The sequence below is a fragment of the Podarcis filfolensis genome (genome assembly GCF_964270895.1).
Source record: "Podarcis filfolensis genome assembly, chromosome: 13".
Taxonomy (NCBI): Eukaryota; Metazoa; Chordata; class Lepidosauria; order Squamata; family Lacertidae; genus Podarcis; species Podarcis filfolensis.
Window position 1 is genome coordinate 42159665 of NC_139615.1, and position 60948 is coordinate 42220612.

Sequence of the window (60948 nt, forward strand, 5' to 3'; positions counted from 1 at the left end):
TGACTCATCTCTGCCCACTGGAGCCAGTGTGGTGTAGTGGTTAAGAGCGTGGACTCGTAATCTGGTGAACCGTGTTCGCTTCCCTGCTCCTCCACCTGCAGCTGCTGGGTGACCTTGGGCTAGTCACACTTCTTTGAAGTCTCTCAGCCCCACTCACCTCACAGAGTGTTTGTTGTGGGGGAGGAAGGGAAAGGAGAATGTTAGCCGCTTGGAGACTCCTTCGGGTAGTGATAAAGCGGGATATCAAATCCAAATCCAAACTCTTCTGCCTCTTCGCCTCCCTCTCACTCACTGGTTTTGACTTCTGCCTCCAATTCTGGACTTCTCTCTGCCGCAGATCCTCTCTTGCAAACTAAGCCCTGTTACTCCTTCAGCTTCTGACTCCCCCTCTTCCCAGTGTGACCACTCATCATCATCTCACCACCAGTCCCCAGGCTCTGAACCTTCTTCCCTTGGTGGTTCCCTAGCTGGTTCCTTGCACCATTCCTCTGCTTCCAACCAGTCCATGACACTTAGTCATTGTACCAACAGTATCAGAGGCAGTATGCCCATTACTGGGGGAAATGAGGGGTAGAGGGTTATTGTTCTCAGGTCTTGCTTGTTTGCTTCTCATGGGCACCTGGAAGCTGCTGGTCTGACCCAACGGAGCTCTGCCTATGTTCTTAACATTCATCTCAAAAAGGACTGTACCCAGGGCTGGCCCAAGACATGTTGGCACCTGAGAGGAACCACAAAATGGTTGGGTTGGTGTCTCAGCCCTAAAGCGATGAAGGAACCCAGGGGGTGGCGTATGCCAACATCTCCTCAGCAGCACCTTGCAACAACGTAGGTGGAACAGGCCGGTCCCAGTTTAAGTCCAGGGTGCTCCAGTTCTGTGGTTATCAGTCTACTGCTATCTCCACATGCATAGATTTGCATCAACAGATGGCTCTGGGGTGGATGAAGCGTCCTTTCGTAGGCTTTGCAGGTGAGTCAAACCCTTACCACATTTGGGTAGTCCCATCCCTTGTTGCGTTTCCTAACTGTAACCAGGGAGCTGAAGTAAATATCCATAGATCTTCAGACTTTGCCCAATTTCCCCATTCAAAACTAATAATGTGAAATGGAAAGCAAGATTCACATTTAGAATATAGGATGTTTCCTTTGTTGGTTGTTGTTGTTGCTGTTTAGTCGTTTAGTCGTGTCCGACTCTTCGTGACCCCATGGACCAGAGCACGCCAGGCACTCCTGTCTTCCACTGCCTCCCGCAGTTTGGTCAAACTCATGCTGGTAGCTTCAAGAACACCACCCAACCATCTCATCCTCTGTCATCCCCTTCTCCTTGTGCCCTCAGTCTTTCCCAACATCAGGGTCTTTTCCAGGGAGTCTTCTCTTCTCATGTGGTGGCCAAAGTATTGGAGCCTCAGCTTCACGATCTGTCCTTCCAGTGAGCACTCAGGGCTGATTTCCTTCAGAATGGAGAGGTTTGATCTTCTTGCAGTCCATGGGACTCTCAAGAGTCTCCTCCAGCACCATAATTCAAAAGCATCCATTCTTCGGCGATCAGCCTTCTTTATGGCCCAGCTCTCACTTCCATACATCACTACTGGGAAAACCATAGCTTTAACTATACGGACCTTTGTTGGCAAAGTGATGTCTCTGCCTTTTAAGATGCTGTCTAGGTTTGTCATCGCTTTTCTCCCAAGAAGCAGGCATCTTTTAATTTCATGACTGCTGTCACCATCTGCAGCGATCGTGCAGTCGTTGTTAAAGGGCCGGAAAGGAATTTTCCTGCATTGGCAGGCTTTGCCTTCCCTGTAGCAAAACGTCACAACTTTGGCGGTTCCAGGCCTTAGGTGGAATCCTCTAGTCTTTCTTCCCTAAAAGGGTGTGTATGTGTGAAGCGGTGACCCATGCCCCCTCTGCGGCAGCGTTCCCAGGGTTCCCCGTTAAAGGGGTTGTTTTGAGGGGAGTCATTGGCCATACGCTGAGAGGCTGTCATTGCTCTCCCCATTGTTGCAGCGAATTGGGGGGCGGGCTCTCTGCTTGAACAGACGTTCTCCAGAACCAGTCCAATCCCCACTCATTCTGGATAACCCTGATGTTCCCCAGATGCCCAGCTGGGGACTGGGAGGAATAAACGCCCAAGGCCTAAGCCAAGATCTCCCTACATCTGAATCTTAAATAAAGTTGTGGCCAATTTGAACCCCATAACACAGTGTCGTGTGTCTTTAATCCACGCAGGAGCCGACCTGGGGTTGGGGGGGGTCTCCGCCTGTCCATGCAATAATTGCCACACACAGGAAGAACAAGGATATAGTTTGAGTGCCTCACTTGTAGCTTTATAAATCAATGGATGTGTCAACACGAATATTGCAATTGTTGTATAAGGGAGAATTATTATGACTGGAATGTAATGGAAATTAGTAAGACTTTGGAACGCAGAAATAAAGCAAATAATCAAGCCATCAATTCTAGCATGCAGGGGGGGGGCAATTTATCTAAATTACAGAATTCAGTATTTGAATGATTGGTATTGATAATTGTATTATAAATTGGTATAGTTACAATGAGGCTATTATTGGATTGCAACGGAAAACTAATAAAAATTATTATTATTTAAAAAGAAGAGGAGGAAGTGGAAAGCGCAGAAACAGGGTGCATGCCGACGCAGTCATTGCCTGCTTGCATGCAGCTTGAATAGGGGAGACAGGTAAAGGTAAAGGTATAGGACCCCGGATGGTTAAATCCAGTCAAAGGCAACTATGGGGTTGCGGCGTTCATCTTGCTTTCAGGCCATGGGGGCCGGTGTTTGTCCACAGACAGCTTTCCAGGTCATGTGGCCAGCACAACTAAACTGCTTCTGGCGCAACAGGACACCGTGACGGAAGCCAGAATGCACGGAAATGCCATTTACCTTCCCACCACAGTGGTACCTATTTTTCTACGTGCACTGGCGTCCTTTCAAACTACTAGGTTGGCAGGAGCTTGGACAGAGCAACGGGAGCTCACTCCATTGTGGGGATTCGAACAGCTGACCTTCCGATTGGCAAGCCCAAGAGGCTCAGTGGTTTAGAGCACAGCGCCATCCGCACCCAATATAGAGAAGATACATAAGCCTTCCCCTAATTTGTAAGTGCACTTTTGACAATAAAGAGTTAATTCATCCCTCAGGACATTCTGTACTCATCAATCACCCGGTATTGTCTGCTCTCCAGGATCTCAGGCTCAACTCTTTCATATCACCTGCTACCTGATCACTTTAGCTGGAGATGCCAGACACTGGATCTAGGATCTGGGATCATCTGCCTGCAAGACATGCACACTACCGCTAGGGATGTAGTTTGTCGCCCTATACCTGTTCAACTTTTGAACATATTACCCTAACTCAGATTTGTTCTGCTGGAGTTGACATTTCACGTTTGAATGATCTCAGCCTGGTATGGTGATTTTCAAAAATAGCATTATTGTATTCAATTCTCCTGATGGTGGCATGATCGCCTATTACATGACGGATGTCATAATCCTATATTTGTCGCTATTTACAATGCTGCCATTACTATTCGTTGCCCATCTTCAAAGCCGTCTGCCCCCAACTAGTTTTACTTTAAGCCTTATCCGCTTGGGACAGGAAACAAAACAGAAGATGGCAGGATATGCCCAATGCTGGGGAAACCACTGTAACACAACAATGACAAATCCAGCCATCTCCACCCAGTCTTAATTACAATTTCCATCACTGATGGCCATTGGCTGTGTTTGCTGGGGCTGATGGGAGATGTGGTTCAGCAACATCTGCACCCGACCTAAAGGAACTACATCCCTAGCTGGGACAAATCCTAACTACCTTGTGTGAACACTTGCTGTTTGTACTTCGCTGGTGAAATAAAAAATTGAAGGTCATATATACATAGCACATAGGGACGTGGGTGGCGCTGTGGGTTAAACCACAGAGCCTAGTACTTGCCGAGCAGAAGGTCGGCGGTTCAAATCCCCGTGACGGGGTGAGTTCCCGTTGCTCTGTCCTTGCTCCTGCCAACCTAGCAGTTCGAAAGCACGTCAAAGTGCAAGTAAATAAATAGGTACCACTCTGGCGGGAAGGTAAACGGCGTTTCCGTGCGCTGTTCTGGTTCGCCAGAAGCGGCTTAGTCATGCTGGCCACATGACCCAGAAGCTGTATGCCGGCTCCCTCAGCCAATAAAGCGAGATGAGCGCTGCAGCCCCAGAGTCGGCCACGACTGGACCTAATGGTCAGGGGTCCCTTTACCTTTACCTTTATACATAGCACATACATAGATATATAAACCACATGTCTGAAGCCCCACAGAAAAAGTCCTGAAACCATTTTGTCCCTCCCAAATTGACCTCAAATATTTCTCTACAAGGTCAAAGGAAAATGGAAAAGCCTCCCCATTGCCTTTTCCTTCACAAATCCTGTCTTAAGGCTATGTCTGTGTATGAATAGGGTGAGCCTGTGACCTGGCTCGGAACTAAGTATTTATCATTAAAAAAAACTGGCCAGGCTCCCCAGGTAATCCAATCAAGTGACCATTAACAGGTAACCTGCCAGACAGCAGATAAACAACGCACTCAGATTTCTGGTGTAGACCGCCTTTTCTGTGATGTAAGTATGATGTATCTGGGGGTGGTCTTGGACTGCAGGGTGGGCAATTTAAAATGTCTATATAAGGGCAGGCACACCTTGGTTCTGGGTCCTTCTCCTGCATGTAAGGGGAGCACCCTGTTGCAGCAGTCAATAAAGATCAGGCTTACGAGCTGCTTTGCTTCTCAATATTCTCTGGTTGGCCTCTGGTATTTTCTTTGACTGACGGAGAACCTACAAAGGACTCTATAAGGGCTCTTGTGTCCCCCATAAGGGAATAAGGGCAGATTTTTGTTTATTACACTGGCATCCATTGAATGCATTTCTGAAACTCAATCCATTTGATCTGGATTACAACCAGGCCTGTGCAGAGATAATGAAGGCGGAACAGGCAATAGGAGAAGTACAATAGAAAGCATGAAGATTGGCTAGCGTTTTCTGATAAATACTTTTGTCGAGGGCAGTGAAAATGGCTGTTCTTTTCTCCAGTTCTGTCCCAATGCAAAAAATATCTCTGATTTTGACTTTAGGCACTGTCAGCATATAAATGATTAGCAATAATTGTAATAACATTAGGTGTGTCCAATTAGTAACGTGGAGAGGGTAATCCAATAACTGGCAAAACCTTTTCATTATCTAACTGCCTGTTACCAGGGAAAACAAACACTGCCTCTGGCTTGGGGCATTGCCTGGGACCTACATACCTTGAGTGCCTTTCTCCATGTGAGCCTGTCCTGTGAGGAGGGATGATAGCTGAGGCTAGATCACATGCTGGGCTTGGACCAGATCCAGAATCCACAGCAAGAACCCAAGGGGATCAGGCATGTAACATCAGCTGAAGCAATTTTGTAGGACAAGGAAGGGGAACATGAGGCGTTTCTGAGCACAATTCAAAGTGTTGGTGCTGACCTTCAAAGCCCTAAATGGCCTCGGTCCAGTATACCTGAAGGAGCGTCTCCACCCCCATCGTTCTACCTGGACACTGAGGTCCAGCGCCGAGGGCCTTCTGGTGGTTCCCTCGCTGTGAGAAGTGAGGTGATAGGGAACCAGGCAGAGGTCCTTCTCGGTAGTGGCACCCGCCCTGTGGAATGCCCTCCCACCAGATGTCAAAGAGAACAACAACTACCAGACTTTTAGAAGACATCTGAAGGCAGCCCTGTTTAGGGAAGCTTTTAATGTTTGATGTATTACTGTATTTTAATATTTGGTTGGAAGCCACCCAAAGTGGCTGGGGAAGCCCAGCCAGATGGGTGGGGTATAAATAAATTATTATTATTATTATTATTATTATTATTATTATTATTATTATTATTGGAGTTGTAGTCCAGCAATGTCAAGAAGTCCACAAGTTCCCCATTCCTGGTGTAGGGAGTTGCTAGATTGGCCAGTCTGGATTGGGATTCTGTCTTTGCCTAGTTAAAATGGTACCCAACTGCCCACTGCACTTCAGGTCTGGGATACTGGGGTGGAGCGGAAAAACATTCCATTTCATATGACTTCTTTTCTGAGCAAAGATGATGACGATGAAACAAGCATAAACAAACAGAAGTGCATAGGGAATCACAGCCATATCACATGTGTGATGCAAGTACTGGATTTCCCCATGTCACTGCTAGCTTAACTCATAGGGAAATGAGGTCCGGGGTTCAGCTCCAGCTAGCTAATGTCATAGAAGCCCAAAGGCCAGCTTTCTTTCCTTCTTTTATGCTTTATTTTCCATACTTGCATCGATACATCAAAGACATATCTTCCTTATTTTACATTTTAAAATTTTTTTTTCCGAAACACACTCCAACAAAAGAATTTAGGTCTTCCTACTATACATTTGAGGGACACAGGTGGCGCTGTGGGTTAAACCACAGAGCCTAGGAATTGCCGATCAGAAGGTCAGCAGTTCAAATCCCCACGATGGGGTGAGTTCCCATTGCTCTGTCCTTGCTCCTGCCAACCTAGCAGTTCGAAAGCACGTCAAAGTGCAAGTAGATAAATAGGTACCGCTCCGGAGGTAAGGTAAACGCCGTTTCCGTGCGCTGCTCTGGTTCGCCAGAAGTGGCTTAGTCATGCTGGCCACATGACCCGGAAGCTGAACGCCAGCTCCCTCGGCCAATAAAGTGAGATGAGCGCCGCAACCCCAGAGTCGGCCACGACTGGACCTAATGGTCAGGGGTCCCTTTACCTTTACCTTTTACTATACATTTGATACATATACTTGACTTCCCATCCTTTCCCAATTTGTTTTCCACTCTAATAAACCTATTGCCTCAACTTGACTATATATTGCTAATAAAAAATATTTATATATTCCTATTTTCCTCTTTTAATTTAAATTATTCACAGAGATTACTCAAAGGCTATTACCCTATTCAGGTTACAACAATTATTCTTTAGGTAATTCCTTAAAGGTTCCCAGTTTGAAATGAACTCCTGCTTTGACTTATCTTTAATCCTTTCCGAGAGATTGTCTAATTCAGCGTATTCCACCAGTTTCCCAAAGGCCAGCTTTCAAGCAGGGTGACCATACTGTATGTCCTACTTTACAAAGGACACACTTCTGTTAGAAGAGCTGTCAGAGGACAATTCTCGGTTTGATGGGCTCTCTGGTCCAAATCCTCTAGACCAGCCTTTCTCAACCTGTGTGTCCCCAGATGTTGTTGGACTACAACTCCCATCATCCCTGAGCTCTGGCCTTGCTAGCTAGGGGTGGTGGGAGTTGTAGTCCAACCACATCTGGGGACCCACAGGTTGAGAAAGGCTGCTCTAGACTGAGAGGCATAAAGGGAGAGCAGGAGCCAAGAAGTTAAATCCTGGACAGCAAACTGAGCAAGCATGAAGACTACTACAGTGAGATCTATTCTTCCATTTGTTGTTGTTGTTGTGTTGTTTAGTTGTTTAGTCGTGTCCAACTCTTCGTGACCCCATGGACCAGAGCACGCCAGGCACTCCTGTCTTCCACTGCCTCCTGCAGTTTGGTCAAACTCATGCTGGTAGCTTCGAGAACACTGTCCAACCGTCTCTTCCTCTGTCGTCCCCTTCTCCTTGTGCCCTCCATCTTTCCCAACATCAGGGTCTTTTCCAGGGAGTCTTCTCTTCTCATGAGGTGGCCAAAATATTGAAGCCTCAGCTTCAGGATCTGTCCTTCCAGTGAGCACTCAGGGCTGATTTCCTTCAGAATGGATAGGTTTGATCTTAGAGCAATTATCTCTATATTTGCCTCTAGACCTAGTCATTATTAGCATATGCCAGCTTTGAAGCAAATGTGTGTCCTCTTTGTGGGCAATGTGCCCCATTTCTTTGCTTTTTCGGACCACACTTCTTTGAAGAGGACCTGCTCTGCATCGCGAGAAAAGCCAAACGGAGGAAAACCGGAAGGTATTGTGGGAAGCCACGGCAAGAGAGTTCTCCCAGTCGTGGCGAAAGCTAGAGCCAACAAACCGGTGAGGCCAGTTCCCAAGGAAAATTACCACTTAGTCATCCCAAATTCCTGACACTTCTTTCTCTTCACCCAGCCTGTCATCATCACTTTTCCGCGAGCAGAGAGGCTCCTTTGCTTCCCTTATATAATACATATGTTTGTTTGGCATTTTGAAAAGCTCTCAACGATGAGACAAATCTCAACTTGCCTATCCAAGTCCTACCTGAATGTTTCAAAAGGGCCTAAAGGAGGCATCTCCATAGATGAAAGCTCACAGGTTGGCCTCACTGTTGCACTCAACAAACTGGAGGGCAAAGGTTCTGGGTCTCCCTCTAGCTGTAGATCTTGTCCAAGAGCTACCAGCTGTAGAAATGAGCATCATAGGAAGATGTTGTTGTTGTTGTTTAGTCGTTTAGTCGTGTCCGACTCTTCGTGACCCCATGGACCAGAGCACGCCAGGCCCTCTTGTCTTCCACTGCCTCCCGCAGTTTGGTCAAACTCACGCTAGTAGCTTCGAGAACACTGTCCAACCATCTCATCCTCTGCCGTCCCCTTCTCCTTGTGCCCTCCATCTTTCCCAACATCAGGGTCTTTTCCAGGGAGTCTTCTCTTCTCATGAGGTGGCCAAAGTATTGGAGCCTCAGCTTCAGGATCTGTCCTTCCAGTGAGCACTCGGGGCTGATTTCCTTCAGAGTGGATAGGTTTGATCTTCTTGCAGTCCATGGGAGTCTCAAGAGTCTCCTCCAGCCCCATAATTCAAAAGCATTGATTCTTTGGCAATCAGCCTTCTTTATGGTCCAGCTCTCATTTCCATACATCACTACTGGTCATAGGAAGATAGCATCATAGAATTGTAGAGTTCGAAGGCATCCTGAGGGTCATCTGGTCCAACCCTCTGCAATGCAAGAATCTCAACTAAAGCATCTATGACGGGTGGTCATCCAACCTCTGCTTCAAAACCTCCATGGAAGGAGAGTCCATCACCTTTCAAGGTGGTCTGTTCCACCATTGAGCAGCTCTTAGCACCTGAAAGTTCTTCCTGGTGTTTCATCAGAATCTCATTTATTGGAGATAGGTTCAGTTCCTACCCTCCCAAGCAGGAGAAAATTGTCAGGAGTGTGTGCAGGAGCCAGGCCCTGTGACCAGTAGGACTTTGCAGGACTGGGGCCTTCCTAAGTTTGTTCTGAAGAGGCAAGGCGTGGCCGCACACGTGAGGCCGCTTGGTAACTCACAGCACCTGGTGGCAAGAGCCGGGAAGGGATATAAGGTCAGCATTTCCCTTCGGCTCTTTGCCACAGCAACATGTTCCCTGCCTTGATGCATTTGACTCCTTGACTCCTTGCTTCTTGATCCTTGGACCCTTGACTTCATGACTCCTTGCTTCCTGACCCTCGGACCCTCAGCTTCCTGACTCCTGGCTTCTGGACTCCCATTCCTGCTCCCATCCCGCCATCTTGCCCCCGGTCCTGACGTCCCCAGCCAGGACTTTGATCGCCTGTGAACCAGACCGTGACGAAAACAAGCTTGCTTCATCATCCATGGGACACCCCTTTAGATCTTTGAAGATGGCTATCATATCTCCTACAGGGAACAGAGGAAATAGGCCTCTTCAAGTTGTTTGTCCCCAGATTCTGGTATTCAGAGGCATACTTCTGCATGTGGTGTAGTGGTTAAGAGCAGTGGACTCGTAATCTGGTGAACCGGGTTCGCTTCCCCGCTCCTCCACATGCAGCTGCTGGGTGATCTTGGGCTAGTCACACTTCTCTGAAGTCTCTCAGCCCCACTCACCTCACAGAGTGTTTGTTGTGGGGGAGGAAGGGAAAGGAGATTGTTAGCCGCTTTGAGACTCTTTAGGGTAGTGATAAGGTGGGATATCAAATCCAAACTCCCCCCCTCCTCCTCCTGCTCCTCCTCCTCCTCTTCTTCTCCTTCTCCTCCTTCTTCTTCTTCTTCCATTTAACTATCATGGCTATTGAGAACTTCGTGAGTTTGTCTAAATTCTCTTTAAGTCAGACTTTCCCAACCTTGTGCCCTCCAGATACTATCAGATACCCACTAGCCCCAGCCAGGGAGTGATGATGGGAGATGTAGTCTAGCAACACCTGGAAGCTGATACTAGTTTAGGAAACCTTGCTTTTAATGCAAGAAAGGGCTTGCTGGGGGTAAGCTGGCAGACAAAGAGCATCTGCATGCTCCATTGATACATCTAGGTATCAACTCATTCAAACATCTGAAAACCAGGACATAACCCTGCGCACAGCTGGGCTCCTTAAATCTCATTGAGTTGATGGGATTTACGCTGTGCACAGAATTCCAGATCCAGTTACCAACCAAAGCTTGACTTCAGGTCCTCAATAAACCAGACCTGACATCCAGAACAAAACACACCTCATCTTCACTGTTGGGTTTTAAACCTCCATGCAAAAGCAAAAGCAACAATTGACTTTTTCTAAGAGAAGTGGCTAACTCCATTCAAAGCCTGTGATATCAGGGTTTTGCAAGGGGGGAAAGTGAAGAATTTCAGTGGAACAACAGCTACACTGGTTTCCTGTGGGATTAGTTGAACTGAGCGAGGGCGATTGGTCTCTACGTTCAGTGCATTGCAGTTGTGTGGAGATTTGAACCCAGATCTCGCAACACATGTCCAGCATGCTTGCTGCTGCATCACACTGACCAGTGTGATGTGGTAGATCTGACTTCAGTTGGGACAACCGGGTGGTTCAGGATGCATGATGCTTTTATCATAAAATCTAATCCCTGTTTCACGAGTTAAGTGAATGTGATGGATTGAGAGAGAGAGGGGTGGGTTGTTTGGGATGTGAATAAGTGGGGGGTGTGGGAAGATGAAAGGGTCAATCAGAGTGATCAAGTGGGTCTGCAGGGGAGGAGATAAGGTCAATGGCTCTCTTCCTTGGGTACCCTACTTTTCACAGATTGGGCACACCTGTTCATCTGCTCAGCCTGCTGCCCACATTTGATAGGAAATTTCAAGGCTGTTGGAGAGTCACAGCGCCTGCTGTGGCTGTAGAGACCCATTTGCACCACAGGTCCTTAGCCAGTGCTATTTTTCTAGAGAAAGAGGTGCCAGAACGCACCGTGAACGTCTCCCTTGTTCTCTCATAATGGCAATGGCGCCCACCTGAGATGATTTCCGGCGAGTTCCGGCTTAAAAAAATGCCCTGGTCCTTATGCCAATTTATATGCATAGATGCAGTTATAGAAATAACAGAAATACATCTCATCAGGTTTGGGTTGGGAAGACAACAGGGCACCTAGTAAGCGAATCCGTAGACCAAAACAATGTCGGCGTCTTCCCCCGACCCTCTCCACATTCCAAATAGACAAGAAAAATTAAAAAAATGAATCTCTGAGGTCTGTTCGGTAGAAAAGTGCTTCATTCTAAATGTCATGAATGGCTGGAACTTTTAGTGCCTTGCCAAAGATTACAGAATCAACCTTTTGGGGGGAGAGAAGAGTATATTGAAGCCTTTTAAAAAATCACCACCATCATCTTGAGCATCATCGTCATATGGTTATGGTTATTCTACCTTTTAGTTTTGGTAAAACCTGGAGTACAGGTAGGTTTCCTTCTGCTTCTTCATCTATTGCCTACATCCTTGTGGGGTTTCTGATTCCTGGCCCAGGGCTCTTTAAATCCAGAGAAAACTCTCCCTATTCTTTTCATTAATTTTATTTCAATAAATAATCCAGTACCAGACCTTATTATGCCAATTCTTTTTTTTTATAAGATATTTATTAAGATTTTTTAAAATATTACAATAAAATAAAAAAGAAGAAAAAACAGATAAATAACAAAAATACAGAATAAAGAAAATTTAAGAACACATAGATTTTCAATTGCTTATTTTCCTTTAACTTGTTTCCCGGACCTCCTCATACCTCCCTTTTTTGTATTCCACCACAAATTGTTAGTTCAGCAAATCCTTACCATTATATTATTACCTATTTATAATCCTTTTTTTTCATATTCTCTTAAAGCATTACAGCTGGAAACCACTTAATTTCAATCCAACATCATTCTAACATTCATTGATTTTACAATATTTCTGTAGATAGTCTTTAAATTTCTTCCAATCTTCTTCCACCGACTCTTCTCCCTGGTCTCGGATTCTGCCAGTCATTTCTGCCAATCCCATATAGTCCATCACCTTCATCTGCCATTCTTCCAAAGTGGGTAGATCTTGTGTCTTCCAATACTTTGCAATAAGTATTCTTGCTGCTGTTGTGGCATACATAAAAAAAGTTCTGTCCTTCTTTGGCACCAATTGGCCGACTATGCCCAGAAGAAAGGCCTCTGGTTTCTTCTGAAAGGTATATTTAAATACCTTTTTCATTTCATTATAGATCATTTCCCAGAAAGCCTTAATTCTTGTATTATGCCAATTCTTTGACATCCTTGGGGTCCCTTCCAATTCTACAATTTTATGATTCTCTGACTCTCTCTTTTGATTTGGCGCGCTCCCTCTGTTTTTGTTTGATTAAACTGGAATGCCAAGATTAAGGGGCTTAATGAAACATGAGCTAGGCTCTTTAGGGTTGAGGTGAGTGATGCCTTCCTCTGTTATCTGGTGATTACCCAAGTATGTGTAAAAATAAACCCAAGGATGGAGATTTACCTCTCCAAATGTCCTGGGAGATCATGAGACAAAGCAGATCACTTGTAATTAATGCGTAGTTACAAGTTAAGCTAGTATTGATCCAGATGAAATGTTGGGGTGTTTTAAACTAAAGTATAAAGTACATCTATACTTAAAAAAAAAATCTTTTAGATTTTATTGCTTTAAGATTATACAAGGTGTGACTGGAAAGTTGGATGGGCATTCAGAAGACATCTTAAGGCAGCCCTGTTCAGGGAAGTTTTTAATATGTAACGCTGTACTGTTTTTAACACTTGATTGGGAGCCGCCCAGAGTGGCTGGGGAAACTCAGCCAGATGGGCAGGGTATAAATAATAAATTATTATTATTATTATTATTATTATTATTATTATTATTATTAATCTGTCACAGATGTTTTAGTTGAAATTCTCGCACTGCAGGGGGTTGGACAAGATTACCCTCAGGGTCCCTTCGAGTTCTACAATTCTAAGATGCTATGAGTGGTATAACAACAACAACAAAACAACAACAACAACAACAACAACAACAACAACAACAACAACAACAACAACAACAACAACAACGTCTACCTGAATGGAACATGTCAGCTAAGGGTTTTTATTTTTATTTTTTTAAAAGATATTTATTGAAGTTTTACAAAAACATAAATTTAAAAAATCATATAAAAAGAAAGAAATACAATAAAAGAAACATAGAAAAATACATAAAAGAAGAAAAAGAAGAGTAAAAACAAATCCATTTTTGTAACCCTAACTCATTATCTTATTTCCTTGGCCTCCTCACACCTCCCCTTTTTGTATCCCCATTTAAATAATCAAATCAGCAAATCCTTACCCTCTTTCGTTTATCTTAACTCTATATCTTAACATATTATAACTCTATATTTTCATCCATTATCAGTTCGATTTTGCATACTCTTGTTAACTTTGTTGCTAATGCCACTTATTTTCAATCCAACATCATTTTAACATTTGTTAATTTTACAGTGTTTCTGCAGATAGTCTTTAAATTTCTTCCAGTCTCAGCTAAGGGTTTTTAAGGGGGGGGGGGTGGCAGGAATTCTCTGTCCCTCCAGCTTCCTATGACTGGTACAAATGATCAGTCCAGGGCTTTTTTTCCAGTCAGAACTCACCGGAACTCAGTTCCGTTACCTCTCAGGTGAGCCCCATTGCCATTGTAAGAGAACAAGGGAGGCGTTCATGGTGAGTTCCGGCGCCTCTTTTTCTAGAAAAACAGCACTGCCAGTAACAATCTGTGTGGGCAGCTCATTAGAAGGGAGTTTTGTCACTGATCGCTTGTGCCTTAGGACCCGCTGTGATGGATTATTCATTAACAGAGAAATATAAAATACAGGCATTTATCTTCAACGGTCTGGGTGCCAGCTGGGACACAAGGGAAGCCCCACATAGACCGCCCATGTGTCTTAAAGGTAAAGGTAAAGGGACCCCTGACCATTAGGTCCAGTCGTGACTGACTCTGGGGTTGCGGCGCTCATCTTGCTTTACTGGCCGAGGGAGCCGGCGTACAGCTTCCAGGTCATGTGGCCAGCATGACTAAGCCGCTTCTGGCGAAACAGAGCAGCACACGGAAACGCTGTTTACCTTCCCGCCGGAGCGGTACCTATTTATCTACTTGCACTTTGACGTGCTTTCGAACTGCTAGGTTGGCAGGAGCTGGGACCGAGCAACGGGAGCTCACCCTGTTGCGGGGATTCGAACCGCCAACCTTCTGATTGGCAAGTCCTAGGCTCTGTGGTTTAACTCACAGCGCCACCCGCATCCATGTGTCTTATTTCATCACAAAACAGGGAGTGGGGCTGCAACTCACAAAGCCTCTCCTCTTCTCTGAGGGGAGGTGTTGTGAGCGGTAATTGCTTCCCTGCTCACAGGGTGTGTGTGGCCAGGTCCCTGCATCACTGAAGTCCTGTGCCCGCGTCATGCACCCTAGCCAGCCAATCCGGCGTGGCATAGCTGTTTAAAAATGGCCGTGGGCACATGAGCGCTGCCTCGTTGTTCTGGCTTCCTCGGATCACCCTCCCTCCCTCTCTCCCTGTTATGTACTGAGTTGAATAGGATCCAAACTGCAGCAGTCTGATTGGTCCTAGAACAATAGGATCCAAAAGGCAGCAGTCTGATTGGTCCTAGAACAATAGGATTCAGAATGCAGCAGTCTGATTGGTCCTAGAACAATGCAGCAGTATGATTGGTTGGAAGGAACCACCCAATCATGCTCCAGATAGAAGTGAATCCACAACCTGATTGGCTTACAGTAGAATTCCGGAATTAGCCAATCATGTGCAGCCCATTGTGTAAATAATGTATATAAAGCAGATGCTTTGAGGGGACTTTCATTCATTCCTCCTCACCACTTTGAGCTGAATAAAGAGCATGAAATCACTTTGCGACTCTGAGTATATTTCACTCCCTCTAGCTTTTGCTTCTGCACCTGACCTCGCTATGGACTTTGGTTGGTCACCTTGGTTGTCCAAGGAGCCTGGTAGGAATTTTTTTGCACTTGGCAGATTGGCACCAGCCACTTGGTTTTTCGCCTACCTCGTAGCAAATCGTCACAACTTTGTAAGATTTGGTGGTTAGGCATTGGGAAATGTGTTGCCATCACCTACCCCTCTCCTTGAAGGGTATTCCATTAAAGGAATCCGGTGGTCGTGGTTCCTGTCCGATGCCCAGGTGGTGACTAGGGCCATGGCACGACCCTCCGGTGACTCTAGGGGAAAGCTTCCAGTTGATTTGCATCAATAGGCTCCCCCTACAGGTTGTTAACCCTTGTGTGACTCCCTGCAGAGCGGGCAGGAGTCAAGTATAGTCTGTTCAGATCCAATGCCTAAGCCAATACCACTCACATTCTGTAACCAATAAAGTTGCGGCCTTTTTTTGCCTATTAACCTAAAATGCTTGTGTCCATGTGTCTTATTTCACCACAAAGAGGGGAGCGGGGCCTCGACTCACAACAGAGAACTATAAAATACAGGCGTTTGATTGGTCTGGGTGCCAGTTGGGACACAAGGGAAGCCCCACATAGACGGCTTTGCAGTAATATAGTCTTGAAGCAACCAATGCATGATTTGCTGTGGCCAAGCAATTCCGAGTCAGGAATTCTTGTAGCTGTTGTACCTGTGGCAGCTGGGAAAAGGTGCTGCTAGCCACGGAAGCCACCTGGGTTTCCGTTGACCAAGTTGGATCCAGCAGCACCCCCAGACTGCCAGGCTGCTATTTCAGAGGAAGTGCAACTGACCAATTTCTCGGACATGAGCCAGTGTGGTGTAGTGGTTAAGAGTGGTGGACTCGTAATCTGGAGAACCGGGTTCGCTTCCCCGCTCCTCCACATGCAGCTGCTGGGTGACCTTGGGCCAGTCACACTTCTCTGAAGTCTCTCAGCCCCACTCACCTCACAGAGTGTTTGTTTTGGGGGAGGAAGGGAAAGGAGAATGTTAGCCGCTTGGAGACTCCTTCAGGTAGTGATAAAGCGGGATTTCAAATCCATACTCTTCTTCTTCTCTCTTCACCCCCTGCACCTCCATCTTGGCAGGATTCAAGCTCAGCTTAGTTTTCCTCCTCCATCTCACCACTGCATCCAGGCTCTGGCCCAGGAACTACATGGCCTCTCTCAATTCAGATGGCACTTTGCTCCAAAACTCCTAATGACTGCTCCCAGCAGTTTCATATAGATATTAAATAGCCCTGGAGATAAGATAATGCCCTGTGGTGAGATGGTGATAATGGTTTTCAGTACACCACAATATGAAAAAATATTCCAATTAATTGTTCCAGTCATGTTAGCTTCAAATGGAATCCAGTCTGTAATCAAAGTAAATCAATATTACCAGGCAGCAATCCAATGTTTCCCTAGCAATCATAAACAATAGCAAAGTCTATGAGATAAATTTGTTACAGGGTAAGAGGTCGGTGGAAGTATTTCGATGAAACCTGCTGCAAGTGTGAAAAATCCCCTCAGGAACAATAGCAGCAATCATTTCATATTTCTCTCTTTTCTTTTACACGATGGGATACCTGACAAAATGTAGGAACCCCTTGCAATTAAGGTAAAGGACTCCTGGACGGTTAAGTCCAGTCAAAGGCGACTATGGGGTTGCGGCGCTCATCTCGCTTTCAGGCCGAGGGAGCCGGCGTTTGTCCACAGACAGTTTTCCAGGTCATGTGGCCAGCAGGACTAAACCGCTTTTGGCACAACGGGACACCGTGATGGAAACCAGAGCGCATGGAAACGGCGTTTTCCTTCCTGCCACAGTGGTGCCTATTTATCTACTTGCACTGGTGTGCTTTTGAACTGCTAGGTTGGCAGGAGCAGGAACAGAGCAATGGGAGCTCACCCTGTCGCGGGGATTCGAACCGCCAACCTTCTGATCGTCAAGCCCAAGAGGCTCAGTGGTTTAGACCACAGCGCTACCTACATCCTTGCAATTAGCAGGGCAGAGAATTGTGGCGGAATATCTCCTTTAATGGAAGCAAAGCAAGAATCTGCTCCAACACAGCCCAGAAATGACCCCAGTGTTGTTAAAATGTGGGGACATGGGGCTGGGAGAGAATCTCTATGAGAAATGTATGGGCTATTTAATATCCTGCAAACATGAACTGACAAGTGTCCCTGCCTGCAGGCACCCGAACCCATCAGCTACAGTGATTATGTTTATCCAGGCAACATCCTCGGTGAATAATGCACAGTTTTGTTATGACTGGAGCATGTAGAAACACACACCGCATACGGCCCACCACCGGGCCTCTTGACCTTCCTCAAAATGCAGAGGCGCCAAATGAATCACCAGCTAGTAAACTCCGCTTGGCCATCCTGCGTCAGATTGTTTAGCACGCAGAGTTGCTAGGCCTGCAGCCCACTCCAAAACAGGCTTGCTCAGGAAGAAAGTCCCACTGGGTGCTAGTAAGTGAACAGAGAATTGCAGCCCTGATTAACTGGCATAGATTTCGCTGACCTAAGTGGCTGCATTGCTCAACCCAAGAGATGCATCACAGCATCCTCCATGACAACGGCAGTGAATACGCAGCCTTTCAGATGCCTTGGATAGCTCAACAGGCAGAGCTTGTGGTTTTTAATTTCAGGGTGATGGATTTGAGTCCCACATTGGGCAAAGGGTTTGTGCATTGCGGAGGGAGGTCACAAACCCAGTTATGGTTTCCCCAGAGGCTTACCGCTTTGCGTAGAAGGCATTTTGACGAGCCACCACCGAGGGCTGCGGCGAAAAGTGCCCCTTCAGCTGTTCCATTATTGTTTTGTAAGGAACAGTAGCAACGTCTTCAGGCGCAAGGAGAGCCCGGGCGATTTTGAACGTCTCCTCTCTGCAGAAGCTGAAGAATATCGCCCTCTTCTTGGCGTCTTCTTCGTTGGTGACCCCTTTGGCTTCTAGGAGGAAGGTGAAATGGGAGGCGTACGCTTCCTAGTCTCCTGGTGCTGGGTTGAACGGTGAGAAGCTGCTCTCGGTTGCCATTCTCAGTTTCTTGGTCCCGGAGCTGAAGCCTGGATACACCGTGCGAGGCAGCGGTGCGGCAGGTGGCAGTGCTGCAGTGCTGTGTGTGGTGGTCAGCTCAGCAGGATCCCATCCTCGTCACCAGTGAAATATACTCGGAATCGAGAGTGGATTTCATGCTCTTTATTCAGCTCATATTGGTGAGGAGGAATGGAAGTTCCCCCAGAATGTCTGCCTTATATACATTATTTACACAACGGGCCCCACGTGATTGGCTAATTCCGGGATTCTCCTGTAGGACAATCAAGTTGCGGATTCCCTTCCACCTGGAGCTGGATTGGGTGGCTCCTGTGGACCAATCAGACTGCTGCCTTTTGGATCCTATTCAACTCAGTACATAACAACTAGGAATCCCTTCCAACTTTACAGTTCTGTGGTTCTGTGTTTCTGGACCACCACTCCCATCATCCCTAACCATTGGCCGCTCTGGCTGGGGCCAATGGGCAATGGAATCTAACAAAATCTGGATGATCCAAGCTCCTTCATCCTTGCTCTATGGCCAAATGAGAAATCCTCCACTCATAGTCCAAAGTGTAACAGTTTAGTTCAGGGGTCTGCAACCCGCGGCTCCGGAGCCGCATGTGGCTCTTTTACACCTTTGCCGCGGCTCCGGGGCGGATACTAGCGAGGGGAGGAGGCGCATTGTGCGCCCCGACACTCCCCACTGTGGCGGGCGCTGTACTGGCTGTGACGTCGCGTGGGGGCAGTGCGTGCGTTAGTTACGCACCGTCCCGACGTCACCTTCCCGCCCGCTGTCAGATCGGACATTAAGGTAAGAAACAATATATGCAGTGTTATATTTGTTTTAAATGTCGCAATGGTTTTGCAGCTCCCTTTTTTTTTTCTTCGGAAACGGGTCCAAGTGGCTCTTTTTGTCTTAAAGGTTGCAGACCCCTGGTCTAGTTGAATGGTCTGGTTTTTGGTTGTCACACACACACACACACACACACACTGTTCATCCTTCTGTGGGTAGGATGGTTATTTCTACGTCGGGTTTTGTTTTGTGCATGAACATTTTTGTACGTTCGGTCCTACCAATGGTTTTGAACACTGCTAAGAGGTTCAGCAGTCACAAAATTAAAAGATGCCTGCTTCTTGGGAGAAAAGTGATGACAAACCTAGACAGCATCTTAAAAAGCAGAGACATCACCTTGCCGACAAAGGTCCGTATGGTTAAAGCTATGGTTTTCCCAGTAGTGATGTATGGAAGTGAGAACTGGACCATAAAGAAGGCTGATCGCCGAAGAACTGATGCTTTTGAATTATGGTGCTGGAGGAGACTCTTGAGAGTCCCATGGAGTGCAAGAAGATCAAACCGATCCATTCTGAAGGAAATCAGCCCTGAGTGCTCACTGGAAGGACAGATCCTGAAGCTGAGGCTCCAATACTTTGGCCACCTCATGAGAAGAGAAGACTCCCTGGAAAAGACCCTGATGTTGGGAAAGATGGAGGGCACAAGGAGAAGGGGACGGCAGAGGACGAGATGGTTGGGCAGTGTTCTCGAAGCTACGAACATGAGTTTGACCAAACTGTGGGAGGCAGTGGAAGACAGGAGTGCCTGGCGTGCTCTGGTCCACGGGGTCACGAAGAGTCGGATACGACTAAACGACTAAACAACAACAACAAGAGGTTCACAAGAGTTAAGAGGGTTGAGGCCCCTATCCTTCTTCCAAGACATCCACCAAGACAACCAAGGGATCTTCAGTACCAAATCTGAGTTGGAAATCCAACTAGGCAGAGGTGTACCTAAGCTTGGTTAGGTTGGCCCCCGCCAAGGTCTCAGCCCCGAGGGTGCTGGGCACAAACATGTGCTCCCTGGACTCCTTCTCCACTGCTCTGGGCAGCTGGGTGAGGTGCGCAGGTTCCTCTGGGTGCCTCGGCGGAGCTCCTTGCCAAGGGCGCAAGAAAGCAAGAAGAGCACATAATCGCCTTTGACTGGACTTAACTGTCCAGGGGTCCTTTGCCTTTTTTACCTTTAGCATACCATCTCCAGAACTGAAGGTAGACTCCTGAACTTGGGATTTCTCTCTCAACAAATGCAAGAATCACACCTATAGCCCAGCCTTTGCCAACGTTACATTTGCTTGCGGTTAGTTTTGTGTATATATTGCAAGCCCCGAGGAAGGAAGTATACGCAACAAATCGTGAAGCAAGGATGCTTCCTATGCCGGTTCTCAAGAAATTAATTCTGTAGTTCGGGCCCCGCTGACGCAATGCTCTCCAGGCATTGCCAGACTACAATTCACATAATCCCTGACCATTGGCTGCACTGTCTGGGACCAATGGGAGTTGTGTGGCGAGTTCCCGCCTCCCCCAGTAGAAATAAAGACACGTGACACCATTGATTAAGGTTAATGGGCTAAAATTGGCTTAGGCATTGGTCCTATCCGACTATCCGGCTTCAGCCTGTTAGCTTGAAGACCGGGAAGGGTTAACACCAGCAGGGGGAGTCCTGCTGATGCACATCAACTAGGGGCTCCCCCGGGGTCACCGCTCGGGGGCGCGCTTTAGGCCCTGGCCTCCATAGGCTTCAGACGAGGCCACGCCCCCTGGAATCCTTTACCGGACTACTTTTCAATATTTGGGGGAGGTATGGCGCTCTCCCCCCCCCCAACACATCTAAATAACAATACCCCTACCAACGCCTAACCGCCAAAACTAAAGGAGTTGTGATGATTTGCTACGAGGTAGGCGAGAAACCAAATGGCCAGTGCCAATTTGCCCAGTGGGAAAAAATCCTACCAGGCCCCTTGACGGCGACCAACCAAGGTCCATAGCAAGGTCAGAAGGAAACCTTAACGGGCGGGTGGGTGGGAAACAATAGCAGCTGCACAGAAGAGGGAGATCCCGGGGCCGCGCTTGCCTTAAATGAGGCAAGCCACACACCCCGAGCCAGCCGATTGGCTGGCTCAGGGGATGACGCGGCCCAAGGATTCCTAGAAGCCAGCCTCTGCAGGCATGTTGGGGGAGTGAAGCCCGCAACACCACCTCCTCCTGATGTCAGAAGTGGCTTTGTAGTCAACCACAATCTGTTGTTTGTTTTTTTTTAAGATATTTATTGGAGTTTTACAAAAACATAAATTTAAAAGATCATATAAAAAGAAAGAAATACAATAAAAGAAACATAGAAAAATACATAAAATAAGAAAAGGAAGAATAAAAACAAATCCATTTTTGTAACCCTAACTCATTATCTTATTTCCTTGGCCTCCTCACACCTCCCCTTTTTGTATCCCCATTTAAATAATCAAATCAGCAAATCCTTACCCTCTTTCGTTCATCTTAACTCTATATCTTAACATATTATAACTCTATATTTTCATCCATTATCAGTTCAATTTTGCATGCTCTTGTTAACTTTGTTGCTAATGCCACTTATTTTCAATCCAACATCATTTTTAACATTCATTAATTTTACAGTGTTTCTGAAGATAGTCTTTAAATTTCTTCCAGTCTTCTTCCACCAACTCTTCTCCCAGGTCTCGGATTCTGCCAGTCATTTCCGCTAATTCCATATAGTCCATCACCTTCATCTGCCACTCTTCCAGGGTGGGTAAATCTTGTGTCTTCCAATACTTTGCAATGAGTATTCTTGCTGCTGTTGTTGCATACATAAAGAAATTTCTATCCCTCTTTGGCACCAATTGGCCGTGTAGTCAACCACAATCTGGAGGATGCCATGTTGACCATCATTGCTATACTCATCCATTCCTGTTCAGAAGAGAGGAGAGCACTCTGTGTGTGTGCTGAATTTTTCTCCGCAGTAGGCTGTAATTCTCTAAAAGGTAATTGTTCACCAGGGCTGGTTATAGGGAGCATATAGCTTCCTTACTAGAAAGAGCTCCTCTTGCTTCCTGTCTGTTTTGAGGCACAATCAAAATACAGGCTATGACCTGTTAAAGTCCTATTCCCTCGATGAACCTACCTGGGTACTGAGATCGTTGTTGGAGGGCCTCCTTTCAGTCCTGCCACCCTCCCAGTCATGCTTGTTTGGGGATGCAGGACAGGGCCTTCTCAGTGGCTTCTCCCAGACTCTGGAGCTCCCTCCCTAGCAAAGCGAGACTGGCTGCTTCCTTCTGCAGACAGGTAAAGACCTTCCTGTTCCAACAGGTTTCTGGGAACTGACTGCTTTTAATGAAAAGGCTGCTGCTTTGCTGCTATTGTAATTATCTATATGTTTTAACAGACACATACATTATATATATATATATATATATATATATATATATATATATATATATATAGTGTGTGTGTGTGTACAGTGGTACCTCGGGTTACAGACGCTTCAGGTTACAGACTCCGCTAACTCAGAAATATTACCTTGGGTTAAGAACTTTGCTTCAGGATGAGAACAGAAATCGCACGGGGGAGGCGCGGCAGCAGCAGCAGCGGGAGGCCCCATTAGCTAAAGTGTTACTTCAGGTTAAGAACAGTTTCAGGTTAAGAACGGACCTCCGGAACGAATTAAGTTCTTAATCCGAGGTACCACTGTATTTACTTTTCATATATATGGTATATACATTTCACTGATTTTACAGTCATTTTGACATTTTAAAAATTGTCTTCCTTCCCCTCTCACTGCGGTTCCTTAAATTTACTTTTAATATCTTCTGCATATCCAAATTAACTTAACTTACTCATTTATTTATCTTCTTTAAATATATACAGTACTCTTACGTAGCTGCAGGTTATTACAATAATCCTGCCAGTGTTTTTATCTGTGTAATGGTTATATGGGTTGCTCGTGCGTAAGTTGCCGCCACTCCTGGCTAGGTTGCCTGGTTAAACCTTTTCTGTCTGGACAGCCCTTCACTTCGTGGCTGTTTCAGTCGCTAGCAGGATCCGTCAGTGGGCGTTTCTTGAACCTCTTCCAGCAAAGAAGTTCTTTGACGCCAAGTCTCCGCCTACTCTCCCTGCGCGGAAGTCTTCTGCGCAGGGTGGGTGTGGGCAGTGGAGGACCCGTGCTCTCCCCGCTGGTCTCCGGCAAGGAGTCCTGGAACCCTCTCGCCGATTCCCCCATCTGCCCCCCTTTATCCCTGGTGTTACGCTGATTTCCTTCCCCAGCCGATGAGCTGCCTCTCTCCCTGCTGGGCCCCTCTCCAGCATCGCTTGGGAGCCTTGCCTCCGCCTCTAGCTCCGGTGGCAGTTCCCTGACAATCTGTTTACAATTTGTCTGTAAATATTCAACAAACCATTTCCGTTCTTTTATCTTGATTTCTTACTCTTCAGGTAAGTTTCTGCCTACATTTCTGCATACAGTATTCCATAAGTTTTTGTATCCATTCTTCCTTTGCTGGGACTTCTTCTTCGTTCCATTTTTGGGCAAGTAACATTCTTGCCACTGTAGTCACATACATGAATAAATTTCTATACAATTTAGGTAGTTCTATCCCTATAATTCCAAGGAGAAAGCCTTCTGGTTTTTTTACAAACAATATTTTAAACATCCTTTTCATTTCATTGTATATCATTTTTCTAATTGTTTTTTTCTATGTTCTTAGCTGTTGTTGTTTTTATCTGTAAGCCACTTTGAGTCCCTGTCAGAAAAAAAGGCAGTGTATGTATGTATTTACATACAGTGGTACCTTGGTTCTCAAAAGTAATCCATTCCGGAAGTCTGTTCAACTTCTGAAACGTTAGAAAACCAAGGTGTGGCTTCTGATTGCCGCAGGCACCCCAGAAACAATAGCCGACAACCGCATCAGACATTCAGCTTCTGAAAAACATTTGAAAACTGGAACACTTACTTCTGGGTTTTCGGTGTTGGGTAGCCGAAATGTTTGAGTACCAAGGCATTTGAGAACCAAGGTTCCACTGAATGTATGTATGTAGGGCCGGATTTAAGTTTGATGAGGCCTCAAGCTCCTGAAGGTAATGGGGCCCTTTATATGTCCAGCTGCCCTTTGTCAGCAACAAATTGTCACTGTTTTTTGTGTTGAATATATGCTATATGGTAAATTATGGACCTAGCATGTATCTAAAACCATTTGCACATAACAAAATATGTATTTTATCAAAGTAATTGTTGAACTGAAATACAATAAAGTAGAAGTAGGGTATATTAATGTTGTTGTTGTTTAGTCGTTTAGTCGTGTCCGACTCTTCGTGATCCCCTGGACCAGAGCACACCAGGCACTCCTGTCTTCCACTGCCTCTCGCAGTTTGGTCAAACTCATGCTGGTAGCTTCGAGAACACTGTCCAACCATCTCGTCCTCTGTCATCCCCTTCTCCTTGTGCCCTCCATCTTTCCCAACATCAGGGTCTTTTCCAGGGAGTCTTCTCTTTTCATGAGATGGCCAAAGCATTGGAGCCTCAGCTTCTATTTAATAGTGAAATACAATTAAGAAGAAGTATATTTGGGAGGGAGGCCAAGATAGTAGGGCCCTAAGCTATAGCTTGTTTAGCTTATACGTAAATCCGGCACTGTACATACATACATACATACATACATACATACATACAGTGGTACCTCTGGTTATGTACTTAATTCGTTCCAGAGGTCTGTTCTTAACCTGAAACTGTTTTTAACCTGAAGCACCACTTTAGCTAATGGGGCCTCCCGCTGCTGCCGCGCTGCTGCCGCACGATTTCTGTTCTCATCCTGAAGCAAAATTCTTAACCTGAGGTACTATTTTTGGGTTAGCGGAGTCTGTAACCTGAAGCATATGTAACCCGAGGTACCACTGTACGGACATGCATACATACATACATACATACATACATACATACCTAGGTAAAGGTAAAGGGACCCCTGACCATTAGATCCAGTCGTGACTGACTCTGGGGTTGCGGCACACATCTCGCTTTATTGGCCGAGGGAGCCGGCGTACAGCTTCCGGGTCATGTGGCCAGCATGACTAAGCCTCTTCTGGCGAACCAGAGCAGCGCACGGAAACGCCATTTACCTTCCCGCCGGAGCGATACCTATTTATCTACTTGCACTTTGACGTGCTTTCGAACTGCTAGGTTGGCAGGAGCTGGGACCGAGCAACAGGAGCTCACCCTGTCGCGGGGATTCGAACCGCCAACCTTCTGATCGGCAAGTCCTAGGCTCTGTGGTTTAACCCACAGCGCCACCCGCATCCCACATACATACATACAGTACATACATACAACAAGTCCTCTCTCAGGGTCCAAGAAATACTCCTGTCTCAACCAAGCTACGGTTTGAGCACCCCTGCATCTCTGGAATGCATTTCCTCCCATTCTGTTGATGCTGCTTAGATAAGAACGGTAGACCTGTCCTTCTGACCTCAGCACAATGCCTGCCGTGAGATACGACCCATTTGGCAACAAACTTGGCATTCCTTTCCGTACATGCAAGGTATTTCGCAGAAGGGTCTTGGCAAGGTACCCGTGTAATGCCACCTCCTACGCCCGGCTCCACGATAGGCCCTTTCAACTGGGACAGGTGCTCGTGCCATTCATTTCACAGCGGGTAAATTTAGCACAAATAAAAAGGGAGCCATTTGCCCAGCCTGCAGTCACCCATCACGATCTGCGGTTGACGGAACAGCCCAAAGGCTGTGACCAAATTCCTTCCAACGGATGGCTGGTTTTGTGACTGAGACCAATGTTTGAAATTACTCTTGCCAGAAACTCCAGGCTTTGGGCAGCAGACCAGCCACTACTAAGGGCAGCCGAGCCGCACACAGTCTAGCGAGAAATCTGGCTTCACTGATTTCCAAGGACAAGATGGAAGGATTGCAGCTCCTGAGTAATATTATTATTGATAGTAATTGCATTATTTAAACCCCACCCATCTGGCTGGCTTGCCCCGGCCACTCGGGGCAGCTTCCAACACATTTAGAAACAGTGCTTTTTTTCTTTAAAAAAATGTTTAGGGGTACAGTGGTACCGCGGGTTAAGTACTTAATTCGTTCCGGAGGTCCGTACTTAACCTGAAACTGTTCTTAACCTGAAGCACCACTTTAGCTAATGGGGCCTCCTGCTGCCGCCGCACCGCCAGAGCCCGATTTCTGTTCTCATCCTGAAGCAAAGTTCTTAACCTGAAGCACTATTTCTGGGTTGGCGGAGTCTGTAACCTGAAGCGTCTGTAACCCGAGGTACCACTGTACTCTCATTTTCCTACTGATATTGAAATACTGCCCCTCAATGAGGCCAAACTTAGATTCACTAAATGTTTAGGGCAGCGATTCTCAACCTGTGGGTCCCCAGATGTTGTTGGACTACAACTCCCATCACCCCTAGCTAGCAAGGCCAGAGCTCAGGGATGATGGGAGTTGTAGTCCAGCAACATATGGGGACCCACAGGTTGAGAACCGCTGGTTTGGGGGTATGCATACCCCTGTGTCCACCCAGAAAAAAGCCCTGTATAGAAACATAATCAAACATTTAAAGCTTCCCTGAACAGGACTGTCTTCAGATATCTTCTAAAAGTCAGTTGTTTATCTCTTTGACATCTGATGGGAGGGCATTCCACAAGGCGGGTGCCACTACCGAGAAGGCCCTTTGCCTGGTTCCCTGTTACCTCACTTCTCACAGTGAGGGAAGCACCAGAAGGCCCTTGGCGCTGGACCTCAAGGCTGAACGATGGGAGTGGAGATGCTCCTTCAGGCCGTTTCGGGATTTAAAGGTCAGCTCCAACACTTTGAGTTGTGGCTCGGAAACGTACTGGGCTGCAGCGTAGATCTTTCAGCACCGGTGAGATATGGTGTTTAATACTCACAGTCACGCTGTGTGCCTCTGGCAAAGCTTGAACTTTAGAGCTTTTCTTCTAGAAAGCAAATGCAATTGATGAGCTACAAGCTCTTGGAAAGGGTCAAAGGGCAGTCTCCTGGAAGAGGAGGTAGTCAAGATCTCCTGCTCCTGAAATAGAAGACCAACCAGCAGCGAATGGAATATTCCATGACTGCCTTGTTTCCACTTTACACTACCTGCGAAGCGTCCAGGAAAGACTCAAAGCTATATGGACCATTCGTTGCCTTGACCCAGAAGCACGGCTTTTTTAAAGGCACATGACAAAGAGACAGAAACTGCACTGCCATTTTTTATTTCATTTTTTTTATTAATTTTCACAAAAATATAAACAAACAAACAAACAAACATAAATCATAATCTTATTAAAAATTACACTTATTAACATTGTTAAGTGACTTCCTCGCTTCCCCTTGGTTGAATTTCAATGCATATCCTTTTAACGGTTTTCCAAATCACAGTTCTTATAAAATTTAACTTGAACATTAACATCCTTAAATATTTTCATTTTGGAATTAAACATATTAATTCATCACTTAACATATATAATCCTTAGCCAATTAAGTATCTGCAAGCTGTTTCCAATTAATTTAACTTAACATGTTTAACTAAATAGTCATTAATTTTTTTCCATTCTTCCTGATACTCCTCCTCCTTCTGGTCGCGGACTCTTCCGGTTAGGTCAGCTAGCTCCAAAAAATCCATTATCTTCATCTGCCATTCTTCCACCGTTGGTAATTCTTGCGTTTTCCACTTTTTAGCTAGTAAAATTTGAGCAGCAGTTGTGGCGTACAAAAATAATTTAACATCTTTCTTGAGCAATTCCAAACCTGTTATTCCAAGAAGAAATAATAATTTGGAATAGAAATGATATGCAGTTGAAAAGGAAATTTAAGGAACTGGGGGGCAGGGGGTGAGGAGGGAAGTCAGGGGATTCGGAGAACCCAATTTTATGGATTTGATACTGTGTGTGTGTGTGTGTATGTGGTATTGTTGTTGTTGTTGTGTTTGTTGTTTGTTTTCGTTATCTTTGTTGAAAATGTAATAAAAATATTATTACAGTAAATAAATAAAGGGATGCCCACCACAGTTCAATCTCCAAAACTATATAGCCTGTGCAGATTATGCCACCGTTTCTGTGTTTTCCCTTTTTGAAAAGCTTGCTCCTGCAACTGATTCCAGAACTGCAGTCTGGCCAGAGCAAGGAGATCTTAGAAATCTTCAGGTGCACACCGTTTGGAACTACAATTCCCAGGATTCCCTGGGAAGAGGGAATAACTGTGTTCAACCCATCTGCATTTATGGTGTGTAGAAGGTGATCACTGCAGATAGTGACAGCAGTCACGAAATTAAAAGACGCCTGCTTCTTGGGAGAAAAGCAATGACAAACCTAGACAGCATCTTAAAAAGCAGAGACATCACCTTGCCAACAAAGGCCCATATAGTTAAAGCTATGGTTTTCCCAGTAGTGATGTATGGAAGTGAGAGCTGGACCATAAAGAAGGCTGATTGCCAAAGAATTGCTGCTTTTGAATTATGATGCTGGAGGAGACTCTTGAGAGTCCCATGGACTGCAAGAAGATCAAACCTATCCATTCTGAAGGAAATCAGCCCTGAGTGCTCACTGGAAGGACAGATCCTGAAGCTGACGCTCCAATACTTTGGGCACCTCATGAGAAGAGAAGACTCCCTGGAAAAGACCCTGATGTTGGGAAAGATGGAGGGCGCAATGAGAAGGGAAGGGCAGAGGACGAGATGGTTGGACAGTGTTCTCAAAGCTACCAGCATGAGTTTGACCAAGCTGGGGGAGGCAGTGGAAGACAGGAATGCCTGGCGTGCTCTGGTCCATGGGGTCACGAAGAGTCGGACACGACTAAACAACAACAAGAAGATGATATCCCCTTTATTTTGAGAGCTTCCCTTTCTCCGAGAGCCTCTTTCCATTGTGATAGTTGTATAAAACCACCAACCCAAAACCCTTTGCATAACCAGGAAGTTTCCAAGCGGGACCTTACCTAGCTGGACACTCAGCCTGGTCAGACTTTCCTGGGTCCCAGCAAACCATGGAGGGAAATTGTCTTCAAGCTTGCTCTGTTTTTGCAGGAAGTATTACTAGGAACAAGGGACGTGGATGGAACTGTGGGTTAAACCACAGAGCCTAGGACTTGCCGATCAGAAGGCTGGCGGTTCAAATCCCCGCGACGGGGTGAGCTCCCATTGCTCGGTCCCTGCTCCTGCCCACCTAGCAGTTCAAAAGCACCTCAAAGTGCAAGTAGATAAATAGGTACCACTTTGGCAGGAAGGTAAACGGCGTTTCCGTGCACTGCTCTGGTTTGCCAGAAGCGGCTTAGTCATGCTGGCCACATGACCCGGAAGCTGTACGCCGGCTCCCTCGGCCAATAAAGCGAGATGAGCGCCACAACCCCAGAGTCGGCCACGACTGGACCTAATGGTCAGGAGTCCCTTTACCTTTACCTATTACTAGGAATAACTGGAAAATCAATAGATAAATAAACATGGGCATCACATCACTCAAAGCACCAGCACCAAATAGAGTGTTCCATGATTATAACTTCCATGATTTTATTTTACTTTAATTTGGGGGTGGGGGAGGGACAAAGATGAGGGTTGGGAAATTCCCCTGCACCAGATCTATATTGCCTCCTCAAAAGTGGAAAGAATACAGAACGATACAGATGCCTGCATGTTTTTTCCTGCTGCAGAGCTTTATAGCTTTTCTTTTCTCTTTTTCAACTGGGGCAGGAGGCACAGAGGGAAGGGTTTTATTATCCTCACCCAAGTCCTGATGTGGCCCCAACATCTGAGCTCCCCTCCCTGCGATTCATTGATCCAGTGACAGATCCATTACATCTTTTGGTGACCTTAGACTCAGCAGCGGTCAGCAAACTTTTGCTGCAGGGGGCCAGTCCACTGTCCCTCAGACCTTGTGGGGCCCGGACTATATTTTGGAAAAATAATGAACAAATTCCTATGCCCCACAAATAACCCAGAGATGCATTTTAAATAAAAGGACACATTCTACTCATGTAAAAACGTGCTGATTCCTGGACTGTCCACAAGCCGGATTTAGAAGGCGATTGGGCCGGATCCGGACACTGGGCCTTAGTTTGCCTACCCATACCTTAGAGACTTGAATATATGCATATTTACTCAGAAGTAAACTCTGCTCTGATTTGCTGGGCTTATCCTCAATTGATCTACATCCTGAGGCTGTCATTTTACGCAGACTTTGAGGATTAATTCCCATTGAATACAGGGGTACTGAGAGATGGTGTACTATAGCGGATAAAGGCTGCTGTGAATTCGGAAACCCAGAGCAGGAATCTCACTCCTACCATGAACTCACTAGGGGGGTCTTAAGCAAGGAAGTCTCTCTCGGCCTCAGTCATCCCATCTGCAAAATAGGGATAATGATTCTGATCCCTCCTTAGATGTAAGGATGAAATCAAGGCAGTAGAGATGAAGCTCTTTGAATACTATTTCACAAATGCTAAATGCTTAAGACTAAGCTGTGTACAATTAATTTTCAGACAGCCTTTCACAACTCTGAGCACGTACATTTGACTTTTATCATTGGGCCCTTTGCCCTGTGAAAGACTGTTTGGTGGAGATGATTTTCTCCTCCAAAGATTGGTTAGTTAATAGAAGCTTGCTTAGATTCCTTCATAAATGAGTGCAATTCACTTGCCACTGGCAAAAGGCTGCAGTCTTACTGGAACAGCATTGCATTTAGAGTATTGATATAATGCCAGATTAAATGGTAGATTAATCCCCTGTAACAAGACATTTATATCTTGTGTTTTGTTTTGCTTTTAAATGAGCCTGAATCCACTATCAGGTTTTCCTTGTTTTTAGAAGCTCGGTCTTGCTTTGCAAGTCCCCACTGACCATGGTGACACTTAAAGGTAAAGGTAAAGGGACCCCTGACCATTAGGTCCAGTCATGACCGACTCTGGGGTTGCGGCGCTCATCTCGCTTTATTGGCCGAGGGAGCCGGCGTACAGCTTCCGGGTCATGTGGCCAGCATGACTAAGCTGCTTCTGGCGAACCAGAGCAGCGCACGGAAACACCGTTTAGCTTCCCACCGGAGTGGTACCTATTTATCTACTTGCACTTTGACGTGCTTTCGAACTGCTAGGTGGGCAGGAGCACGGACTGAGCAACGGGAGCTCACACTGTCGTGGGGATTCGAACCGCCGACCTTCTGATCGGCAAGTCCTAGGCTCTGTGGTTTAACCCACAGCGCCACCCGCGTCCCCATGGTGACACTTACTTCTGAGCAAATGTGCACAAACAATTGACGCTTGGTTTTCCTCAGCCTGCAAATTAATTTTCACCACTCTGCAAATTATATGAAAGAAGCCATGAGGCTTTGATCCCCCCCCCCCCCCCCGCTTTCTGTATTGCATTAACAACAGCCAGAGGCTGTTGTGGCCACACTTGTGAAAACGTTTCATCATTTCTGGATATACAGAGGTTCCTGGCCGTCTTATTTATTTACATGTATTTGTACCTGGGGGCACTCCCATGGCTGGTGAAACACCACGCAAGAAAGGGAGAGGTAGTAATCAGGGGTTAAACTATCATGTGCTGTGTTCAGGAGCTGTGATTCCTCAGTTTGGGTGTGTGTGTGAAATGCACACTTCATATGCTCAGAGACATTGCTTTACATTGATCTTTCCCATCTGTCAAGGTTGAATGTTGACACTTGAAGCAGGCAATTGGGGCCAAACGAAATCTCAAGCTTCTTCATGTTATACTGCCCCTCATTTGAGGATCGCAAGATGCTTTACCGTATAAAACCACAAAAATACATAACTTACTAAGAAAAAGAAAAACAACACCCCGTCCCACCCGCACAGTTTATGAGTTCATAGATTGTTTAATAAGCCAAAGGCCTGGGAAAAGAGGGACATTTTCGCCTCGCACTTAAAGATATGTAACGAAGGGGGGGCCACTAGGTGGCGCATCGGAAGATGGCTGACAATAACATCTCTCCGACCCACACGAGGTAATTTGGAGGCTATGATGGGGGTAATTAGCCTCCTTAACCCCCCCCCCCAGGATTGTGGGGGGGACGGCCCTTGCCTGCTGTGCCCTATACCACCCCCGAATTTGTGGGGGTGGGGGCACTAGGCACAAAGCCCTCCTGTGGGATTCCGGCACTCCTGGACGCCGTCCCTGATTCGCGCCGCTAGTTGCAAGCATCTTCAAAAGAAACAATTTGGACGAGATAAATTGTGCATGCTTCAAGGAAAAGGGGGAGTAAAGACTGCTGACAGAAGAGATCTCTGATAACAAGACAAGAATAAAATATGAGAAGATACATCAAGATACGGTATGACTGAGGGGGGAGGGGAGGAAAAACCTGCCTTCCTTTTTCTTATGTGATTTAACAAGAATCCCCTCCCCTAATGAGTCAGAAACTAAGGACTTAAGCTGTGGATTTAAGGCTGTGTGGAGATAAACTTTCGAACCAAAGCAATGTTTCAAGATGAAGCTGGAAAGCTAAGAGTTTTGGAATGACGCAGTTAAAAATACCGTCGCCATTTTGGGAGGCATTGTTGGAGCTCTTGGGTCTGGGAGGAGAAAGAGAGAAATAGAGTTGTTTACATATCGTGGATCAACTTCTCGGTGGGACTTAAGAGCGACAAATGCCAAATTTATGATGGAAAGAGCGATGTTATCTACGAAGGAGATATATGGAAACCATCTGGACTTAGTGGAGGAATGGGAAATCCACACAGGATTATTATTTTGCTTATCGGCTTAAGGAGACTAACAGAAGAGATCGTAAAGGAAAAATAGAAATTATATGAACAAGATATGATGTGGAAACACCAAGATAAGACTGGATAGAATTATGAATTTTGTTTGGACTGATTTGGACATTAATGCAGTAATAAGAAGATGATCTGAATCCCCCTTTGGATCTTGAAGTATGGGTTCCCCCAACAAAATTTAAAAATTTGGCTTTGTAATTTGGAATTTATGTGATGTGTTTTAATTTGATGTGATTGGCCAGTTAATAAAAATTATTTTTTTAAAAAAAGATATGTAACGAAGGCCACAGGCGAGCCTCCCGGAGGAGAGCATTCCACAAGCAGGGAGCCACCACAGAAAAGGCCCTGTCTCTTGTTGCCACCCTCTGGACCTCTCATAGAGGAGGGTTATGAAGAAGGGCCTCAGGTGGTGATTGCAGGGTCCAGGCCAGTTCGTATGCAAAAAGGCAGTCCTTGATGTATTGTGGTCCTGAGCTGTTTGAGGCTTTACAGGTGAAAACCAGCACTTTGAATTTGGCCTGGAAACGAATTAGCAGCCAGTGCCCCCCTAAACCATGGGTAAGCAAACTAAGGCCCGGGGGGCCGGATCCGGCCCAATCGCCACCACAGTCTTGCCCACGGACTGTCTGGGAATCAGCGTGTTTTTACATGAGTAGAATGTGTCCTTTTATTTAAAATGCACCTCTGGGTTATTTGTAGGGCCTGGCTGGTGTTTTTACATGAGCGGAATGTGTGCTTTTATTTAAAATGCATCTCTGGGTTAATTGTGGGGTATAGGAATTAGTTCATTTTTTCCCTTCAAAATATAATCTGGCCCCCCACAAGGTCTGAGGAATAGTGGACTGGCCCCCTGCTGAAAAAGTTTGCTGGCCCCTGCCCTAAACCAATAAAAATCACTAAAAATATTAATTAACTAAGGTTCTTCCCCCACCCCCATAAAACCTGCCCCTTGTTAACATAAATCCTGGCTACACCCATGGCAAGTGGTATTAAGGAAGAAAGAAAAAACTGGTGCCCTCTTGCCACTCAAATTATTGCTAGGTCCTCCAACTTCTAAGAAGGGTAGTTCTGCATGCTCTTGCATACAAAAGATGAACAGGTTAAATCTGTAATGATACACTGGGCAAGGGATTTGGGGCATAATATTCAGATTTCAGATTGGGAAAGGTTATGGAAAACGGATTTGAAATTCAAGGCATGTTGTACGCTGAAAGAAAATTATATGAAAATGATGTACCAGTGGTATTTAACTCCTAGTAAATTAGGAAAAAGGGACGTGGGTGGCGCTGTGGGTTAATCCACAGAGCCTAGGACTTTGCTGATCAGAAGGTTGGCGGTTCGAATCCCTGCGACGGGGTGAGCTCCCGTTGCTCGGTCCCTGCTCCTGCCAACCTAGCAGTTCAAAAGCACGTCAAAGTGCAAGTAGATAAATAGGTACCACTCCAGCAGGAAGGTAAACGGCGTTTCCGTGCGCTGCTCTGGTTCGCCAGAAGCGGCTTGGTCATGCTGTCCACATGACCCGGAAGCTGTACGCCGGCTCCCTCGGCCAATAAAGCAAGATGAGCACCACAACCCCAGAGTCGGCCATGACTGGACCTAATGGTCAGGGGTCCCTTTACCTTTAAATTAGCAAAAATGTATAAAACAAGCACAAATACCTGCTGGAAATGTAAAGGAAAAGAAGGTACCTTTTATCATATGTAGTGGTCAGGTAAGGTAATAAGGGCTTTCTGGGAAATGATAGATAATGAACTGGGAAAATTTTTTAAAATATATTTAAAAGTGTTTAAAAATGTTTGTACCCCCACTCATCTTCCCCCCTCCACCTCTTTCCCCCTTTTCTTCCTAATGTCTCAACAAATGAAACTGACTTGTAAAAATGTTACATGGGGGGGGGGCGATACGAGAGAGAGACATTGCACACTTTTGTAAATCAAGAAAATCTTTAATAAAAAATAAAACAAATAAAAATAACTTTTGTGGAAAAAACCCACCAGAAGCCTTTCTATTGGGAATTATAGGTACCGACATCCCAAAGGAACAGAAAAGACTCTTCATGTATGTGACAACAGCAGCAAGGATGCTACTAGCCCAGAGATGGAAAGAATAAAGAGTTCCTACCAGAGAGGAATGGCAAACTAAGCTGTTAGACTACGCTGAAATGGCAAAACTGACCGGAAAACTCAGAGACCAAGAAGACAAGAAATTCAAGAAAGAATGGGAAAAGTTTATAATTTATTTAGAAGACCACTGTAAGCATATGAGAACATTTGTTGTTGTTTAGTCATGTCCAACTCTTCGTGACCCCATGGACCAGAGCAACCCAGGCACTCCTGTCTTCCACTGCCTCCCGCAGTTTGGTCAAACTCATGCTGGTAGCTTCGAGAACACTGTCCAACCATCTCGTCCTCTGTCGTCCCCTTCTCCTTGTGCCCTCCATCCTTCCCAACATCAGGGTCTTTTCCAGGGAGTCTTCTCTTTCATGAGGTGGCCAAAGTATTGGAGTCTCAGCTTCAGGATCTGTCCTTCCAGTGAGCACTCAGGGCTGATTTCCTTCAGAATGGATAGGTTTGATCTTCTTGCAGTCCCTGGGACTCTCAAGAGTCTCCTCCAGCACCATAATTCAAAAGCATCAATTCTTCGGCGATCAGCCTTCTTTATGGTCCAATGAGAACATTAGCAGGATTTTAATCTCACTTGCAATGTAACAAATACTATGGACAATATGGAGAGACATAAAATATAGATTACGAAATAATATGCAGTTGGAAATGTTGACAACAGGACCCATGGAGGGGATGGGAGGAAGTCCCGAGATTCAGAGTAATCTCTCTACATGGATATATTTGGTATGGTTATTAATTCATATTTGTAAAATCAAATTTCTGAGGGGGAAAAGAAGGGTAGTTCTGCAGAACGGGAGCGACTTCCGTCCAGCAAGCTTTACCGCGGAGGTTTTTGCTTCCTTCTCGCGGCTCCCCGCGCGCCTAAGAACTTCCCTCTGGAAGCAAACGCGCCCAGCGCCGCGCGTAATTCTCTGTCCGCTGCGCCCTGGCAGGTGGCGAGAAAGACGCGGCAGGCAGGTAGGCGACGGAGGCTCCCCCACCTCCGGCCTCCGATTTCATCACCGGGGAAATTTCAGAGGCAATGAGCCTCGGGCCAGCTTCCGCTGCGCGTCCGCACCCACTGGGGAAAGGTATAAAAACCCGAGGGAACGCCTGCCGGGAGGAAAGGAGGCGAGGTCTCTCTTCGGACTGTCGCAGCAGCTCCGCGCCACCCAGCCGCCCGCGCATCCTTCACCTTCCGACGGCAACCCGCTACGCACAGGCTCCGGCAGAATGGCAAGCAGCTGCAGCTCCCAAACCGTCGAAGGCGCCCTTCTGCTTTTGGGTAAGTCTGTGCGCTCCCGACCTGGTTTGGCTCCAAAGCTGCGCCGTCCAGCAGAGAGAGAGGGAGAATGCGGGGTGGCGGCTCCTTCCTTCCAAAAGGGACGCGCCGTCGGAGGAGATCTGGCTCTGCCGTCGGGTTTTCTCCCAGTTTCCCCGACGGGCTCGGCGTGGAAAGGGAGCTCAGCCGGAGAGCTGCGCGTCTCTGCTGGCTTTCTCGACGGCTTGCAGGAGGAAGCCCTCGCTTTTCCGCGTCGGGGTTTGACAGCTGGGGTGGGGTGAGGGCTGTCATTTCTCAGGTGAAGCTTCCCGTCTCTCATCACGGCGAAAGAGCGCAGTGGAGGGCGGGCTGGAAGGGAGTTGGGGAGAGAGAAGGACGTTTTTGCTGATGAATTTCTACCTGAGGTCCTTTTTCCATGGCTCACAAGTCCCGACAAAAGAAAATTGGCAAGCTGTGTTGCTTCTTGGACCGGAATTATTGGGGTGTGCGTCTGACAGGTTGCATATCTTACAAATCCAAGAGTGACTGGCTAAAGGAAAATGCAGATTCTTCTCAATGGAAATCTGTCTGGCGGCTGTGAAAGCAGGATGCGCCCCCGGCCTGATCCTGCAGTGCTTGTGTTTTAATTCTGTAGCAGGTAGCATGGGAAACTCACAGCTTGGCATGGGAGCCAATTCCTAGGGGCCAAGGTCCCTTCACACACACCCCTAAAATATTTGAGGGAGTCCCTGCCTTTCCCCTCAGTTGATGGGCATTGCCATTCAAATAGTGTGTGTGTGTGTGTGTGTGTGTGTGTGTGTGTGTTCTGTGTCTTGTGATCAGTTATGTGGGGCTGAGTTTACCTGGGCGCCTTGAATATTTTATTCAAGTTGGTATCCCTGCAGCTCCAACAGAACGATTGCAATCCGCTGTAGGACTCACCCCCCCCCCCAAATAAAGGGTGGGATGGATGAGGACACAGTAGTCTCTGACAGGTCAGAATTACAGGACAGAATTAATGCGGCCCTCAGTGCTTTCTGTTTGGCCCTTGAAACTCTCCCCAGGTCACACACACCCGCTCACTGGCCTCAGCTTCACACCTCCAAACATTTTTGCCTGACTGGAATATGTCCTTGAACTTTGGTGGTGCCTCTAGTTCATCCGGAGAACAGAGAGGATTGTGTGTGTGTCGAAGTCTGCCTACAATTCCCAAGGGGAAACTTACCGTGATTGCTCAACTCGCTTTTGCCCGCCACTGGCGAGTGGCCCTCGGGAGATTGTTCTGAAGCGATTGTGGCCCTCCAGACAGAAAAAGGTCTCCCCCCGCTTGTGATTTATCGCGATGACTGTTGTGTTATGGCACAGCGACGTTCTCCTGCAGCTGCTCTTCGTTTCTATGGGGGGCTTTGAGGGGACCGTTTTCGAAGGCAGCCCCACATACAATGCGTAGCAGTAATCCAACCTGGAGACGGCAGGTTGTGTCAGCCGCAGCTCCAAGTGGAAATATGCTTGGGCCGAAGAGCACCCACTAGCTGCAAACCTCATCCTTGAGTTGTGACACCATCCAAGGTGGGGCGAACACGGCTTAACTGGACAAACAACCCGCTCGCTAACAGTACTAAAGACTGTTAAGAGAAATCCCTAACCCTCTAAACATGCTTACTCCAAAATCCCACTGTGTTCAACAAGACTAATCTCCCAAAGTGTGGACAGGGATTTCAGCCTGTTGCTAGAATATTCCCAGTGGGTCTGCCCCAGAAGTGAGGAAGAGGTAGCTGATTTAAAGAGGACGGCGGGAACAGAACCTTGCTGCCAGGCCGCCCAGGAGAGAGAAATCCAGGGTGCCAATTGATCAGGGGTCAAGTCACTGGTTCCTTACAGTTGGACAAAGGTGACATTCCTGTTCCAACAAATGTTCTTTGCTGCACAGGTTCTACTCTAAATATCTGACTTGCTGAGATCACACCGATTTCATAGGCTCGATCATTTTGGTCCAAAGGTAGAAGACCTTTGGTTGCTTTGTCACGATTGCTGTGGTGTTAATCTTTGACAGCGGCGTTAATCTTTGTGAGCGGAAAGACACAGGTTAGCATGTTTAATTGGTTAGATTTAGTTACAGGTAGGTAGCCGTGTTGGTCTGCCGTAGTCGAAACAAAACAAAATAATAATAATAAAAATAAATTCCTTCCAGTAGCACCTTAGAGACCAACTAAGTTAGTTATTGGTATGAGCTTTCGTGTGCATGCACACTTTAGGGAAATAGGAGTTTATAGAGCGTTAAAACGTACTTTGAAAGCCATGCATTTGCAAAAAGAAGAAAAGAAAACCCAAAAGTTCATTTGACAGCAACGTTTCTTCGGTTTGGTTTTTATTATGTATTTTGGTTTGTGTTTTCCCCTTGTATTTTTTATGCTGGGAACAGCCCTGAGATCTTTGAATGAAGGACTGCAAATGCATTTAATAGATAAAATAAGAAATAAAACAAAAACCAACTCTACAGATGTAGGGGGGGAAAGGCTAAATAACTATGCAAAAGAAAATCAAACTCAAGTACTAATATGCATACACACAGACAACTCCTGTTTTAGGGGCGAGCGAGATGTGCACACATGCGCAAAGTGAATGCAGAACCTGGAAATGACCCGGAAACAACACAAAGATGTCACTGAAACATCACTACAAGGGCAGAACGATGGCTGGGGGTGGACAGAGGTGTCTGCAGGCTTTTTCAATGGGTTTCTGATTTCACGCGATTTCATGCAAGCCTGCAATGACCCAGATCACAACCCCCACGCAAACGCAGAGTTGCCTGTATATATGACCCAGTCTTAAATTACACCCAGCAAGTTGTGAGGCTGAACTGACTCCCGAACTTTATTATTCCGGTAATAAATAAAGCAAAGGGGGAGGGCAAAGGGGTGGGGGTTTGGAGTCCGCCTCATATATCTGAATTCTGCAATGCAATTCACGTTCTCTTCTCTGAAAGTTTGGTGTTCTGCTCTTGGGGAAGTTTGACGGAGTGTAGAAGATCGAATTCTGTCTCGGCTGAACGTTCACGCATTCCAATTCCCAGATCTGTCTATACTTGCAGGGGCCGCTGTATGGCCTACCTGTTTGGTGAAGCACTGATGGACGTGAATTCCTACTTAATACATGTGATTCCTTGGTCGGTGCCCATTTATTCCAAAGGGGTGCATGCAAGAGAACTTTCTGCCGGGTCGTGCCCACAGTCCTTAGCTCTGATTAGCAATGTGCCTGTACTTATGAGGGATGCTGCAAGCCGGAAGGTGGGACTTATCTGTAGTAAGGACTCACGGGAGATGCAGAAACTGCCTGTGCCCTTGGTTTCCAAACAGGTACCCCTGCCTTAGTGGGATTTCTCTAAGCGGGGACCAGTAAGGCACATTGTGACCTGCTTATGGCACAAGGCGGGTTTTCCATCACCGTAGCAAATGGCACTGATCCTCCCTCGCTCCCCTTTTCTCCATAGGGGTGAATGTCAACCATTACAGTGGTACCTCGGGTTAAATACTTAATTCGTTCTGGAGGTCCGTTCTTAACCTGAAACTGTTCTTAACCTGAAGCACCACTTTAGCTAATGGGGCCTCCTGCTGCTGCCGCGCCGCCGGAGCGTGGTTCCTGTTCTCATCCTGAAGCAAAGTTCTTAACCCGAGGTAATATTTCTGGGTTAGCGGAGTCTGTAACCTGAAGTGTATGTAACCCGAGGTACCACGGTATCTCATATGGGAGAAAAGGAAGCGATATGCTCCGGGTTCCCATTGCAGCATGGTTCAAACCTGCCTGCTCCCTGCTCTTTAATGCCCATCGATAACCAAGCCAGCCTCAGGAAGTCCAAAATGTTAATAAGGAATGGGGGGAATTCATAACTTACCTTAAAGACCATTGTAAACAGTGAAAACGGTGAGTAGGATTGGAATATCACTTTAAGGGTGAATTCTGGGTGCAATGGAGATGTAAAAGATTTGGACTATCATAAAAGATGCAGAAGGAAATGATACATAACAGGACCCACAAAAGGGAGGATGGAAGTCCAGGAGATTCCTTGGAACCTTGTTTTAACGATTTATGTTTGATATCTCTCTGTAAAATTGCAATTTGAAAAACCCAATAAAGACATTAAAAATATATAAATAACCGAGCCAGCCTCTCCTTGAATAGCCAGCTCTTGGCCGTGCTAGAATGCTGCGAACAAGCCGTGGCATGAAGGTGTTTCTGACATTTGCCGGGAGCACCTGCAAAGCTAACAGATTTATCATGCCCTGGGATTGCGCGGTCCGTCACTAGAGAAGCTCAGAGCCAATTTTGCAACCTGGCAAAATGTTCGGTGTCACCTCAGCTGGGGAAGTTGCGGTTCTGCTGGATGTTGTGGTGATGTGTCAGGAACAGAAATTTCATAGGTAGGCCTACACCTCTTCCCTCTTTGGTTTTTTTTGTTGTCGTTTTGTTTTTGGCAGGGGATTTGTTAATTGAGTTGTTTGGTGGCTCAGGTGTTGCCCAGAGTTGCACTGCCAGCCACCCTCTGCCTAGTGATTCTGAGCTTTTCTCAAGGAAACTCAGCCACTCGGTTGCGCCTCCTAATTACAGGGCAGGTGTTTCTTCATCTGCCAAGTCCATTTCAACAGGAGCTGCTCAGTTTCTGTTTTTTTTCTTTCCTTTTTTTGTTTTTTTAAATGCCTGGCCAGTTAATTCTCTCTCTCTCTTTTTTTTTAAGGTAGTTTTTTAAAAATACATTTTTATTGATTTTAACATACAAATTATAAAACATACCACACAAATTATTACAAATACAATCTTATTGGACTTCCATCAGCACCTCTGATGATCTTCCATCTTAAACCCTTCTTATGCATTACTTAATTTTGTATTGCCTTTACCTTTCTTAACCTATAACCCCTTCTTCATTTTTACAATACTTCCCATAATACTCCTCACAGAACTTCTTGCAAACCTACAAACGTTGTCTGATCGTCACAAATACTTTTCATATAGCTCGTAAATTTACTCCAGTCTTCGGTAAATTTCTGGTCACATCGGTTTCGGATCCTTCCTGTTAATTTGTCTAATTCTGCATAGTCCATTAACTTCATCCTCCATTCTTCAATCGTCGGCAACTCTTCTTGCTTCCATTTTTGGGCCATTAATATTCTAGCTGCTGTTACTGCATATAAAAAAAGCTTACATTCTTTTCTATTTGTATCACTTCCTACCATTCCCAATAGAAATGCTTCTGGCTTCTTTGTAAATGTATATCTCAACATTTTTTTCAACTCATTATATATCATCTCCTAGAAGCTTTTTACCATTTTACATTCCCACCACATATGAGCCTGGCCAGTTAATTCTCAGCCGCCTTGCGTTTCAGCCATTGATCAGCAAATCTCTGAGCCGACACATGAAATATATACAGGAAGGAAGGAAATACAAGGGTGTCCCCACTCAGCCATGAAACTTCCCAGGTGACCTCTCTGGGCCAGTCAAGGCCTCTCAGCCTAACCTACCTCACAGGGTTGTTGTGAAGAGAAAATGGGGAGATGGAGAACCAAATATGCCATCTCGAGGTCCTTGAAGGAAAGCCAGGATATAAATAAGTACCGTATTTTTTGCTCTATAAGACTCACTTTTTCCCTCCTAAAAAGTAAGGGGAAATGTGTGTGCGTCTTATGGAGCGAATACAGGCTGCGCAGCTATCCCAGAAGCCAGAACAGCAAGAGGGATTGCTGCTTTCACTGCGCAGCGATCCCTCTTGCTGTTCTGGCTTCTGGGATTCAGAATATTTTTTTTCTTGTTTTCCTCCTCCAAAAATTAGGTGTGTCTTATGGTTTGGTGCATCTTATAGAGCGAAAAATACGGTAAATAAATAAAATGTGGGCTGCCACGCTTGGTGTATCATTTTCCTCATGCAATAAGCTCTCTTGGCAAAGAGTGGGTGAGCTTTCGGCCTATTAAATCCTATTTCCTGGCTTCTGTTGCCAAACAACTTCAGCTGCCATGCTTTTTCTTAACCCATTCAGAAGCTTCAGCCAAGGAGAGGGACGCGGGGACCGCCAACCTTTGCAAACTAGAGAAACTCGCTAACACACCCCACAATCACGCACCACAGTCTATTCGATTGGTTATGAGAGAATGCTTCCTTCAAGCCTAAAACCTAAAGAAGCGGTGGGGATGTGGATCCAGTGGAAGTCCTCCGTGGGCACCTGTGTGCCCATGGGCACCACATTGGCCAACCCTGCACCAATTATTTGCAAGTGTAAACATGACGGCGTGGGTTGTTGGGAGCAGAATGAAAGAAGGAGCAATGCACCCGCTTACGTTCTTTTCTAAGGCTATGTACACATTTGTGGGTTGAAATGTGGCAAGGTCCGTTTCCCCTGCTGTGCATCTTCACACCACAGAAGGCCACAGGTGTCTTCGCCCAATGCACGTTCCCCTGCGTCAAACTCAAATTCAACAAGGCTGCCATGCAAGCAATGGCTCTCTGAAATGGCCACACCTCAGCTTCCATTTTTGAATTGGATGGAAGTTGGTTTCGGCACGGATATGCAATGAACAGCAGTATTTCTCAAGAAGTTATAGGCTACCTGAGGGTCATGGCTAATGTCCTGCATGCTCAGCCCCAAGCGCCGTCTCCGTTGTTTGAAGAACGTCCTCTTTCAACAAGCCTTTTGGGTAGATAATCTTTCCCAGTCTGCACCCCTATTGGAACTGTTTTTCAGGTGTTTTTTTACTGTTTTATTGCTTCCTGAACTGGGTGGCTTTAGGAGGAGGGGAAGGATGTGGATGGAACAAATAAATAAATGGAATGATTATGTGATGGCAGCTACAGTTCGACAGCCACTTGCCCCAGAGTAGTTTTACCGACTTGGTTCAAATGTGTTTGAGTAAAATTTGCATCACAAATATTGCTTGTGTCCATGTGTGTGCACACACACACAGACACACACACAAACATGACTAAATGGTAACAAGCAGTGCTTTTTTCTGAGGGTACACATACCCCTAAGCATTTTGTGAATCTTTGTACTTTTGTCCACTTACTGCATTTATTTCCCCCGATTTGATGGTGATTTTCTTGAGTCAAAATGGGAGGGGTGGTAAGTGCCCCCTTAGGGACTTCCCCCCAAAACGGTTTTATTTTTATTTTTCTGCAAGCTTTGGGGTTCCTCAAAGCATGCCAAGTCTTCCCTTATGCTTCTATCTGACTCTATTTGTCTACAGTTCCATTGGCACTCAGTACATGAAACTCTCCAATTCACCCATCCCCAGTAGTAGGTAATCAGACTTGGTCATCGCCCCTTGTACACTGCCAAAAGGTTTTCTTACGATCAAGCAGTATATAAATGTTGTTAAAATGAAACCGGTCACGGATCCAACCCATTATGGGCTTCTGTGGTCACAATTACTACTTGAAAACGTACCTGGTGCTTAGTCACAAGGGAACACTCTCACGCTGTCCAAAGAAAGTTGTGTATGGGAGGCTGTTAGCAGAAGAGTCTCTGTTCTTTCATTAGCCTTGTGACACACTGCAGCCTTGTTTGCTGTGTATTTGAGCTGGTGTGTTGCCCGCAAAAACCCCAACTTCTCAACGAACAAAAGCGATTGGAGAGCCGTCGTCTTCGTGCAACTTCACTGAGGGAAGGAAAAGTCATTCGTTGAGATTAAAACCTGACCCAGGTCCCTCAGAAGGAGGAACTTTTTGTGGCAAGCTAAGGAGAGAAACCTGGTTGAGAAGGAGCTCTCAAAAGCTATAATAATAATAATAATAATAATAATAATAATAATAATAATAATAATTTATTTATTATTTATACCCCACCCATCTGGCTGGGCTTCCTCAGCCACTCTGGACGGCTTCCAGCAAAATATTAAAATACCATAATACATCTAAAAGCTTCCCTAAACAGGGCTGCTTTCAGATGTCTTCTAAAAGTCTGGTAGTTGTTTTTCTCTTTGACATCTGGTGGGAGGGTGTTCCACAGGGCGGGTGCCACTCCCGAGAAGGCCCTCTGCCTGGTTCCCTGAAACTTGACTTCTCGCAGGGAGGAAAGCGCCAGAAGGCCCTCGGCGCTGGACCTCAGTGTCCGGGTAGAACGATGGGGGTGGAGACGCTCCTTCAGGTGTAAAGGAATAAAAAATGAAGAGATGAGGGCTGAACGAAAGAGAAAGCAATGGGGTAAGATGCAACAGACGAAGAGACAGGGTCCCAAGAAAAAACTTGGGGGGACTATGAACAAAGGCAACAGAGTGACATTGCACGCCAGGTCTAGATATTGTGAAAGCTCCAGTTTATTTAGGACAGGGGGAGGGAACCAATGTTGCTGGACCCCCATGATCCCTGACTATTGGGGACGCTGGCTAGGGCTGATGGGAATTCAAGAGTCCAACAGCAAATGGAGAGCCATATGTTTCCCCATCTCTGATTTAAGAGTAGCGTAGAGAGGTGATTGCTGTCATCTAGTGATCCTGAAGAGAGCAGGCAGTGCGATGGGATGAGGCCCAATTTCACACCATAGCTGTCAACCGTCCCTTATTTGGCGGGAAAGTCCCTTATCCCAGGGCTGTCCCGCTGCTGTCCCTTAAATTTCCCGGGTTTCAAAGGAAGCAGCTCCTCTCCCTCCCTCCCTGCCGGCCAGGGAGGAGGGAGGCTCCAACTGTGTTGCTTGGCTGTGTTGCTCACCCAATAGGGAGTCTAAGAACGACTGGGGGGTGGAGCTTGCATGCCTTGTGCCGATCAAATCGGCCGCGTTGCCTGGGGACTCGCCTTTGCTCAGCGCTTCCCAGCAGAGAGGTGACGGTGGTTTTCCTTGCTGCATCCCCTTTGCCGGGTTGCTGCACTGTGGGAACCACCACTTGAGGCTTCGTTTGGCTGCTGGTTGACTAAAATTTTGGCTGCTGATCCCTTATTTTCGAGGCTGCTGGTCCCTTATTTTCAAATCTGTAAGTTGACAGCTATGTCTCACACTGGTTTGAACTAAGCCAGCCAGCACATTGGCCCTTTTCGTGCAACCTCTGTCCAAAGACTTGGCTTTGAGTGTCACCGGATCTTGACAAGAGTGGAAAATCCATCCCTTTTGAGGTGCATATTTTCCCTTCATCAGGCCACCTGTGAGGAACCAGGCTTGCATTCTGGGGCAGGCGGCTTGCGACGCAGAGCAATGCTAACTTTCCTGTAAAGCAGGAATGTGCATTGCGCACTAACATTCCACCAGCCCGGCAATGACAATAACCATAGCATTCCAGTAAGGCAATATGAACTAGGCAGCATCTCGCCTGTGAAGGAGAAGATAACAGTATTTGTTTAATGACCCAGGCAGCCGTATTAATGCAAACATGGCCCCACCTTCTTCGGTTCTTGGGCTAATCTGTTTGAGAGGCACTCAAAGAGCATGTGAAACTCCCCAATGGGTAATTGATTAAAGGAACAGTTTGTTGCTTCTGATCTGCAACGCATATAACTTTATGCGTACAGGGGAAGGAGTTGGCTATTAGGAAGATGGCTCTGTTATGGAGGGTACGGCAAAGTCTTGGAGTTGGGCGTTTTCATTTACTGCTTGCTTGCCTGCTTGCAATTGCCCAAGGAAGGAACTTGTCATTCGAAAGGGATCAGCTTCAGTTTCTGTGGCCACTTTCTCACCATGCTGTGCGTTTAAAGCACTATGCACCACTTTAGGCCGTCATGGCTTCCCCCCAAAGAATTCTGGGAGTTCTAGTTTGTCAAGGATGCTGAGAATTGTTCGGAGGCCCCTATTCCCCTCTGAAAACTACAATTCCCAGAGTTCCCTATGGAGAGGAATTGATTGTTAAACGACTCTGAGAATTGTAGCAATGTGAGGGGAATAGGAACCCTAGAAATTTAAGCACTCTTAAATGTATGAATGTGTGACTCTTTGGCCTGGTTTCTCTCAGAAGCATTATTAGGCCTCAATTCTTTCTTTCTTTCTTTCTTTCTTTCTTTCTTTCTTTCTTTCTTTCTTTCTTTCTTTCTTTTCTCTGAGGTACTACAAGCTGTGGTATTGGTGATACTCCAGCCACCTGGCAAATTATGAAAATGTATAGTTTTATCCTATGCATTAGAAGAGCTCCGAGGCAGATGAAGGCCTTAGAACAAATTTAAGCCCTGACGGCAAGAACCAGAATTTGTTTTCCCACCTCTGAAAATCAGCCTAAAAAAAACTTGCATTTTTTTTTAAAAAAATAGAAATTATTGTTTATTACAAGTATTTATCATATTTGTTAGTTGCTTTTCTCACAGAGTAACCCAAAGCTTGAGGGGAGAGGAAAAGGTCTTTATTTATTAATTTATTATTTGGAAATTAGCATATGCAAATCTGCCCCAGGGGCCTGTCTTCCACATACGGTACCTAGCAGTGCCCTGGATTTCCCCTCTACCCTAAAACGTTTCCACCAACACATCTGTCTGCAACAGCAGCGTCCCTGAACGTCCCTTATGTCCCCTAGGGATTACTCCATGCAGCACTCGCTTGTGCCTGTAATGAATTGCCTCCCACACAAGCCACTGTTGGTATTGTGTGGTGTCTGTATCTCATTCAATTGCAGGGTGGCGGCTCACATTGAGTCAGCAAAAAAGCATTCCAGCTGCTGAGTCACTGTTTCCAGCGATTACACGGATTCCCTCGGAAGATCCCTGTCCATTTAACAGCTGCCTTTGCTTCGCTTTTCAGCCTCCGTGTAATCTCCCTGCTACGTCTTGCATGGTTTTTGAACCATGCCAGCGTTGACTCACAGTTTAAAATAATAATTACTGTGCAGCTCATATAATCTTTAAGAACGCAAACAAAACTTTTCTTTCATAAAAGCAAATTGGCAGGTTTTCTTTCACATGGCTAAAGTATCCTGTAGGACATCTATCTATCTATCTATCTATCTATCTATCTATCTATCTATCATCTATTTAGGTCCCTAGGTCCCTCGTACCTACGGGACCGCCTCGCGGTATGCCCCACGGAGAGCCTCAAGGTCCATAAATAGCAACACCCTAGTGGTCCCGGGCCCTAAGGAAGTTAGATTAGCTTCATCCAGAGCCAGGGCCTTCTCAACACTGGCTCCGGACTGGTGGAACGCTCTGCCTCATGAGACCAGGGCCCTGCAGGATCTGATTTCTTTCCGCAGGGCCTGTAAGACAGAGTTGTTCCACCTGGCCTTAGGCTTGGAGCCAATTTGATTCCCTCCCCCTCTTTCTTTTTCCTTTCTCCTCCTGTGATGAGGCTGCATTTTAATATTTTAATGTTTCAATATTTTAATGTTGTATTTTAATCTTGTTTTTAAGTTGTATTCATTCAATTTGTTTTTATTATTGCTTGTTAGCTGCCTTGGCTGGGGAGGGCAGGGTATAAATAAAAATTATTATCTGTATCTATATCATCTATCCATCTATCCATCCATCCACCATCTATATCTATCTATCTATCATCTATCTATCTATCATCTATCTATCTATCTATCTATCTATCTATCTATCTATCATCTATCTATCTATCTATCTATCTATCTATCTATCTATCATCTATCTATCTATCTATCATCTATCTATCTATCTATCTATCCATCCATCCATCCGGTTATCAGTATAAATTATGTGAAAAACAAGAAGTGTATTCCCAACCTAGGAATGATGGTGATCAAAAATATTCTGCTACACAAAGTCCCATTATATATAATCAGCATTAACGATGATACATGTCAAGTATGTTTTTCAATGGTGGGTCCCACTTTACGTGACAGGGATGCCCAAGAAACTGTGCACATGTGCAGCAAACAAGTATGAAATGGAAATGCATGTTTGCAAACTGCTGGGGAGGTGTAACGGACACACGCCAGGTAATCCTGATGGCAGGGTGATAGCTCGGTAGTAGCACTTGCACCTTCCACACAGAAGGTCCCAGGCATCCTCGGGTTGGAAATGGTCCCCTGCCCATAGCTGTCAACCGTCCGTTATTTGACGGGAAAGTCCCTTATCCCAGCGCCGTTTCCCGCTGCTGTCCCGGATTGATGATGTCCCTTAAATTTCCCGGGTATCAAAGGAAGCAGCTCCTCTCCCTCCCTCCCTGCCGTCCAGGGAGGAGGGAGGCTCCAACTGTGTTGCTTGGCTGCGTTGCTCACCCAATAAGGAGTCTAAGAACGACTGGGGGGGTGGAGCTTGCATGCCTTGTGCCGATCAAATCGGCCGCGTTGCCTGGGGACTCGTCTTTGCTCAGCACTTCCCAGCGGAGAGGTGACGGTGGTTTTCCTTGCTGCATCCCCTTTGCCGGGTTGCTGCGCTGTGGGAACCACCTCTTGAGGCTTTGTTTGGCTGCTGGTTGACTGAAATCCCTTATTTTGGCTGCTGGTCCCTTATTTTCGAGGCTGCTGGTCCCTTATTTTCAAATCTGTAAGTTGACAGCTATGCCCCTGCCTAAAACGTTGGAGAGATGTTGTCAGTCAGTAGGGACGATAATGAACTAGATCAGGCATGTCCAAAGTCCATTTCGGGGGCCTAATCTGGCCTGCCAGTCGGTTTAATCCGGCGCCTTTGTCAGTTTATTTCCTGGGGTAAAATCCTAAAAAAAAACCTCAACAACTTCAACCCAAAAAAAAAGTTAACAAATTTGGTCGGCCCTCACGGCCCTTCTTCACTTCATCAAATGTGGCCCCCTTTGAAAAAGGTTTGGACACCACTGAGCTAGATGGACCAATAGCTTTCTGGGTTCCTGAGTGCTGACTCAAAAAAGATGGAGCCAGCCCTACCATTAGGTTGAAACAGTCGCCTCAGGCAGCTGATTGGGCAGCAAATAGCTACGTTTGAATTTAGTTTTACGGTATTTTTACTCTCATCTTTAAGCGCTTGTGGCATTTTAACTGGGCCAGCCTTGGGTATTTTGCACCGTGGGTGGTGGAGAGCATTTGCCGTGCTGCCTCGGGCAGCAAAATGTTTTCAGCCGGACTCGGAACGGGCTGGGGGATCTTTGTTTTGCACTTTCACTACATGCACGCCCTGCAAGCAACACAAGGAGTGAATCGGCTCTCAGTCACGGTTGGGTGTAGCGGTGGCATTTTAAAGGCAGGTTGAAGGAAGATCTAGTTATGCCACCTTTTTCGGCTGAAACAGGATGGCGTAAGCACTTGCAAGGTAAAATGATGGCGGCTGTTGTTGTTGTTTTAATGCGGGGGGGGGGGCGGAATTCAAGAAACCCCTCTCCTAGTGTCTTTGTTTCAACCCGACACATTCTTTCTCTTCAGGCTTCCACCTATTTCAAGCCGTTCTTGGGACAACTGTGACACCGTTATGCGGAAGGAATGAAACAGGCAACTGCACGACAGTTCTGAGTGAGTCGGATTCTCTGACACTTAATGAAATATTGAAAACATTTTCAGAATGCCTGCGGGCTTCTGTCTCCACTGGTTTGGCTAAAATGAATGTTTGGAATAGGGACGTCCTATTCCGTACCTTCCAACATTTTCCTGATGGAAATAGGAACGTCCTAAGGAAAAGCGAGGGACGCAGGTGGTGCTGTGGTCTAATCCACAGAGCCTAGAGCTTGCCGATCAGAAGGTCAGCGGTTCGAATCCCCACGACGGGGTGAGCTCCCATTGTTCAGTCCCTGCTCCTGACAACCTAGCAGTTCGAAAGCACGTCAAAGTGCAAGTAGATAAATAGGTACCACTCCGGCGGAAAGGTAAACGGCGTTTCCGTGCACTGCTCTGGTTCGCCAGAAGCGGCTTAGTCATGCTGGCCACCTGACCCGGAAGCTGTACGTCGGCTTCCTTGGCCAATAAAGCGAGATGAGCACCGCAACCCCAGAGTCGGCCACGACCGGACCTAATGGTCAGGGGTCCCTTTACATTGACTGGACAGGGATAGTGGGACGCGGGTGGCGCTGTGGTCTAAACCACTGAGCCTAGGGCTTGCCGATCAGAAGGTTGGCGGTTCGAATCTCCGCGACAGGGTGAGCTCCCGTTGCTCCATCCCTGCTCCTGCCAACCTAGCAGTTCGAAAGCACGTCAAAGTGCAAGTAGATAAATAGGTACCACTCCGGTGGAAAGGTAAACGGCGTTTCCGTGCACTGCTCTGGTTCGCCAGAAGCGGCTTAGTCATGCTGGCCACCTGACCCGGAAGCTGTACGCCGGCTTCCTCGGCCAATAAAGCGAGATGAGCGCCACAACCCCAGAGTCGGCCACGACTGGACCTAATGGTCAGGGATCCCTATATCTTTACCTTTTAAGGAAAAGTGGGAGATTCTGGAATCAAGTCAGGAACCAGGATGGCTTCTCTAAATCTGGGACTGTCGTGGATAATAGGGACACTTGGAGGGTCTTTGCAAGGCAGATGTGCTACTAGTGACCCCCCTTTGTCAAATAAAATGACACCTATCTTTCTTTCTTTCTTTCTTTCTTTGTTATAGTTCGAACAGTGCACAGTCCCCGTGTCGCTGAAGTTAAGACCACAGACTGCGGCTCTGACTTGAAAAACTACTGCATTAATGGGCACTGCAAGTACCTCGTGGCTTTGAGTACACCTTCGTGCACGTAAGTGGAATGCTGCAGGATAAGATAATAAAACAACACATGATTTTTGCATAGCGCTTGATTCAGAGCAGGGCTGAGAAAGCTGGTACTCTCCAGGTGGTGGGACTATAATTCCCATCATCCCTGACCGACTGGCCATGCTGGGAGTTGTAGTTCTGTGGTACCTGGAAAGCACCATTGCCATTACAGTGGTACCTCAGGTTACAGACACTTCAGGTTACAGATGCTTCAGGTTACAGACTCCGCTAACCCAGAAATAGTACCTCAGGTTAAGAACTTTGCTTCAGGATGAGAACTGAAATCGCGTGGCGGCAGCGGGAGGCCCCATTAGCTAAAGTGGTACCTCAGGTTAAGAACAGACCTCCAGAATGAATTAAGTTCTTAACCCGAGGTACCACTGTATAAGAGACCAAGGCGAGTTCCAGCGAGTTCTGGCACCTCTCTTTCTAGAAAAATATCCCTGACCACAACATCCCAGTTAGGACTACCTTGCTAAACAAAGCGCAACATGCTCTAAGGCATATCAGATTCCCTAACACCCTTTCACCCACAAACCAGCTTCAAGTGGATTTGGCGCAAGCAGGTGTAAACATGCACCTGGGTGACAGTTTAAGCAACCAGAGTTCCGGTGGGGTTCAAGGAGCAACCAGGGTAGCGTCTCCTGTTCTGGGGCTTCTCCAGCTTGCAATCTGTGTTTGAGAACCCAAATACACAACATGTCTGATATGATTTCTCTCCTTCTCTTCCCTGCGCCCCACAGCTGTGAAGATGGTTATTATGGTGACCGGTGTGGCCATTCCACTTTGACAAGCCAGCAGCCCCTGAGCAATGAATACCTGGCGCTCACTATTCTCCTGGTTCTGTTTTTCGTCATCACCGCTGCAGTTGTTATCTACTACTTCTACAGATGGTAAGCCTCCCTCTGCTTCGCCGGCTCTGTTTTTCTCAGTTGAAGGCATTCCGGAGCTGTGAGTGCAAAAGTACTCGGAGCTAGGCTGTGTTGCAATTGCTGGGCCTTTGGGACATTTCGCAGGAGATCTTTCGAGGATACAATTGTGGCTGCACTACCCATCATTCCTGACCATTGGCTGTGCTGGAGAGGGGCTACTGAGAGTTATGATTCACAATACAGTGGAACCTCGGGTTACATACGCTTCAGGTTACATACGCTTCAGGTTACAGACTCCACTAACCCAGAAATAGTACCTCGGGTAAGAACTTTGCTTCAGGATGAGAACAGAAATCGTGCTCCAGCAGCACAGCAGCAGCAGGAGGCCCCATTAGCTAAAGTGGTGCTTCAGGTTAAGAACAGTTTCAGGTTAAGAACAGACCTCCAGAACGATTTAAGTACTTAACCCGAGGTACCACTGTACAGTGGTACCTCGCTTTTCAAATGTAATATGTTCCGTAAGACCGTTTGACTTCTGAAACATTCGAAAACCGAGGCACAAAGGGCGGTCTGCAAATAGAGGAAATTGTGAAAAACTACAGATATACGTAGTGGAAGCCATTTGACTTCCAAGGCGCGTTTGAAAACGGAAGCATTTACTTCCGGGTTTTCGGCGTTCGAAAACCGAAACGCTCAGCAACAGAGATGTCCGAAAACCCTGTATCGGGGGAACACTATGTTGGTAAACACCTAATAATAATAATGATAATAATAATTTATTATTTATACCCCGCCCATCTGGTTGGGTTTCCCCAGCCACTCTGGGTGGCTTCCAACGCAATATTAATATACAGTAATGCATCAAACATTAAAAGCTTCCCTAAACAGGGCTGCCCTCAGATGTCTTCTAAAAGTCTGGTAGTTGTTTTTGTCTTTGACATCTGGTGGGAGGGCATTCCACAGGGCGGGTGCCACTACCGAGAAGGCCCTCTGCCTAGTTCCCTGTAACTTGGCTTCTCGCAGTGAGGGAACCGCCAGAAGGCCCTCGGCGCTGGACCTCAGTGTCTGGGCAGAATGATGGGGGCGGAGACGCTCCTTCAGAAATACTGGACCGAGGCCATTTAGGGCTTTAAAGGTCAGCACCAACACTTCGAATTGTATATCTTTAACGTGAAGGCAGCAAACATGTATATTGTAATAGGCACACTTGTTAGGAGGGGCAGATGGGGCTGGGAAGGCAGCCCATCTAGGAGAAGGAAAACTCTGATCCTAAACCTCCACTGCCTTGTGGGATATCTTCAGGAAAAGGAGTAAACCCTAAACAATTCCAGAGTGGAGTCTCTAAAACACTTGGATGTGTCTTGTACGCCTCCTTCCAGCAACTCCTGCATCCAAGCTGGTGCCAAACGTATTGCTTTGCTTTCCTTTGGAGCACATGAGGCTGAGAGGGGAGGTCTTGTTGTCTGGGCAGCCCAGGACCTCTAGACACCCTGCCCAGGCTTACACCTTGGGGAGATCACTTTGCTGCTGCAAACACAGTGGTTTGACTTCAGCCCCGGAGCCACTGTGTCTCTCAAGACAGACAGAGGCCGACAACACTTGTTTGGGAGCCGGGAGTTACAGTAGCTTTGTGTGGAGTGTACAAATCATGACAAACCTGGGTTCGTTGCTCTGTAATATGTGCCGTTACCCAGTGTGGTGTAGTGGTTAAGAGTGGTGGACTCGTAATCTGGTGAACCGGGTTCGCTTCCCCGCTCCTCCACATGCAGCTACTGGGTGACCTTGGGCTAGTCACACTTCTCTGAAGTCTCTCAGCCTCACTCAGCTCACAGAGTGTTTGTTGTGGGGGAGGAAGAGAAAGGAGAATGTTAGCCGCTTTGAGACTCCTTAAAAAAAGGTAAAGGGACCCCTGACCATTAGGTCCAGTCGTGACCAACTCTGGGGTTGCGGCGCTCATCTCGCTTTATTGGCCGAGGGAGCCGGCGTACAGTTTTCGGGTCATGTGGCCGGCATGACTAAGCCGCTTCTGGCGAACCAGAGCAGCGCACGGAAACGCCGTTTACCTTCCCGCCGGAGCGGTACCTATTTATCTACTTGCACTTTGACGTGCTTTCGAACTGCTAGGTTGGCAGGAGCAGGGACCGAGCAACAGGAGCTCACCCTGTTGCGGGGATTCGAACCGCCGACCTTCTAATCGGCAAGCTCTAGGCTCTGTGGTTTAACCCACAGCGCCATATAAAGCGGGTTATCAAATCCAAATTCTTCTTCTTCTTAGTGGGAAAACAACCAATAGGCATGTGCCCATCTCTGCACCTTTGAAACATAAGCAGCTGAGCACTTGAACTGATGTTTTCGTCTCAGTCCTGACAGTCAGTCCTGCCTCTTTAACAGCAGCGCAACCTGCAGAAACTAAGGAGGCGAAACCTTTCCTGTTATGTAGATAAGATTATGGGGGAAAGTTCAGCTGCTCAGTCTCTGCATGTCAAGAGGCCCTTAAAGGCACTGGAGCAAAGTCAGTTTAAATAACAAGAGGGGGCGGGGAACCAATTACAAGTTGGCACTTCTATACCTAAAGTTTCAACAGCACTCGGCCGTAGTAAAAATTCCCCTGAGGATGTTTATGACATTTCCTCCATTTGAATTCCCCACCCGATTTTGGGAGTCCAAATGATCTTATCTCGCAAGCTGAATGGTGCTCTTAGGTTTGCGGCTGCCCATTACTTAATAGATGACTTCTGGACTTTTGTGTGTGTGTGGTGCGGGCTGCTGGTTTCTGGCACCTCTCTATTTTTGAAAGGTGCCATTAAGAAGAATACGCATATATATATATATATATATATATATATATATATATATATATAAAAACATTGCACCCAAGGAAACCTTGCACACTAGCAATGCACCTTCATAACCATAAGCAGAAGTGGGGAGCACTGGCTGAGGAAGGGGGTGCCGTAAGTGCGGCCCACCCCAGGTGTCATCCCTGAAGAGGGGTGACATCGCTGCCCCCCTGGGACGCTCTTCCTGCTCCCGTGGGTGGCTAGCCCCGCCCCCAGGTGCGCCACTCTGCCTTGGGTTGTTGTTTAGTCATTTAGTCGTGTCCGACTCTTCGTGACCCCATGGACCAGAGCGTGCCAGGCCCTCCTGTCTTCCACTACCTCCCACAGTTTGGTCAAACTCATGCTGGTAGCTTCAAGAACACTGTCCAACCATCTCGTCCTCTGTCGTCCCCTTCTCCTTGTGCCCTCCATCTTTCCCAACATCAGGGTCTTTTCCAGGGAGTCTTCTCTTCTCATGAGGGGGCCAAAGTATTGGAGCCTCAGCTTCGGGATCTGTCCTTCCAGTGAGCACTCAGGGCTGATTTCCTTCAGAATGGATAGGTTTGATGTTCTTGCAGTCCATGGGACTCTCAAGAGTCTCCTCCAGCACCAGAATTCAAAAGCATAGATTCTTCGGTGATCAGCTTTCTTTATGGTCCAGCTCTCACTTCCATACATCACTACTGGGAAATCTGCCTCGGGGGGAGGGTACTAATCTACACTTTCTGCCACTTTCGCTCAGGAAAACCCTCTGTTTTCTGCTGGATCAGAACAAAGTCAATCAGTTTTTCGGAGGGTTGACGTTTGTTCCAATTCAGCGGTAAGCAAGGGCTTTTCCCTGGGGAAAGCAGCGAGGCAAACAAAATAACTCTCAACCCCATGCCTCAGAAACATGAGACAAACAGAAAACCTCTCCGACCCTTCCTTTCTACGCACAGAACAAGCAGAAGCGTGGACAAGCCCGTGTTTGTATGTATCTGTGTTAAAAATAGCAGCAGATGTTGCGTGCTCCAGTGTCTCCAAATTAAGTCAGAAGGCCAGTGGACTGGGACACTGGGCAGATCCACATTGAAGGAAGATGCTTTGGAAGAACAATAATTTCAGTGGACTTCATGGTGGAGCTGGTTGCCTGTAGTGTATTTTGACTTTCTAAAAATGCTCCTTTCCCTGTTAATCTCCGCAGGTACCAGAACAAAAGCAGGAGACTTGCTGCAAGCAGTAACTATAAAGAAGTTTCTACAGAGACCGAAAAAGACAATAAGCTGCTTCATGTCTGAATCCGGGGAATCCCAGAAGGCATTTATTTAATATTATTATTAAATATTTTATTAATAATATTTATGTTCCAAAGCAAAATTTCAAAATGATGCGGATCAAAATACACATGCAGGTCAAAAACTCCGTTTTTTTATATATATGAATAATGTTTTTATTGGTATTGTATTTTTTTATCTTATTTCTGTGCAATGTTTGATAATGTAACGCGATGATGTCTTGCGTTCCTTTGTGTGTAAATACTTATATATAATATATAAAAGAATGTAATCTTCTCACTGCTTGTATGTGACCCACTTTGGAAAGACATGATTTTTTTCATGTCTATCCTGTTCGCTTGAAGAAACTCTACACTCGTTTGAGGATTAAATCTTTCCATTCATTCTAACTGACTCGTGCCATGGTTCTTAAACTCTGGTTCAGGGAACTCTGGGTTTCCTTGAAAGCAGGTCTGGTTTTCTCAGCCAATAATGGCAGAGAAGTTTCCTTGGAAGACATCTTGCTCCCTGCGGCCAAGATTCCGCTTCAATGCACAACTGCAAGAAGGAGGAGGAAGGCCCAGAGCTCGATGTTAGAGCATGCGTTCGCATTCCCAGGCGCATGATGCGCGCAGCCTGGTGAGGGGCCAGTCAGGAATAAGACTCAGGACATTGGTATAGGGTTGAGATAGGCCACAACTTTTATTGCTTACAGATGTGCGTAAGCTTTGGCCAAGGCCCTGGGTATGTTTGGCTGAGGGTTGATAACATGGTTGAGAGCCAGTGTGGTGTGGTGGTTAAGAGTGGTAGTCTTGTGATCTGGGGAACCGGGTTCGCATCTCCACTCCTCCACATGCAGCTGCTGGGTGACCTTGGGCTGGTCACACTTCTCTGAAGTCTCTCAGCCTCACTCACCTCACAGAGTATTTGTTGTGGGGGAAGAAGGGAAAGGAGAATGTTAGCCGCTTTGAGACTCCTTAAAAGGTAAAGGGACCCCTGACCATTAGGTCCAGTCGTGGCTGATCTGGGGTTGCGGCGCTCATCTCGCTTTATTGGCCGAGGGAGCCGGCGTACAACTTCTTGGTCATGTGGCCAGCATGACTAAGCTGCTTCTGGTGAACCAGAGCAGCGCACGGAAACGCCGTTTACCTTTCTGCCGGAGCGGTACCTATTTATCTACTTGCACTTTGACGTGCTTTCGAACTGCTAGGTTGGCAGGAGCAGGGACCGAGCAACGGGAGCTCACCCCGTCTCGGGGATTCGAACCGCCGACCTTCTGATCGGCAAGTCCTAGGCTCTGTGGTTTAACCCACAGCGCCACCTGCATCCCCATAGCTTGTTTAGCTTATACGTAATCCAGGACTGGGTCACATAAAGGCTCAGTCTTGGAATGCAACTCATAGACTGGGTAGGGCTGTCATAGCAGGCATCAAGTGTGATTTCTGTGCAATACCTTGTCTATCCTGCACCTGCTAGGAAATAGAGGAAAGGGCACGGTTTGCAATTGTTCTCCCAAGAGAGACCATATACAGTATATGGGTGGAAGGCCAATGCAAGTCAGATCTTGAACTCAGTTATTCAGGGATTCAAACTACCAACCTTCTGATCGGCAGGTCCTAGGCTCTGTGGTTTGACCCACAGCGCCACCCGCGTCCCGTCTTGAGACTCCTTAGGGTAGTGATAAAGCCGGATATCAAATCCAAAGTAGGGTGCGGGGGGGGGGGTTCGACCCAGACATGCACCAGATTTACAATCCCACCAAGGGCGCCACTGGGAAGTTTGTTATGACCCATCAGCTGCCATGTGGACACACAGACAGAAACACCCCTTTCTGGACCACTTTAATGGGGTACCCAGTCAGCTCAGGATCCCACCCAATGCCTTGTCTGCCAAAAGCTGTGACAATTGCTACGTGGTAGGCGAAAACTTGCAGACCAGTCAGTTTTTCCTGCAGGAAAAGAAATCCTTCCTGGCCCCGAATACAGCGATCAAATACAGTGGTACCTTGGGTTACATACGCTTCAGGTTACAGACGCTTCAGGTTACAGACTTCGCTAACACAGAAATAGTACCTCAGGTTAAGAACTTTGGTTCAGGATGAGAACAGAAATCAGGCTCCAGCAGTGCAGCAGCAGCAGGAGGCCCCATTAGCTAAAGTAGTGCTTCAGGTTAAGAACAGTTTCAGGTTACGAATGGACCTCCGGAACGAATTAAGTTCTTAACCCGAGGTAACCACTGTATACCATAGCACTCTGAATCTGAAGGAAGTAGAAGGGAGATGAATAAAAATATGCGTCGGACTGATTTGTCACCTGTTACAAAAAGGCTTGCAGCACAAAAATGCAGAAGGCCAGTACCAAAAATCTGCCATTCAACATTACTAGGTTTGTAGGTACGGTGCCAGGCAGACCACACTATGAGAAGACTCTCTAAGTCCCCCTTGGGTGGGGCAGGGGACACGGGAAGGGCCTCAGAAGATCGAAGGGTCCGGGTAGGTTCATATGGGAAGGGGAATCTCAGAAGACCTTTGGACATCAGAGAGCGATGGAGTTGGAGGTGTGAAAGTGGAGAGGTACCCGGATATGGTGATGGAGATGTTGGAGCATCCAAGCAGAAGGACCAGAGGGGGAAGTTCTCGGGCAAAGAGGTCGGACTGCATGTGTATATTGATGGTGCTGAAAGTCATGGGAATGATACTGTAGAAAAGTTTCCTACCTACGGAAACATTGAAATAGTGACTGGGTGGGTAGGGAGAGAACCAAATTATGGAGGCCCAGGCGTTAAGGGAGTCAAACAAGAGAGACTTTTCCCTATCGTACGGTCCCTTATATTCTTATACGTGACACGGCCTGCAATCCTTTGCCCTGTGTATCTGAGATAAGCCCCATTGAACTGAATCAGGCATAAATCTCCAAATCCTAAACCCATTTAACCTGGGAATAAGCAGCTCTTCACTCAATAGGACTGAGCAGGCAGGGTTGCGTGGCGAGTTCCCGCCTCCCACCAGTAGAAATAAAGACACGAGACACCATAATTAAGGTTAATGGGCTAAAATTGGTTATAGGTGATGAGCGGTATTGGCTTAGGCATTGGTCCTAATCAACTATCCGGCTTCAGACTGTCTGCCTGAGAGGCCGGGAAGGGTTAACACAAGCAGGGGGAGCACTTCCCCGGGGGTCACCACTCAGAGGCATGCCTTGGGCCTGGCCTCCATAGGCTTCGGACGGGGCCACGCCCCCCGGAGTCCTTTACCGGACTACCCTTTGCAACCGGGGGAGCTGATGGCGCTCCCCCCCAATTCACCTACATAACAATAACCCGACCGATGCCTAACCACCAAACCGTGGAAGTTGTGACAATTTGCTATGAGGTAGGCAAAAAACCGAAATGGCTGGTGCCAATTTGCCAAGTGGAAAAATTCCTACCCGGCCCCTTAACGGCGACCAACTGAAGTCCATAGCAAGGTCGAAGGAGGAACCTTAAAGGGTGGGTGGGAAATTTCCCAGCTGATCGGCGGCAAAGAGGAAGCTCCTCTGCCGCGCTTGCCTTAAATGCGGCAAGCCACACCCCCTGAGGCAGCCGATTGGCTGGCCAGGGGATGACGCGGCAGAGGATTCCCCTGTTCACGCGGGGCTGGGAGCTAGCCTCCACGCGAGTGTTGAGGGCGGGAAGCCCGCAACACCACCTCCTCCCGAGGTCAGAAGTGGCTTTAGGCTCACACTCTTACTTCTGTTTTTTTTTTTTTTTTAAGAAATATTTATTAAGATTTTACACAGACAAATATACAAAAACACATAATAATAAAAATTAAAATTAAAAAAAATAAGTAAAACATACAGAAAAAACAAGAAAAATTAAAAACAATTATTTTTCATAACTTAAAACTCATTTGCTTGTTTCATTGACTTCCTCACACCTCCCCTTCTTGTATTCCCATTTAAATAATCAAATCAGCAAATCCTTACCCTCTTTCATTTATCTTATCTCTATAACTTAACATTTTATAACTCAGTATTTTCATCCATTAACAATTCATTTTTCCATATTCTTAAAGCATTACAGCTGGAAACCACTTAATTTCTATCCAACATCATTCTAACATTCATTAATTTTGCAATATTTCTGTAGGTAGTCTTTAAATTTCTTCCAATCTTCTTCCACCGCCTCTTCTCCCTGGTCCCGGATTCTGCCAGTCATCTCTGCCAGTCCCATATAGTCCATCATCTTCATCTGCCATTCTTCCAAAGTGGGTAAATCTTGTGTCCACACTCTTACTTCTGTTCTGAGCAGGCATGTAAAGGATTGTGTGGAGTGATTTCCTACCAGAGGAATGCATACAGCACATAGCTAAGTACTTATCATCAAAGGTAACACTTGGTCGCTTCTGCAGTTCTGGAGACCTAAGCGCACCAATCTAGCATCTAGGCAGCTAGTCCCAGGTCTAAGCTCTATGGAGCAGTTGCAGCAACAGGGGACCACTCCCCCTTCCGCTACCGGACTGCGTGCATGCAGCTGGAAACTATGCCTATGTGTCGACGTCCTCTGCTCTTCCCTTTTCACTCCCCTCCTGGTACCTTGAGACACTGGTGCAGGAGAGGGTGGGGAAGCACCTGGCCCTTCCCTTGCCTGACCTGCCTTTTCCTCTTCTTCTGACCTGCTCTGTGCTCCACCCTCCAGCTCTGCAGCTTCCCTTGCCTCAAACTCTTGTCTCCTGGCCAAACAGCCCCCCACAAATCTCTGACCCTCTCTCCCAAGTCAAACTCCAGACCTACTTCCCCCAGTGCACACCGTCAGCGCCCTGCCCGTCCCCGGCAGATTGCGCTGACATTTAATTTGTGTTGTAGGGGAATTCCTAAGGAAATGTTATATAGAACTCCAACTTACATCTATGCAAGTTATTCTGGACAACCGATGGCTCTCAATACAGTCGTACCTTGGAAGTCGAACAGAATCCGTTCCGGAAGTCCGTTCGACTTCCAAAATGTTCGGAAACCAAAGAGTGGCTTCTGATTGGCTGCAGGAAGCTCCTGCAGCCAATCAGAAGCCACGGAAGCCCCGACGGACGTTTGGGTTCCAAGGAACGTTTGCAAACCGGAACACTCATTTCTGGGTTTGCGGCATTCGGGAGCCAAAGCGTCTGAGTACCAAGGCATTCGGGAGCCAAGGTACGACTGTACAAACGTGTGCGAATTAAGGACAGTTCTGGGTAATGGTGCTATATCTTGGCAGCTCAAGACATTTCCCGTTATCAGATCATACCAGAAAAGAGACTGGAAAGAGAAACCAGCCCTCAGTCCTTCCACTAGAGGCTGCTGTGACATCAGAGCAAGAACAGAGAAAACGAACATGAGCTGGAGCAATCTAGCGCAGTTTGAATGAAAGAATTCAAGCGCTCGCTCGTACAG

At 46.6% G+C, this 60948-nt stretch overlaps 1 protein-coding gene across 1 annotated transcript; it reads left to right on the forward strand.

Moving 5' to 3' along the window:
* The first annotated feature begins 35419 nt into the window (after positions 1 to 35419).
* On the forward strand, positions 35420 to 55953 carry EREG (epiregulin). Its single transcript, XM_083583422.1, has 5 exons — positions 35420 to 36065; positions 49296 to 49382; positions 50459 to 50582; positions 51343 to 51492; positions 55474 to 55953. Exons 1-5 carry the CDS (start codon positions 35435 to 35437, stop codon positions 55565 to 55567), a joined length of 1086 nt encoding a protein of 361 aa, XP_083439548.1. The 5' UTR covers positions 35420 to 35434; the 3' UTR covers positions 55568 to 55953.
* Positions 55954 to 60948: the final 4995 nt, after the last annotated feature.

Coding starts and splice junctions, on each gene's coding strand:
- EREG (XM_083583422.1), top strand. CDS start 35,435: ATGCAGTTGGAAATGTTGACAACAGGACCCATGGAGGGGATGGGAGGA. Junction 36,066..49,295: donor AGGCGCCCTTCTGCTTTTGG/GTAAGTCTGTGC, acceptor CTTTCTCTTCAG/GCTTCCACCTATTTCAAGCC. Junction 50,583..51,342: donor TTGAGTACACCTTCGTGCAC/GTAAGTGGAATG, acceptor TGCGCCCCACAG/CTGTGAAGATGGTTATTATG.